Source organism: Cotesia glomerata, linkage group LG5 (assembly GCF_020080835.1).
Source record: "Cotesia glomerata isolate CgM1 linkage group LG5, MPM_Cglom_v2.3, whole genome shotgun sequence".
Lineage (NCBI taxonomy): Eukaryota > Metazoa > Arthropoda > Insecta > Hymenoptera > Braconidae > Cotesia > Cotesia glomerata.
In genome coordinates this window covers 20,348,746-20,420,834 of record NC_058162.1, presented here as the reverse complement: position 1 = coordinate 20,420,834, position 72,089 = coordinate 20,348,746, and the positions used below count along the sequence as shown (strand labels likewise).

General features: G+C 32.8%; 4 protein-coding genes and 1 long non-coding RNA gene across 5 annotated transcripts; 2 read left to right on the top strand and 3 right to left on the bottom strand.

Moving 5' to 3' along the window:
* Positions 1–4,919: 4,919 nt before the first annotated feature.
* Positions 4,920–6,727, top strand: LOC123266115. Its single transcript, XM_044730145.1, has 2 exons — positions 4,920–5,165; positions 5,244–6,727. The coding sequence occupies exons 1-2, from the start codon at positions 4,958–4,960 to the stop codon at positions 6,725–6,727; spliced, it is 1,692 nt and encodes a 563-aa protein (XP_044586080.1). The 5' UTR covers positions 4,920–4,957.
* An 11,346-nt stretch (positions 6,728–18,073) lies between these two features.
* On the bottom strand, positions 18,074–40,737 carry LOC123265732. Its single transcript, XR_006509643.1, has 3 exons — positions 40,725–40,737; positions 39,670–39,676; positions 18,074–18,162 (listed from the first exon to the last, which is right to left on the bottom strand). It is a non-coding gene; the product is annotated as an uncharacterized LOC123265732 (long non-coding RNA).
* LOC123265731 (H2.0-like homeobox protein) lies at positions 31,617–34,972 on the bottom strand. The gene is made up of 3 exons (XM_044729607.1): positions 34,621–34,972; positions 32,867–33,012; positions 31,617–32,296 (listed from the first exon to the last, which is right to left on the bottom strand). Exons 1-3 carry the CDS (start codon positions 34,910–34,912, stop codon positions 31,619–31,621), a joined length of 1,116 nt encoding a protein of 371 aa, XP_044585542.1. The 5' UTR covers positions 34,913–34,972; the 3' UTR covers positions 31,617–31,618.
* A 1,933-nt stretch (positions 40,738–42,670) lies between the features above and the next one.
* LOC123264946 (homeobox protein Hox-B3-like) lies at positions 42,671–51,729 on the top strand. Its single transcript, XM_044728477.1, has 3 exons — positions 42,671–43,124; positions 43,430–43,575; positions 50,991–51,729. Exons 1-3 carry the CDS (start codon positions 42,821–42,823, stop codon positions 51,687–51,689), a joined length of 1,149 nt encoding a protein of 382 aa, XP_044584412.1. The 5' UTR covers positions 42,671–42,820; the 3' UTR covers positions 51,690–51,729.
* A 14,310-nt stretch (positions 51,730–66,039) lies between these two features.
* LOC123266114 (segmentation protein fushi tarazu-like) lies at positions 66,040–67,229 on the bottom strand. The gene is made up of 2 exons (XM_044730144.1): positions 66,599–67,229; positions 66,040–66,489 (listed from the first exon to the last, which is right to left on the bottom strand). Exons 1-2 carry the CDS (start codon positions 66,683–66,685, stop codon positions 66,040–66,042), a joined length of 537 nt encoding a protein of 178 aa, XP_044586079.1. The 5' UTR covers positions 66,686–67,229.
* Between the last annotated feature and the right edge of the window lie 4,860 nt (positions 67,230–72,089).

Below are 72,089 nucleotides of genomic sequence, written 5' to 3'. Positions count from 1 at the left end.
ATTATCATATTTATTATTATTATTATTATTATTATTATCATATTTATTATTATTATTATTATTGTTATTAATAATTATTATGATAGTTTTTATAACTATGATTATTATTATTATTAATACACATTAAACCTCAAAATAGAGAACTTTAGAGTACACACACACACACACACACACACACACACACACACACACACACACACACACACACACACACACCCGTCGGAAGAAGCCAAACTCCCACCGGGCGCGTCCCCAGGTGGCGGATAGGGGGGTCCTAACCGGTCGTAAGATCGGCGGATTGGGGCGAAATAAAATAGCCCTCGCGGACCAAATCAGGCATCGGAGCCGAAGAGTGACAGCCACCGTCCGTGTATCCTTGTGGGTCGGAGAAAGCTCGCTGTTCTTCGGAGCAGAGGGTAAGAGCGAAATAAAATAGCTCTCGCGGTAAAAAACGAAAACTCCCCTTTCGGCAGGAAGGGTTGATCACACCATCTGACCTAGGGTCACGTACGCAAGCGGATAAGGTGACGCTGCTCGAAAGAGATGTGCGAAATGATCCTTATAGCGCGGTGTACGTGGTAACTCCCGGCATCTACGTTCCGCACCCACGGGAGCAAGAGGAAGCCGATGAAGGAAGCAGGTGCAGGGTCGAAGCGGTTGAGATTTTCCGCTTCAATGACCGAAAGCTCTTATAGCAATGGAGGTAGCTGTAAGAGTGATCACCCCTCCACTTCCGGAGGCATCGCGTTCGGAGACGACCTTTTGCTTTGGAGTATCACTCAAAATCATGGAAGAAACGAAAAATCAAGAAAAGGACAGGAGTATTAGTGGGCCTCACGCCCAAGAAGCAGCGATTACCGTAAGCGCTGAGATGAAGCGGATGCAAGCGCTGGAACGCCTCGAAAAGCTGACCAGTGAACTGCATGAGTTTGTCCAATCAAAGGTCAATATCCATAAAGAGATAAAGGCCAAGGCAACCGGGGTAGTTAACGCCCTTCGAAGGTTTAAAAAACTGGACGAAGAATGGCAGTCACCTCCACGACTCACTCCTCGTTTTACGCCGGTGAAGAGCAGTCAACTTACTGTGGAGATCGAAGAATCAATGGACACCGGAGGCGATGGTGACGGTGAATCTGATGCTAAAGACGAAGGTCATACTTCTTAGAAGGTCATACAACAAGTCTAACAAGAGGAAGGACCGAAACTCCCCAGATGGAATAGATGGGCGATTGACGAAGAGAAAGGACTTGAAACCAAGTCCTCCGAAAAACGTGATGAAGCAGAACGCCGAAAAAAAAGACGCGACTGATTGGAAAGATGTCCACACAAGGAAAGAGAAACGGAGGCTAGCCAAAGAACAGCTCCCAAAGGAACGCTCAAATGGATCAGACCCGACGCACTGATCATCCGCCCGGCCGACAAAGCAAAGTACGCCGAGATTTTGCGTCGCATAAAGAAGGACGTCCCTGATGAGCAAGTTCGCACAACAGTGGACAAGATCAACAAGACCAGAAGCGGGGACTTGCTGATTACGATTTCGCGGAAGTGCGTGGACAAAGGCCAAGGCCTGCAACATACCATCGCAAACATTCTTAAGGAGGAGGCCAAAGTGATCTGCAAAGGGCCACAAGAAGACATCGAGATCCGAGACCTAGATGACACCACAACAAAGGAGGATATTCAGGCTGCCCTGCATACGGTAACCAAGGAGCTCTGCGAAATACTACCAGAGACAATCAAGATCCGCAAAGCCTACAGAGGTACCCAAACCGCTGTCGTGACACTACCGGCTGCAGCAGCTCAGAAGATATTAGAAGGAAGCGGTAAAATCCGAATTGGCTGGGTCAACTGCCGAATTAGAGCCACGAGGAAACCTACCCAATGCTACAAATGCTGGCATTTCGGGCACCACGGATCCCAGTGCAGAAGCAAGACAGATTGATCCAAGCTATGCATCAGATGCATCACTGAACATGACCCACCTGAAGCGCCAGCCAATGCCATCACCTACGTGTCCACAGCTCCTGGAAAGAATAGTTTCTACGCTGTTTCCTCGACAAAGTAAGTTCGGCTATTCTTCATTGCCAGTAAATCAAGAAGATATTCCACCTGTCACAGAAGAGGAACTGATGGAGGCGTGCAACCGAGTAGGGAATAATAAGGCGCCGGGATTGGATGGAATCCCGAATATTGCATTAAAAACAGCTATTAAAGCAGCGCCAAATCTGTTCTTAGATACCTACGATTCGTGCCTCAAAGAAGGGATTTTTCCTAGAAAATGGAAACAGTAAAGACTTGTACATCTCCCTAAAGGGAAGAAGCCACCGGACGAGCCATCATCCTACCGACCACTCTGCATGCTGGATACAGCGGGTAAGATATTAGAGCGTATAATGCACCAACGAATAGAAGCAGTCGTCGATCCACTCCTAGCAGAAGGCCAGTATGGTTTCCGGAAAGGACGATCAACGCTGGATGCGATCAACCTGGTGGTCGATACAGCTAAGGAGGCAATCGCTGGAAAGAGATGGGAACGTGGCAGAAAGAAGTATTGTTTAGTGGCTGCCTTGGACATCAAAAATGCCTTCAATTCCGCTAACTGGGACTGCATCATGCGAGCTCTCGAAGATAAAGAAGTGCCAGGATACCTGCGCAGAATGGTAGCAAACTACTTTACAGACAGAGTCCTCAAATATGACACTAAAAACGGTTTAAGGGAGTACAAAATAACCGGAGGAGTGCCACAGGGCTCGGTTTTGGGTCCTTTGCTGTGGAACATCATGTATGATGGTCTCCTGAGAGTTGCATTACCATCAGAGGTTAAACTTGTTGCATATGCCGATGGTGTAGCGGTAGTGATTGTCGCGAAACACTTGGAAGAGATCAATCTGGCTTTCGATATCACATTTAGCCGGATTAATCTATGGATGGAGATGATGAAGTTGGAGTTAGCCAAGCACAAAACTGAAGCTGTGCTCATCACCAGCAGAAAGATCGTAGAAAACATCAAGCTGAATGTCGGCGAGCAGGAGATCGCATCGCAACCATTTATCCGATATCTGGGGGTGACGCTGGATGCCCGACTGAACTTTAAACAACAGGTCGAACACGTAAGTGCTAAAGCATCAGCGGTGGTAACTAGCCTATCAAGGCTGATGCCGAATGTTCGAGGCCCGAAGCAGAGCAGGAGACTATTGCTGTCGTCAGTAGTCACATCAGTGCTCACATATGGAATATCCGTTTGGGCAGACGCGCTGGAGACCCAAGAATCATGGAGGAAAGCCGGACTGGTCTACCGATTAAGTGCACTGAGTGTTGCAAGCGCCTTCCGCACAATATCCGAGGAGGTAGTGTGCGTCATTTCTGGAACTCTGCCTCTTAGAGTCCTAGCTGAGGAAAGACGGAACCTATACCACCGAAAGAGGTCATCTACACTGAGCGCTGAAGAACTGAGAACTGAAGAGCGACAACATAGTATAGCAAGATGGCAACAACTATGGGATGCTGCGGAGAAGGGAAGATGGACTCATCGACTTATACCAAGAATTGATGTTTGGCTTAACCGGAATCACGGCGAGGCCAACTACTATCTGACCCAGATGTTGTCAGGACACGGCTGTTTCCGGGAGTACCTTTATCGCTTTAAGCACGATGATTCCCCAGAGTGTCCGTCTTGCCCAAGAGTTGCTGAAAGTGCGGAGCACGTTTTCTTTGAGTGCCCTCGTTTTAACCCACAGCGTGATGAGTTAAAGAAGATCCTGAACAAGAAAATCACACCAGAGTCAATAGTAGAAGAAATGCTGTCATCCGAAGCTGCCTGGAACGCCACAAGCACGTTTACCACCGAAGTGCTTACAGAGCTGCGTTCCATTGAATGAAAAAGGGCAAATGACAGAAACTAGAAGGAAGGAAAAATAACACCTTAGCCACCAGAAGGAATAGCAGTAGCTAGATCCTCCCCTCACGAAGTAATGCCTGACGGCGGTTTCCATGAGGGATTAGAGGAAAGAAGAAAAGGGGTTTAGGGTTTAGTGGGTGGGGGCGCTAGCGTCGAGTTTTAGTATGACACTGCGTCGAGTCGCCACATATCCAGGCCAAACAACTATGCCTAGAATCCGTAAAAAGGATTCCCCCCCCTAAGATGTAAAAAAAAAAAAAAAAAACACACACACACACACACACACAGGTCAAATTGATCCCACTTGACTTTCGGAGAATTATATCTCAGCATTTTATTAGCACTAGAGCTATGCATTTATAGGAATTCAATTTATTAAATTTTGGTAGATAAAACCATGCTCTTTGAATACAATCATTATTATTCTAAATTAAATAATTTTTAATTTAAAAAAAAAAATGAACTAAAAACGAACCTATTTTTAAGAAATATTTAGGATAGAAAAAATTCTGGAGTCAAAATGACTCCAGTGTACTCCGAGAGTTAAATTTGATGAAGATATTATTATTATTATTGCTAAAATTAAAATTATTTTATCAAGTTTGAATAAAATAAATGAATATTTTTCTGAAGTCTGTTATTTCTTACTATCATAAGTATCATTTATATTTTATTATTATAATTAATGATATTATTTAGTAATTATTGTTTATTTATTAAGCTAATGAAAAAATATGAGTATTATTTTATTTTAAATCAAGGAATGATTAATAACACAGGTCAACAAAAAAAATATTTTTTTTGGGTTTCTGTTCTCTTGCTTAAATTCTGATTCTAGACACTGAAAAACACTTAAATATTCATATTTAGTTCATAAAGTTTGCTTTGATCTGATTTATGACGATAAGTATGATTTAATTCATTTCATGAACAAAAGATGGCAGCACTTTGATTAACCCGAAAGTAAACTGTATTATTATTTATAAGAGGCACAGTAGTGAATGTTAACTTGTTTATTACAGCTGTAACAACTATATTTGTGTATGACTCAGTTGGAAAATGGCATCAAAACAGTGTAAAAATGATGTTGATTCATTTTGTTTTATTTGCGGTGAATTTATTAAAGTTAGAAGTAAAAAATTCGCTTTATTAACAAATTTAAAACTTTGCGAAGCCTATGAAGCCTATTTTAACCTGAAAATCAGTAATCAAAATGAAAATTGGGTGCCTCACTTCGCCTGCGTTAGTTGTAAAAATACTTTAGAAGGTAAAAAATCAAAATTTAAGATTTTTAAAATTGTCGAGCAAATTTTAATTACACCCGTTGTAATTTTGTTATTTCTAGCTTGGTATCGAGGAGAAAATCGACACATGAAGTTTGCGATGCCAAGGATTTGGAGGGAACCTAGTGATCACGTCCATGACTGTTATTTTTGTATGGTTAATCCAAGTAAGCGTCGATCTGGTAAAAATGCAGAAAAGATTTTTTATCCTGATCTTCCTTCAACATCATCTCCGATACCTCACGACGAAAATTTGCCTGTGCCGGCACGTTCAGGATTAGATAGCTTTGAAGTTCAAGCGTCACAAAGTTCAACAGGATCAAGTGCACCACTAACCAACACTGATGGTAGTGATTTCATGACAAAATCGCAAAGTTTTGGGCCACATTTTATTAGCTCAAGTGAATTTAATGATTTAGTACGAGACCTGAACTTATCCAAGAATAAAGCAGAGATTCTAGGTTCACGACTAAAGCAATGGAACTTGCTTGAAGATGGTGTAAAAATAACTGATCAAAGAGAGCGCCATAAAACTTTTTCATGTTTTTTTACAAAAGAAGCCGGTATTTGTTACTGCAACAACGTGACTGATTTGTTTAATGAAATCGGAATACCATTTGTAGCATCTGACTGGCGGCTTTTTATCGATAGCTCTTCAAAAAGCTTAAAAGCAGTTCTGCTCCACAATGGAAACGAATTGCCTAGTCTTCCTCTAGCACACTCTGTATTGTTAAAAGAAAGCTATGATAGTGTGAAAATCATACTAGAAAAATTAAAATACACAGAATACCAATGGTCAGTGATCGGTGATTTTAAAATGGTTGGTTTCTTGATGGGAATGCAAGGTGGATATACTAAATACCCATGTCACCTTTGTTTATGGGACAGCAGAGCTGACTCAGTTCATTATCAACAGCGTAAATGGCCTGATCGCGTCGAATTTCAGATTGGGAAACATAACGTAAAGTCGGAACCAATCGTAAAGCCTCAAAGCATATTAATGCCACCGTTACATATAAAATTAGGGATAATGAAGCAATTCGTAAAAGCTCTGGATCCAAGCTCTAAAGCTTTCGAATATTTAAGGGGATTTTTTCCCAAATTATCTGAAGCTAAAGTTAAAGGAGGTATTTTCGTTGGACCGCAAATAAAACAAATAATGAAGAGTGATGACTTTACGAAGCTTCTCAATGCTCGTGAAAAACCAGCCTGGGAAAGTTTTAAAGCAGTAGTTGATGGATTTCTTGGAAATCATAGAGCTATTAACTATGCAGAATTGATTGAAAAAATGCTTGAAAGCTTTAAAGTTATGAGCTGCAGAATGTCTCATAAACTTCATATGCTACATTCTCATCTGGACGAATTTAAAGACAACATGGGGGCCTACTCCGAGGAACAAGGAGAACGTTTTCACCAAGATGTGATGGACTTTGAACGGCGATATCAAGGGCAGTACAACGAGAATATGATGGGAGATTACATTTGGGGCTTAGTACGAGAGAGCTCATACGAGCATAAAAGAAATACGAAAAATATTCACTTTTAGACATTAATTTCTTGTTATTTTACATCTATATATCATTGTTTATCACAAATCTTGAATAAAAAAGACTCTTCTATCTAAAAAAATGTTTTCTAATTATAATTTACAGTGGAAGTGTAGAAAAAACATAAAAATCAATCATTTTCGCCGAAAAATTGAAAAATTGTCCTAGTTTCTACAAAAGCAAACTTTAATCGGAAAAAAAATTTTTTTCCTTATTTTTGAGGTAGGAGAAACCAAAATTTAACATGTAGAAGTTAGACCCAAAAATCGTGTTGACCGGTGTAATAATAATAATAATAATAATAATAATAATAATAATAATAATAAATAGGAAAAATTAAAATAAATTGATAAGGTTACAAAAGGATAAAGAAGCAAATACTCAAAATTTTAGGATTTTTTTTGTTGATTATTATTATTGTAAATTTAAAATTTTATTACAAACTCAAACAGATTATTTTCCTTTTGATGATAGTGTAGGTAAAGAAGATTACTCTCTGCAACTTCTGATAATCTTGTAAAGATGTCAGCATGAGCGTTGAAGTATTTAACAGTCTTAGCAGAAAGAAAAATTTGAAATTCCGATTCAATTATAGCGATGTATTTCAATCCAAACTTAGTTGGTACCGTTTTGAGCTGGCTAATCCTGTAGATTTCACCCTCTTCTAAATCGTAGATCTTCTTCGTAGGTAGATATCCTGATGACAAGTTAACTCTGTTAAGTTCTTGTAGATCCATTTTTATAGGCCAAAAGTAGTTTCTGGTGAATATTTGTAGATGCTTCCACAGCTCGGTTTGAAGTGTTCGAGTTCAAGAACAAAAACTGAATGATGATCTCGCGGTCGCGAGCTGACTTTATATCACTGATTCCCCACCACAATATGCGATAAAAAGTGGGGGGTAAATTGCACAGTAAGGATTGCGTCATCAAACTAGTTTTTAAAATGGTGGAGGTAAGATGTAGCTCAAAAAATAGCGGTAAAAGGGTTGTAGATATGGTCAAAATGGTGGCTACCAGGTCAAAAAAAAGGCGGAAAAATGGTGGGAATAAAAATTCAAAAAGGGGCGCCAAAATGGTGGGAATAAAAATTCAAAAAGGGGCGCCAAAATTATGGAAATAAAAATTCAAAAGGGGCGCCAAAATGGTGGGAATAAGAAAAGAGGGGCGGGAAGATGGTGGGAATAAAAATTCAAAAAGGGGCGCCAAAATAGTGGGAATTAAAATTCAAAAAGGAGCGCCAAAATGGTGGGAATAAAAATTCAAAAAGGGGCGCCAAAATGGTGGGAATTAAAATTCAAAAAGGAGCGCCAAAATGGTGGGAATAAAAATTAAAAAAGGGGCGCCAAAATGTTAGGAATTAAAATTCAAAATAGTCGATAACAAAGGGCTGAAAATATGGTCGGTAATTTAGCATGGACACGAACCACTCGGTCGGCGATGCAGATTCCTACTTTACCAGTGTCTCGGAAGCCCCCTGCTCCTTTACTGATGTAATTAGCGACTATTTCGTGTCTATCAATGCACACTGCAGATCATATTTCACTTAATATTTCTCCTGCTTTTTTAAAGTTATCTTTTTCCAAATCATCATCAAATGTTTTGCCGCAAGAGTCAAGATGTGTTCCAAAAGAGTCATGGGGAAGAACAACACCTGTTAGTTCTCGGCTGAGTGGAGCCATGCGTTTTTCTACTTTATTGAAAGCGCTTCTGCCAGAAGCGTTAGTCACAATAAATATGGCGTCCAAATCATATTTTTTATTTCATAGACACTCGAAATCAATTTATGCCTTGCAGCAATTATAAAGTCGTGATCTGGTAACGATACTATATATTCAACATGCATTAGCAAAGGCGCTTGTTTGTTTGCCGCTGTCAGCCCTATGGGAACCCAAGCTTTGTCATCTTGAGATAAAAAGTTACAGAATCAGGACCAAATATGGAGGCTACAGTTTGTAGTGACCTTATGGAAGCCACAAAAAAAGTATTGGTCTTGGTGCGCTTTATGATGGTCTGCTTCAGTACGACTCAACTTTACCGGAACAGTTATTACGTGGCGCTTAGCTTCCCGCGTATCTGCCCGCCTAGGCAACAGTCAAATATAAGTGGCGCTTCGTGAAATGTTGAATCCCAGGTTAGTTAGTTTTTTAGTTAGCATTGAAACGCCGTTCCTCAGCTGAAGCACCAAACATAGCTAAATCACTAATTGTTTTTAGCAATTCAGGCTGCTCTTCCTCATAGCATGGACGTCTAGAGCTAGCTCGAGGTGTCAACGATTTTGCCGCTTCAGGATTTTTAAAACATAATTCAATCATTTTCTGTTTTTTATTTTGTCTGTGTTTCATCGAATACAATCTCTGTTTCTCTTTATGTTTGAGATGTTTCTCAAAGTTATCAATTTCTTGACGCAACTTACGTACTTCCTCGTATTCAGTACCGTCAGCAATAAGAGATCCTTTGCGTCTTTCCGTAAAGTCTAGCTCCAATCGTCGTTTATCAATTTCTTTTTTGATAGCATCTTGTGCTGGAGTAGGACGTACAGCGAATGGTGTGGAAGTTGACGTAACTTCATACTCATCGTCGCTGATCACAAGAGGCTGAGTTTTTCTTTTTGTAGTACCTGTCTAGAGAAAAGAAAAAAATAAAGAAAACGTCACACTTAAAAAAAAACGTTAAAATACTAACCTGCTGGTTTTGGTTCATTGTTGCAATCTTGATCCCATAGCTGCGGATTTGTATGAGTAATCTCATTCTGAATAGCAAATTCCTCGTGTTGAACATCATGAACGCTAATCTCAGTTCGACTCGTGCATTCTAGGTTTGAAACACTTAAAGCGCTCGTGTCAACTTGAGTTGAATCACTGTCAGATGTCTTAGTGTTTCCCTGAAATCAAAATATCACTATAAAGACTCAAGACTGACAAGTTAGACGTTTGGAATAAAATCATGCATTTTTTTTTTTTTATTTAGAACACATAATGTATTTATCATTTACATTAAGTTAAAGCACCATTTTGAAAACAACATAAAATTAAAAAACATTGAATTAAGTTGAAACGAAATGTTTGCACTGATACGTTTTAGCTATATTTTTAGCATATCTCAATCAAAAATTTTTCTTCTTGCTCCTACGTTTCTTTTTTTTATGCCGATTGATTTTTAACGATAAAATTTATAAAAAAATGATACCTGTACAATCTTCTTAAGTATTTTCCTATCAGCATCATGATCTTAATATTTATGCCGATAAAATTAAATTTAAAACATAAATAGAAGTATTTAGCCTACCTTAGAGAGAAACACTAAAGTATTTCGAGCCTTTCTTTCCGCTGCTTCTCTTAGAAGCTTATCAATCTCATGTTGAACGTGCTGAACCAATTTTTCTTTCTTCGGGAACTTTTGTTTTGCTGTGTTCCATCATTTTACCACCTCTTCTTGACAGCACTTTTTCGTCTTGTTGACGTGTCTTTTGACGTAAGCATTATAATATTCTTGAAAACTCATTTTCAATTATTAAAAACGTTGCTTGAATAGATGTTAAATAAAATATTTACGAGCATAAACAAAGCAGGTTAGAACCTGTCCGCGCGTCGCTGTCATTCAGCTCTTTACGCCACGACGTTTGTCGAGTTACACGTGTCGATACATCAGCTACACAATCGAGCGCTACTTCGCTGCTCTGCGAAGTTCGGACGAATACGACAAATACTATTTTCTCAGATTTGGCCATATTTTATCCTAGAAATAATTTTTCACGCAATTTTACACTGTTTTCTGCGAGAAAAAAAATTACGTGATAATTGCCAAGACTCCCTCCCCCCTAAGTGAGACGATAATAATAATGAAGATGAACTATGAAGATAAGAATGGAAATCGACAGCATAACAATATACATCAACAACCCTTGTAGGAAAAAAATTATATACAAAGGGGCCTGTCTTGGCACAATACTGGGTTGCCCAGACTCAGCCGAACAATACTGGCCCACGACTGGAACACTACTCAACTGACAAGTCTTGGTTGATCAGTCTTGAGCCAAGATCCACCCAATATCTATCTAACAAGTCTTGGTTTGAGAGTCTTGAACCAAGACCCAGCGAAAATTCTACTGACAAGTCTTGTTTTGCTACTCTTGGACCAAGATCTAGCCAATGTCTAGGGTACGGGCGGGCAAGACGGAGAGGGCGGGTAAAACGAGTAATCGTTCCAAAATCGCTGGTCGGTCGATAGCAAAATTTTAGACTGCAATCTATTAATCTATTATGTAACTATACCTACCGTTTTTTATTGCAGTCTAAAATTTTTCTATCGACCGACCAGCGATTTTGGAACGATTATTTGTTTTACCCGCTCTCTCCGTCTTGCCCGCCCGTACCCTATGTAACAAGTCTTGGTTTGCCACTCCTGGACCAAGATATAGCCAATATCTATGTAACAAGTCTTGGTTTGTCAGTCTTGAACCAAGACCCAGTCAATATTCAACTGACAAATCTTGGTTTGCTACTCCTGGACCAAGATCTAGCCAATGTCAATGTAACAAGTCTTGGTTTGCTAGTTTTGAACCAAGACCTAGCCAATGTCTATGTAACGAATCTGGGTTTGCCAGCCTTAGTTCGAGTTAACCAATATTTAATTAACAAGGCTTCACAGAAAAAAAAAGTTAACTTGAATCAAGTGAAAAATTCTTGAACCAAAAGAAAATAGTTTTGAAAAGTTTTATTGTCTTGAATCAAGAAAAATTCTTAAATCAAGTTGAAATTATTTAAATGAAGAAAAATTTCTTGGTTTAAGAATTTTTTTAGTTAAATCAAGGAGATAAAGTTCTTCAAAATTATTTACGAGATTCATGTTAATTGTTTTTTCTGTGTTGGCTTATTATCCTTGGCCCAAGGCCCAGCCAATATTCAACTGTCTTGGTTTGCTACTCCTAGATCAAGATCTAGCCAGTGTCTAAGTAACAAGTCTTGGTTTGCCAGTGTTAGACCAAGACCCAGCCAATATCCAATTAACAAGTCTTGGTTGATCAGTCTTGATCCAAGATCTAGCCAATATCTTTGTAACAAGTCTTGCTTGCCAGACTTGGGACAAGAGCCAGCCACTATTGGCATTGTTAAAACTGTAAATTTGACAGTTTTTCTGTCATTTTATTGTTGTTTTTTTTTTCAAATGCTTTAATTGAAAATTTATTGTTTAACAAAAACAATTACATATCGTCAAGATTGATACGGTCTAAAAAAAATTATGAAAACGGTTGACCCTGAAGGCCATCCCTGCAACTTCGCGCTACTTTCGTAGTTAAGCGCTCAAAATTGCTCTTATTACGTTTTTGAGCTCGAAGAGCTCAAAAATATAACTTTCGTGTAGTTTTGAGCTTAAATTAATATAAGAACTTTGTATTTTGTATTTTTTTAAGTTAATAAACATTTGTAAAAAATCGTTAATTTTCATCAAAACGCAATATTAAATAACATAAATTATGAAAATAATAAACCGTTACACTCTGTCACCATATAGATTTAGCTTATAATAATGATGAGGTGTAGATCAACTTATCGGTCGTACGGCGTAGGGGTTAGTTATCGGTCTAGCAAGTGCGCGGCTTAGGTTCTAATCTCGGTTAGGGTAAATACAATTTTCACTTTATTTCCATAATTAATAAAAGTTAGGTCTAAATAAAGAGTTAAATGGTCTAAACTTGCGTTAGCCCTGCATAAAAATTAAAATAAAAAAAAATTACAATTAAAAAATTCCTTTTTATCACTTTTTATCAAATGGCATGGGCCAGACTTGAATAGTAACTGTGGCCCAGACCTGGTAACCAGGCATGGGTCAGACTTGAAAATCGGTGTTGACTCAATACTAAAATTCAGTCTTGGCACAATACTAAAATTCAGTCTTGACACAATACTAAAATTCAGTCTTGGCACAATACTTATTTTCAGTCTTGGCACAATACTTATTTTCAGTCTTAGCGCAATACTTATTCTCAGTCTTGGCACAAACTCGAGTAAAAAATTTAATATTCTAGGTGGAAAAAATTTTTTTTTTAGTGCATAGACACTATAGTTGAAGCAGAAACGGATTTCAAATGTTTTTTTAAGTATATACTATATAGAAAAAAACAATAATAAAATGACAGAAAAACTGTTAAATTAACAGTTTTAACAATGTCAATAGTGGCTGGGTCTTGGTTCAACACTGGCAAACTAAGACATCAGTTGAATATTGGCTGAGCCTTGGGCCAAGGATAATAAGCCAACACAGAAAAAACAATTAATGTGAATCAAGTAAATAATTTTGAAGAACTTCATCTCCTTGATTTAAGTAAAAACATTTTTAAACCAAGAAATTTTTCTTGGTTTAAATAATTTCAACTTGATTAAAGAATTTTTCGTCTTGATTTAAAACAATAAAACTTTTAAAAATTATTTTCTTTTGGTTCAAGAATTTTTCACTTGATTCAAATTAACTTTTTTTTTCTGTGAAGCCTTTTTAATTAAATATTGGTTAACTCTTGAATCAAGGCTGGCAAACCAAGACTCGTTACATAGACATTGGCTGGGTTTTGGGCCAAGAGTAGTAAACCAAGACTTGTCACTTGAATATTGGCTGGGTCTTGGTTCAAGACTGGCAAACCAAGGCTTGTCAGTTGAATATTGGCTGGGTCTTGGTTCAAGACTGGCAAACCAAGACTTGTTACATAGACGTTGGCTAGATCTTGGTCCAAGAGTAGCTTAACAAGACTTGTCAATTGAATATTGGCTGGGTCTTGGTTCAAGACTGGCAAACCAGACTTTTCAGTTAAGTAGTGGTCCAGTCGTGGGCCAGTATTGTTCGGCTGAGTCTGGGCAACCCAGTATTGTGCCAAGACAGGCCCCGTTGTATATAATTTTTTTCCTACAAGGGTAATACCGGAAACTGAAGAGAGTTCTAACGACGAATCCACAACACCTGAAATTTTGAAAAAAGCCGATGAAGTGGGTCATTCCATGTCAAATCGACCAATAGTTGGAATCGACCCCTTCCGATTTGGATGAAATTTAGTCACAAGTTTGTTTTTATCATAAAACAAAGTTGTGCCAAAGGAAAAGATTTTAAAAATTTTTTTCGAAAAGTTATGCAAAATTCAAAATTTCACAATTTTTCCAGTTTTTCAATTTTGTTTTTGTAATATCTCGAAAACTATCATAGTAACAGACATGGGCCTAAGTTCATTTTAAAGGGAATACTTAGGACTATAAATAAAATTTTTTTTTGGGTAAAATTTTTAAAAAATCAAAAAGTGGGAAAATTTTGAAATTTTAAAATCGTAAAAATCACAGCCCGCTATGAAATTTTTGGCTCATTTTTTTTTTACAGATTACCTCTTACTAATCTTAAAATATCCTGAAATTTTCAAGAGGGTGTTTTTTTTTCTTAGAAGATATAAATTTTTAAATTTTGAAAAATAATTTTTTTTTTTTTTTTTAAACTTCAGATGATGTTAAGTTAAATAATTATTTAATTTTGTTATTCTTAATAATAAAAAAATAAAATTCACGATATGATAATGAAAAAATAATTACAAAATTGAAATTTCTTTCTTATTGTTTGTAGGTATAATTTCAAATTCAAATTTTATAAATACTATTCTATGTTAATCTTCTCTTTTTTACGTTTTTCGTTGTTACTGTCTTATTTAATCCTCAATTTCGTTGAGCCAGGACATTTATTACATTTTCCAAAGTAGCAGTCATTCGTTGATGGTTGACAGATAAACATTTTTATGCCATCCTGATTTGAAGATAACGGTTGGCTTTCATTTTCGAGTTTCAATTTTCCAAGTTTTGCCCCATCAAATAAAAGTTTAAAATTTTCGTGAATAAGGCAAACGCATACATAATGAGTACCAGATCCACCAGCAAGAACACATTCAGGTGGTCTTAAACTCGTAAATTTTGGAAAACCTACTTTATAAAATGGGTATTTTTGTTGAAACGATTGGTAAATTTCGGTTAAGTTACCCAATACTAACCGTTTTTGCTTTTGCACTCGTTGATCATTTTCAATAACAGATTTGTATTCTTTTTTGCCGGGTAATTCTCGACTGACATTTTGACCTCTAAAAAACTCTTGAACTCTATTTTCAGCAGCTTTCAGTAAAGAGTGGCCTTTGTTTTCATCAGGAATAAATGAAATACCATCTTGTTGTACTTTTTCTTTTACCTTTTTTATCATGTACGTTGATGCACCAAAAATACTTACAATTTTTTCTGTTGACCAACTTGATGGTAGTACAGATAATATTTGCATTTTTTCTTTCGATTTGCTTGTACTATCAAATTTTTTTTTCAATTCAAGTATTATTTCTTTTCCAGTCATTTCTGAATCATCGTCAATGACTGAAGTTTTATAGTCAATCGTGTACAATGTATCATCCATAACATGTTCGAAGCATGAGTGTAACTTAGATTTTATCTCACAATATTTAAGTTGGGCGTAAGTTCTTGATCGATCTAAATCCTTTCTTTTTATTGGAGATAAACTGAATAAATTTGAAATAGCATTAAGACGATCTAGACGAATTTCTTTTGGAATAAAATTTTCACTATTTGAAAGACAAATTTTAGATGGAGAACTTCAAAAATTGGATAACTGCAATTTCTGAGATAAATTAGAAGACATTGTTTCTTGTGTCATTAGCGGAGTTTCTTCTTGGTCAGATGTATTGTCACCTGAATTTCGAGAAATATTCTCCACTGGATCATTTTCTACCATGCTCATAGATTGTTGGGCTTCAAATTCGATATCTTGATGGTTTTTTAGTTCATCATGAATTTTTTTTGTACATGAAATACACAATTTACTTCCCGGTGAAATAAAAGGCACAATGCTTTTAGATCGATTATAGAATTCAAAACTAACTACTTTTAATGATTTAAGTATTTTAACAACATGAATTTTATACGGATCAGCACAAAATTTCTAATTATAAATATAATCGACATGGAATTGTTTGTTGTGGTCACTGCAAATAGAATTAACAACTGTTCCAATTCTCGCATTCAAAGAAATTCGATCTGCATCGGAAAAATCATGACAATCAATTAATTTTCCTTCAGAGCATTTTTCATTTCAAAATAAACCAATTGAACACTTATCTTTTTCCATGATTGACTTTGTAACAAGACACAAAATTTTAAACGCTGTAAGATAAACAATATTATTCACAGCAGTACTTAGAGATTGTTGTCACTTTTTACTGTAGTAAACAATAAATTCGCTGATCTTTAGAAGTATCTTTTCATGGAAAAGAGAGGCCGCTAGTGAAATCTTACATGGTTATTATAAAGTAGAAAAAACTTTATGAGTAAATTGAATAATTATTTAACTTAACATCATCTGAAGTTTAAAAAAAAAAAAAAAAAAATTATTCTCCAAAATTCAAAAATTTATATCTTCTAAGAAAAAAAAAACACCCTCTTGAAAATTTCAGGATATTTTAAGATTAGTAAGAGGTACTCCGTAAAAAAATGAGCCAAAAATTTCATAGCGGGCTTTGATTTTTACGATTTTCAAAATTTCAAAATTTTCCCACTTTTTGATTTTTCAAAAATTTTTCCCAAAAAAAAATTTTGTTCATAGTCATAAGTATCCCCTTTAAAATAAACTTAGGCCCATGTCTGTAACTATAATAGTTTTCGAGATATTACAAAAACAAAATTGAAAAACTGGAAAAATTGTGAAATTTTGAATTTTGCATAACTTTTCGAAAAAAATTTTTAAAATTTTTTCCTTTGGCACAACTTTGTTTTATGATAAAAACAAACTTGTGACCAAATTTCATCCAAATCAGAAGGGGTCGATTCCAACTATTGGTCGATTTGACATGGAATGACCCAGTAATAAATAATTTAGTTCCTCAAGTATCAAGACCAAAATATAAAGCCGCTTACAATAAGTTTATAGAATAGCGAAAAAATAAAAAGGTCAAGAGTTTTTCTGAACCCATTCTTCTGACATACTTTAATGAACTTGCCGAAATGAAATTACCGTCAACTTTGTGGTCCACTTATTCAGTGTTGCGGAGTATGATTGACATCAAACACAAAATTAACATATATAATTATTCAGGTTTGATTGCTTTTTGGAAGCAACAAAATAAAGGTTTCTAATCAAAAAAAGCTGAAACGTTAGACGCTGAGCAAATCAATCAATTTTTGCTCCAAGCTCCTGATAATCAATTCTTGGCAATTAAGGTTAGTAATTTTTAATACTTTTGAATACTCTTTATTATTGAATAAATAAATTCATAAACATATTTCATACTTATTTTATTTTTTAGGTGGCTTTGATTTCTGGGGTTCAAGGTGCGTGCAGGCGTCAAGAACTTTGTGATTTAACGGTGGACAATATTATCGACAAAGGTGACATGTTGTTAGTAAAAATTCCAAAAACTAAAACCGGCAAAGCGAGTTTTTTTGTCGTGACGGATGAGTTTTATCAAACTTATAAAAATACACCTCTTCACGCCCAACAAACTTAGCTACCAAAAGATTCTTCGTGGGTTATCGGAACAGCAGGTGTACGAGGCAAACTATTGACATAAATACTTTCGGTAGTATGCCAAAAATAATAGCCAAATATTTGAATTTAGCAAACCCGGAGTCCTACACAGGCCATACTTTTAGAAGAACGTCAGCTACTTTGTTAACGGATTCTGGTGCTGATCTTCTAACAATAAAAAGGCACGGAGGATGGAAATCCAATTCCGTTGCTGAAGGTTACGTGGAAGACTCAGTAGGTAACAAAATCGGATTGATGAGCAAATTGCACGTGCCATATCATCGAGACCATCTACTTCACGCGAACATTCAGATTCAAACACTCCAATTTTTGAAAAAACCTCTGATGAACTGATGTACATCACTGTGGTGGACCAAGAAAATAAAAGATCCGAAATTTTGGAGCAGATTTCATCTAAAGACGCCATGAATTTGAATATTATGTTTACGAACTGCACAAACATTACAGTTCTTTTAAATGACACTGAAAAAAAGTAATTTATTTATGTTGCTGTTGTTGGTCTTGTTTTTTTTTTTGTTCGGATCAAATAAATTTATACTCACTTTTAATTAATTGATACTTTTTTAAATGCTTAATTTTTCAGCTATTATTTTTGATCTGGAAAGGCTTCGCCCTTTTAAAAATTTCAAAAAATTTGTTTTTTGTTAATTAATATTAATTAATTTTTATTTATTGTTCGAAATATATTTGTTCCTTTTTTTTAACTTTTTATTTATTTGTTGGGACTGGAGGGGGGGGGGGGGCTCCACCCCTGGACCCCGATTTTTTACCTACATAAATCGCCGCATTTGTAATACAAAATAGTATGTGCAACTCGTGCGACGTTGTCGCACTTGTTAAACAATATACTATTCTGTGAAAAATATTATTGCTATGTTGTTTTGAAACATTAAAATTTTATCTATGAAGTTTATATTACATTTAAAAAGTTTCGAGTGAATCTTATTTTTAGTAAATTTTTCGAATTTGAGCTTTAAAATTCAACATACGTGTATAGAAAAATCTTTTACTAATGTATTCTCAAAATTTCAAAATGATATACCATCTAGTTTTCTCCTAGTTTTCTTCTTTTTTCTTTTCTAAAAAAATATATCAATTAAGGATCGTTTTGCACGTCGCTATAACGTAAATGCTTGCGGTTGAGTAATAATGTTGACATACATGGAAAGAATAAGACAATACTGGCTATAATATTCTGGATTATACTTAGTTACATCTAAAGTCAAAAAAAAATTTCACATTGTTCTCAGTATAATTTAGATAATTGTCAGTTACATTTGGATTAAAATGAGTTGAAATATCAGATGTAACTCAATTACACGCCACCATTTTTTTTCTAGCACTTGCGCGTATACTAATGTTAACATTTCGTGAATTATAGTCAATAATGATTGAACACTAAAAATGTATAATCGTTGTATATTTTTATTATTGTATTAACAATTTTATTCTGAACGATAATATATTTTTTATTCCTTAAATATTTTCTGTTCTAATAAAAATTACATATGACAGTATTTAACTACTATATATTTAAAATACGAAGTAGGCATGATAATGCTGAATGCGCAAGCGCTGAAAAAAAAATGGAGTTAGATCTGAGACATATAACTGAATATAATTGATATGAAAGTTTGTATTATGAATAAAAAAATGTGTTAATCAAATAAATTACCCTCAAAATATTTTTCCAGATATTAGTAGATTTTTGTCTCGACGAAATGAAATATTTTTATTAAAAAAATTTTTTTTTTTTTTTCTTCAAAGACATTTATTTATTGACTTAATTTTTATGTACATTCTTTCTCAATCGATACTTTTTGTACATACAATATTGTTTACAATTACAATACCATGCCTATTTAGCTAACTTGCATTATATATAGTTTACTGTATTGATATAGTTTAACAACAGTATGATTTAGTTTATGAATTTTACAGAAAAAGTTTACAAAAAAACTTGCATATGACATAGTTAAAAATAAAACAATTAAAATTTCTTTCTCAACATAAATGAAAAAGCGGTAATTTTAGATTATTTACTATGAAATTAATCATAATTGAACGAAATATTAAGAAATCAGAAAAAAAAACAATTAAATATAATGATAAGTTTTCCCTGATTAAACAACTGAATTCGACCGAATTAAAAATTTTAATTCTGTTATATTCTGTTAAATTCGGTAGAACCGAATTCAAAAGAATTAAAAATTTTAATTCTGTTCAATTCTGCAAAACAGAATTCAACTAAATTAATAATATCAATTCTGTTATATTCTGTTAAATTCGGTAAAAAAGAATTCGAAAGAATTAAAAAATTTAATTCTGCTCAATTCTGTTGAATTTTGCAGAACAGAATTCAACTGAATTAAAAATATCATTTCTGTTATATTCTTGTTAAATTCATCAAAATAGTATTTAAAAGAATTAAAAATTTTAATTCTGCTCAATTCTGTTGAATTCTGCAAAACAAAATCCAACTGAATTGAAAATCGCAATACTGTTATATTTTGTTAAATTCGGTAAGACAGAATTCAAAACAATTAAAAATTTTAATTCTGTTCAATTCTACGGAATTTGGCAGAGCGAAAATTTAAAAAAAAAATTGAAATTTTCAATTCTGTTCAAGTATGGAAAATAAATCTGAAAATTGTAACATAATGTAAATTAAATAATACTGAGTTCTTTGAAATTTAATTTTTTATATTTTGAATCGTCTTAGATCTTTTACTATCGCAATTTCATTGTTATTAAATCCTAAAACTATGATTAAAATAATATCTATGAAAGGATTTTTCATCCAAATGAGAAATATTGTTATCAATTTTTGATTTTTCCTTACCAAAGTCTTGTTTTAATGAATAAATTCTAGTGATAATAAATATCTTGCTGTCGAGCAAAAAAAATAGGATACACCCCTCGAGAAGTAAATAAGAAAGCCTCAGATTACATGTTTGTTAACCTCGGCTTCGCCTCGGCCAACAATTTTAAATGTGATCTAAGACATTTCTTACTTTTCTTCTCTAAGTGTGTAAAATACTATTATGGTCGGGAAGGGAGTTCAAAATATTCTAGAGCCAAGTAGAAAAATTTCTCGGATATGAAAATTTTGAATTGAGAAAAAAAATTCTTTCGTTAATGAATATTTATTCTTCGTACGAAATTATAATTACTTACTGTAGAAAATTTTATTTTATAATCTAAGTAAACAGTTTTATTCATTTCAGAGTACTATTTACTTAACAGGCGAGACCATCTTTTTCTCGGTTTGCTCTCACGGAGTTCAACGGAACTATCTCTGTTGCACTCCCAACAGCAGAGCAATTGCAGTTTCGATTGGTTTCACGAAACGAATAAAATTTTTGAAAAAAACGCTTTGTGGTGAAATAGTTTATTAAATTATCTATCATCTCTAAAAACGTTTTTTCAAAATTTCCATTCGCTTCGCTAAGCCGATTGAAACTGCAATCACTGGTCTCGGCTGTTAAGGAAGTTCAAGCGAATCTAACATAAAAAATAATTTCCAACTTTGAGCTTTGAAATTAAGTATACGTATAAATAAATACGTCATTTATCTCATCCCAAAAGTTTAAAATGATTCACCGCTTAGTTACTTAGATATTAAATTTTAAAAATCACATATTTTATCTCCTTATACACGAGCTCTTATGGCGGACAAACTTTTGTCGAGACTTTAATTATTTTTTTCAATATTAACCTCCCAATTTTAACGGATAAAAAACTATACACAAGAAACTTGGATTATTGCAAAATATAAAAACAATTTAATAATAATACATTACCGATATAATTTTTGAAATATTTAAAGTCAAATTTTATGTTTGTAACTCGTTTACCGTCAGCTATTTATTCGAATAAAGATTTGACAACATCGCGTCAACAGCTGAAAAAAAAGAAAAGGATAGAAGTATAGTTACAGAGATGTTTAACTCACACACTCATCCACGTCTCTGTTATGAGTATAATCAAGCGCGCTATTGCCAAATTTGTTTATTTATTCCGGCAAGTAATAAATACGAAAGTCATTTTATTACTTTACTTTATTAAATAAGTAAAAATCATCAATTATTAAATTGTTTAAATTATTTTAAATTAAAATAAAGAATTTTGACGAATATTGGGAAGACTAAAATTAAAAAAAAATTTTAACATTATTTTGACTCATTAGTTACGCTCGAACTTCCTTAATTAATACAAAAATATTCAGATTTCAATAAAATTTTTAATTTGTTTTAATTCAGTTAAATTCTGAGTCAGAGCCAAAAATCCGAGGATTATTTCCGAATTAAATAGAATTCAACGAAATTGAACATTTAAAATTTATTTTAATTCAGTCACAGTCGGAGTCGGAGTCAGAAATTCGCGGATCATTTCCGAATTCGAAAGAATTGAACCAAATTGAAAATTTTGAATTTGTTTTAATTTAGTCTAACTCGGAGTCAAAACCAGAGATTCCAGAATTATTGCAGAATTCAACAGAATAGAACTGACTTAAAGATTTTGAATTTGTTTTAATTCAGTCTAATTCGGAGTCAGAGCGAGAAATTCGAGGATTATCTCCTAATTTAACAGAATTGAACCGAATTGAAAATTTTGAATTTGTTTGAATTCGGTCTAATTCAGACTCAGAGCCAGAAATTCAAGGATTATTTCCAAATTTAACTGAATTGAACTGAATTGAAAATTTTGAATTTGTTTTAATTCGGTTTAATTCGGAGTCAGAGCGAGAAATTCGAGGATTATTTCCGAATTTGACAGAATTGAACCGAATTAATAATTTTGAATTTTTTTTAATTCGATCTAATTCGGAGTCAGAGCAAGAAATTCGAGGATTATTTCCGAATTTAACAGAATTTAACTGAATTAATAATTTTGAATTTGTTTTAATTCGGTCTAATTCGGAGTCAGAGCCAGAAATTCGAGGATTATTTCCGAATTCAACAGAATTGAACCGAATTAATAATTTTGAATTTATTTTAATTCGGCTAAATTCTGGCTCACCTGCCGAATTAAACAGAATTCATTTTAAAGTTAGGTACCGAATTAACAGAATTTAACTGAATTCAAAAGAATTAAAAATTTAATTCTGTTTAATTCGATCGAATTCAGTTGTTTAATCAGGGTTACTTGTAAAATTATTAAATTGAAAAAAAATTATGTTTACTATATCGTGCTTGATTTTTAGTTCATCTCGTGGTGTATTTTTATCGATTATTGTACTAAATAAATAAAAAAAATGTACGGAATTTCAATTTGAATATTAAAAGGTCGTCGAAAAAATCTCAAGTAATGCACTAATAAATTAAAAAAAAATTATGAGCGACCTTTCAAAATTTTAATTTGAAACTGTAACTTTCAGAAACTTATTTTTTTTGGTCTATAAAATTATACCGTAGCAAAAAAAAAATTATGAACAAAAAAATTCGATTCTTGACGATTTTTGAAATTAGAAAAAATTTGGAGCGACCCCTTTAAAATTTTTTTTTAAGCTGTCCTTTAGAGAGGGCTCTTAAAACATCAAAAACTAACATTTTTTCACTCGAGACTAAAAAAAAATATAGTCGGTTTTTTTGCGCCACCCTAATATATATTTACTCCGTACGCCCGACTAGAAATTTTAATGTAAGACCTATTGGGCCCGTGTTGGGTTTCCTAAAAGGGACCCCACATGGGGATGTCACGCAAAGTCCTATGTGGCCCTCATTGGGCAATCCCTTTTATGTCCCAAGGGGGAAATCCCTATCAGAACCCAATCTAAATTTTGAATTTTAAATTAAATAAAAAATTGAAAAATAAAAAAAAAAAAATTTACCGAAAAATGTAAAAAACTTGAAAAAATAAAAAATAAAATTCCTTATAACTGTCCGATTTAATTTGGAATCCCCCTTATACTAACACAAAAAAATTTTTTTTGAAAATTAAAATTTTTTTGAAATGCAAGTTAATTTTTAAAATTTTATTGTATGAATAAAAATTTAATTATGAAAAAGTTAAATTTTTTTTACAATATAAATTCTTTTGCAAATGTAAATCCTCAAAAGTTGGATATTTTTCAAAAATTGAATTTTACATACTGACAATAAAAGTTATCTTCAATTAAAAGTTTTTTTTATACTAAAAAGTAAAAATTCTGAGTATGAATCTTGTTTCAGCAACATCAAAATGTATTTCAGTCTAAGAACTTATACAGAAAGGAAAATTCCTTTACTGGAGAACAAAATTCTTGGTTTAAGAAAATTTTCGGATGCCTGAAGGAAGACCGAAGTTGTGTTGGCCGAAGTAAAAATTTTTCTTGAAATTTTATTCTTGGTGGAAGTAGTTTTTTCTTAATTCAACTTATCATAAATACTTGATACAATAAATTTTTATATTTGATCAAGATTTTTAGATACTTTAGGGAAGCAGCGCCACCTACTTCAGCTGAGAAAAAAATTTTCTCACCTTGAGAAAATTTTTCTCTTAAATATTTGATACCGATTTTGTATTATTTTAGCGTGCAATTATACATTTTGAATAAAAAAAATGATTCAATATCATTTGATCTTCCCATTTGACATGTTGATCAATAAAAATATTAATGAAAATTTACTTCTATCGAGATATTTAATTTTTTGGAGCAAGAGAGAAATTTTCTCAAGATAAGAAAATTTACTTCTATCAAGAACTAAATTTTTTCGAGCAAGAGGCTGAATTTTCTCAAAACAACAATTTTCTTAACTTAAATAAATTTTCTTGGATCAAGATACTTATTTCTTTAATAAGCAAGAAAATTAATTTTATTGGAATAAGTGAAATTTCTTGTGCCAAAAAAAAATTTTTTTTTCGCTCAAGAAAATAATTAGGAAGAAAAATATTTTCTTGGCTCAAGTGAACCTTTTTTTTCTGTGGAGTACTTGAATTTAATCTGGAATTGATCCCAAATTAATCTAGAATAACTCCGCTAAAAAAACTCCGGATTCACTCTACACGCAAATTGTTTAATTACTTTACACCAAAACTCCGAGTAATGGGATTAAATTTTAATTTGGATTAAGATTTACTCCGAATTCATTCCGATTTTTTACAATGTATTTTTAATCTCGTAAAATTAAATTTTTCAAAATATAAGGTTATGTAAAATTTGATGAAGCTAAATTTTGTAGTTTTTATTTAACAATGTTAAATGATTTTTTTTCCTAATTATTTTCTATACTTATCGGCTTATTTTTATTTTTATTTCTAATTAATTTACAATGAATATATGCTAATAATATAAGCTCACAGATCTTTGGGTGATTGATTTTTTATATAAATAAACGATTGTCTAAATTTAAAGATTATTTCTTCATGCATCTACTCTCAGGTTGGGTTATCCCAATTGGATCCTACTACGAGCTCAGTTAGGAAAACCCATCGATGCCTTATTTACATTACGTTGGGAAAATTCTCTTTGGTCCCACACCGATCCCACTCGGGGAAACTTAGCAATTTTATTATTATTTTTCGTTGGGTTATCCCTCTTAGATCCCACACAGATCCCACTGGGGAAAATTTAGAAATTGGATTTTTTTTTCCGTTGGGTTATCCCTCTTAGGTCCCACACAGGACCCTATTGGGAGAAACTGAATAAAAATTTTTAATTTTACGTTGGAATTTCCCATTTAGGTCCCACACAGGGCCGAGTGATGGGAGTGATGGGAGTGATGGGAGTGAATGGGAGTGATGGGAGTGAATACGGAGTAAAATTCATTCTCAATTTACTCCGGACTTTTTACAATGTACATTTTTTTCATTTAATGAGTAATAATTATGGGTTATTAAATTATTTATGCAACATAATTATAAATGAAAATAATAAATAAATTATAAAACTATTCAGAAGAATTTTCAACATTGCAAAATTTATTATTTCGCCTCATCAGTTATGCTTGAACTTCCCTAAATAATCGATAATTTGAAATATTATTTACCATTTTCTTCTCTCAATAGCGAAAATTCAATTGAAAGTATGCATACAATATCTCTTCTTAATAATAACCTCAGCTATATAATCACTTAATGGAAAATTTCAAAAGATGTTAGAGCTAAACGAAAAATTGCATTTGGTAATTTTCAAAAAGATGAGAATTTATAGTACGTAAATCTAAAACGAAGTTATTATCAGTTAATCTGTCTAGGCGCCACACTAATACAATGAGACGATGAGTTGTAAAATTTAAAAATGCATAGGTCAAATCATAAACGCTTCGTAAAATCAATACGCCGGCGCTCAAAATGAGCCAGCATAAATTATCTTTTGCTAGCAAGTGCTATGGTCACTGATCCTAGGCGACAAACTCCTGCTGAGACTTCACACTGTAGCTAGACAGAAGGGCTTTTAGTTTAACTACTTATATTGACCTGAAACGTTTGCTAAATAGAATTTAATTGAAAAACTCGGTAACTGCAGTTGGGAACTTATTGTATTAACTTAGTAACAAGGACCGGATTTTGAATATTTCAAAGTAAGAGTACATAGAACTAATAAATAATTTTTGCATTGAAAATCTCTTATTATAATATAAGCTGAGCCATGAAATAAGTGAAAAATAATGTTTTTATAAGATCAGACAGTAGTAGATAAATTTGCTTTTATAAAATTTACTCTGAGTCTCAGTTCGAATATTTACGTACTGAATATTTATATGAACATCCACATCTAATTTTTTGTTAAAAATAGTTTTTTGAAAAATATTTACTTTCTTTTTATCAAACACTCATATTCTTTGGGGTACTAAATTTATTGAAACTTGTTTAGATAAAAAACTGTAATTGGTGGATGTTAAATAAGAAGAAAAAATTTTTAGATAAATACTATGGTTTAAGTACTTTTAATCTAAAAAATGAAACATTGATAAGCGACTTGAATCTTATCTAGAAGATATGTAGCAAAATATATAACTAAAGACCGAATACAGATTATTCATATACTCATTTGCATGTAGATATTAAACAAATTTTTTATTATTCGCCGCTTCATGCTAATATATTTCACCAAGTACTTATTATTTCTAGAAATGGCCTACAGGGTCAACCGTTTTCCAGATTTTATTTTTAAATTTAGAAGTTTTGTAATGATCCTGACTAGAAACTACTTTGGGATTACCCAGCATATACATCTGGACCGGATTGGGTCCCGAAGAGGCACGCCCAATTGGGAAATCCCTATAAGGGCCTAATTTGCCCCCAATTGGGCAATCCCAACGTAAAAATAAAAATTTTTATTCAGTTTTTCCCAATAGGGCCCTGTGTGGGACCTAAATGGGAAATCCCAACGTAAAATTAAAAATTTTTATTCAGTTTTTCCCAATAGGGTCCTGTGTGGGACCTAAGAGGGATAACCCAACGAAAAAAAAAATAAAATTTCTAAATTTTTCCCAGTGGGAACTGTGTGGAATCTAAGAGGGATAACCCAACGAAAAATAAAAATAAAATTGCTAAGTTTTCCTAAGTGGGATCGGTGTGGGACCGAATTTATTTCTCCAATGAAAGAAATTTCTACTGTAAATTACTCGCAAATATAAATTATTTATAAAATATTTACCGGAGCTGTCGAATCTAATTTGTATCGCTTATACCTCCTTCTAGGAATTGGTGAGTAAGAATTTTCATCATCATCGGATAACATTTTATTATGAAATTCTTTTAAATAAAGTGTAGAAATTGGTCAAACTACTTTTAACACGTGCTATCTAGAAAAAGAAGCAAAATACATTACTTACCCGAGAAAAAATATTTATATATAATTATATATATTTATATATAAATTGGTTAAATATGATTATATATGAAAAATGGCCAAATATAATCATATCTAATTATTTATAATTATATATAACTATATATAATTATATATAACAATATTTAATTATATATTTATTACATCTAATTAATTATTGGGTTAATTTTATGGATAGAGTATTTAATATGGTCCTACGCAATTCTGTGTAACCAATTAAAATGCAAAAAAAAATATCTAGATATAATTTCATGACTATAACACCAGCGGTCACCCATCCAACTATTAACCCTGCTCAATGCTGCTTAACTTTGGTGATCTCCGTGTGTCTTGGAGTTTCTGTCTGCTGTGCTACTGTCTTAGATGATAATATGATCTACATAATGTATCATATGAGTTTATCATAAATGGAATATAAAAATTGATTTTATAATATATTTGGATATTCATAATCCATAATTTAGTTATTTTACCGAATTTCATTATAATATAACACTTATTTAAATAATAAAATAAATAATTATTTTACTATTAGGTAGTAGCAGAGCAGACCAAAACATCTAATAGGAAATGTGACAAATTTTGTAGTTCAGAATTATTTAAACGTAATTATAAACATCATTTTACACTTTTTGTGATTACCATAAAAAAAATTTTTTTTCAAAGAAAAAATTTGTATGTATGTTAATTATATATAAGCATATATAATTATATATAATTATATATGGGACTATAAACAATCTTGCATGGCTGTATATTGCTCCATATATAGTTATTTATAATTATATATGATTATATATAACCTCATATACAATTCCATATATAATCATATATGATTATATACAATTATATATGATTAGATAGAAACATTTTTTCTCGGGTAGTAATTAAAAGTTTTTATAATAATATGTATTTTAACTTATAAATGTAGATTTGTTTAAAATATTTATTTTAACTTCGAATAATGAGATTAAAAAAGATTGGACAATAAAAAAATTCATAAAATAAAATTATTATGTTACGAACGTTTCGATTATTTATTCTTAATCTTTAAAGCTTGGAGTAAAGGCTACAAACAAAATAGTGAAAAAAAAAATTAAATAAAAGTTAGTAGTCAAATAAATCAATTAATACACATGTATATTTCAAAATAGATTTAATCTATAAATTTTGTTAATATTAATTTTCAAAAAAAGCCCTTGATTTTTTATTAAGTCTGATTTGTTATGGAAAAGGTTATGTGTGTACATAAGTTTAAATGCGATATACATGTGTACTAGAATTTGTGGAGTATAAGCCGTGTGTACTATACATTCATCGACAATAAAGTGCCATTTAATGGCGCCTCTGGCAGATTTGGTACTCACCAATACTGTTATATATATATATATATATATATATATATATATATATATATATATATATATATAGAAGGAAAAGAATGCGTCCAAGCTCATCTCCAGAAGTTCGAAAGGAATCTGTTTCAACAAAAAGATCAAGGAAAATTAATTCCAAGTATACCTCAGCATCCTTTGAAAATATTTAAAGCTTCCGAAAGTCCGTGAACTCGAAAAACGAGTATGTAAGTATATTGTAATTATTTATTATGTCACACAAGCATGTTGATTGTTCTTTAAAATAATTAACAGATTATTATTGAATATTGTATGAAGATAGAATTAATTTTTTCGAAGTTTAAACTTGGTTTCTTATTTTCTTTTTATCATTAAAATAATTAAATTTATATAGTATTAATCAATGTTATCAAAAGATTTAAAAAATTCTACAAAATGAAATATATAATTTACTAATTTAATATAATATAAAATTTAAATTTTACAAGAAATTAAGGACGATAATAGAAAAAAAGGTGACAAAATATTGCAGTCACTAATTGAAAAAGACATAACTGCTGAACAAAGTAAATCTGAAGATTACGGAAGTAGCCCTTCCAAAGATGAATTAAAAAAACAACGGCGAAGTTACAGAAAGAAATCAAAAACTTCAAAAAATCAGATGGTATGAAATTTTTAAGAACCGAGAACTATTTTTTTCCGACTTTTTAATTTTCACTTCAATTCAAATTTTTTGAATTTTTTAAAAATTTCATATAAAATTAGTTTTAGCATAGCTGTTTCATTAAAAATGTCTTTAATAATTATTTTTTATCATTTCAGTAACAACAGAACAATTAGACGACGCGATTGCATTCACTTCTCTCACTGAATTGAAAAAAAATAAAAATTATAATACCGACTATAATTCTGCTACTGAAAGTGATTAAGATGATAGCTTATCAAATGTCAATAATCAAAAGTCGAGTGATGTGCTAGAGACTAGTGAAAATAATGATGAGATTCGTCATGAGTTAAAAATATTAAAAGGTGACAATAATAATAAGGAAAACAATCCTCACAATATTACAGTCAACAAAACAAGTCCGGATGAGGAGACTACCGAAAAAATTAGTGATGATTGCAACGACCCTGATCTTTGGGGTAAAAATTGGCCTGGAGAATCCGTATGTATTTTAGTATTAGACTCTATTATTATTCAGAAATGATATTTATTGTGATGCTTTCTGTTCTGTTTTTTGTTATATTTATTTCTAATTATTTTTCAATGATAGATGTGCAAACTATAAGCAAAATATACTGCAAAGAAACAGAGTAGAGAATGTGCAAATCACTGTGCAGCCAAGCTTCTCACGTTGTCCGGAAATTGATCCCAGGAGTTTTTAAGACAAGTGGTTATTTGACTGCTACGCTGACTGGACAAGCTCCTAGAGCTCACTTACAAGAAGGAAAATCAGCTCCAACGAAAGCATTAAATTCTGTGGCGAAAAATGAGATTATTGGTAACGAAAAAAATTTTTTTTTTAATTAAGTATGAATTTAAAAAGTTATATTATTTCTATAATATTTTAGTGTTAATGAAATTTGATAAATATTTTTCATATTTAATTTTTGATTCATATTTATATGTACATATTTTTTATAAAAGCTGGCATGTTTATTTTATTACATATTTGTATTACTGTTATAATCCCATATATAACCATTTATAAGTCTATATATCTTAATATATATAAATCTCGTAATTATATATGATCATACCTGACTGTTATAACTCCATATATAATCATGTATGTCGATATATGATCAGATCTGATTATATATAAGTCTACATGTAATTCCAAAATTTTTAAATAATTTTAATAATACATGAATAAATAACTGAAAATTATATTTCATGGTAAATTGATAAATCATACACAAAATATTTTTTCATTTGGTATAATTGTGTAATCATTATAAGAGATCACTCCCACTCATCTTTCACCCTCCCAGTGATCTCTTCAAATTAAGCTTTAGCTGAACTGTATGAGGATAAATAAGTCGGTTACCTTTCCCAGGTACGCTTTATATTTGTTTTTATAGTTGAACCTTGTGATGTGAATATGCGTACAAAGGCGGTACTACCTAGTGATCTCTTCGAACGAAATTATCAATATAATTATAATCGAGCTTCGGTCGCCTTCGGCGACCTCGCTCGACTACACAAATATGCAGCAGTAAATAAATAAGAACAATTTATAATTTCATAATATTTATTCGAAATTCATAAAAAAAATTATCAATACAATATTTAGTAAAAAAAATATTATTTACAAATACTAAAGAATTAGTTTAAATTTCTACTTATCTATTGTAGAATTTTTTTTCTTCATAGAAATATAACTTAATGTAATAAATAACAATAGTATTAATAAAATATAGAACAATTTTATTATATTAATACTTTTTTAAAAATCATTTACGTTTAAGTGTAAATTGCAAATTTGAATCTTCTCAATTATTTATTTCTCTAATAATAATAAAAATAATAATAACAACAATATTATTATCATTTATGCCTAATAAAGTAATCGTAAGAGACAATCTTTATAAACATAATATCACGGTATAAGTTATTATATAATTTAATATATAATATAATACATTCATCATGTTGATAATAAGTTGAGTTAATAAAAAAAAAAAAAAAAATCTTAAAACAAAGAATTTCATGTTGAAAAAGTTAATTATTGAAGCAGGTTAACTTCAACTCAAAATTTGTTAATGTTCTTAGTGAAAGTTAAATTTAATAGATTCAAGATGATCCCACTTTTTATAACTTTTCAGTAATCTGAAAAATAGGTAAAGATCGAACATTTTTTGAAGTAAAAAAATTTTTTAGAACATTCCACGCTATTCATCTGATAAAAAATATTTACAGGCAATAAGCAGAATTTTTTTTTACGAACAAATTTAAAAAAAATTTTAAGCTATTAATCTAATTGTAATATTTACAAGCAGATTGACGCTTATTACGTATTACGTCAAATAAGTATTGCGTCAAATTTCATCTTAAATAATTAATCTCAATGAATTCCAACTTATGCGGATGCAATATATTGTTTTTTTTTTTTTTTTTTTTTTTTTAATTATATGAAACTAAATATTAACTATTGATAATATCTTAATATTTAAGGAGATAACCTGAACTTTTAAATATTTACCATGGAAGATAAATAACTGTAATCATTAACAAGTATATCATCGAATCCGTTAGAATCGAATGATTGAGGGGATGATCCGGAATAATTTGAATTTAGATCAGCAGTTTGATTGTTGCAACCAGGTGGATAAAAATAATCATTATTAGGAATGTAATCATTTGGATAATAACCGTAAAATGTTTCCTCAGCCTTGATTTCGTTTGCGTATCCGTTAGGGATTGAACAATGTTCATTGTTGTGGTTATAGTTCCAGTTGTAAGAATCGCTATAAATAGCAGCGGGATGACTGTTACCAACAATGCGCCCGTCAGGACCATTAGAATTATTGTAATTCTGACTTTGAATCATGTCGTAGTTGATTTTGTTGTGGAGATTCCAAGTACTCAGCTGATGGTGGTGGATGTCACTAGATGAGTAGCTGCTGTAGTTGAGAGTATGCATTTGATCCTCTCCGTAAATAACTGAAGCAGGAGCAGAAGCAGGAACAGAAGTGAATAAGCTGGTGTTCTGGTATGTTTTTTCTTTCTTGAATTCCACGTGTCTCTTTCTGCATCCAATTCTGGTGCTAGGCAAAGCAGTCTTAGGATCCTCCTCCTTGTTTTTATCGTCTTTGAGTGATCCAGCTTTCTTATCTTTCATACGACGATTTTGAAACCAGACTTTAACCTGTAAAAAGAATTATATGTTTCATATATCAATTATTTTATAACAGTTATTATTTTTAACTATGAACTCATTGATTGGCTGACCAAAATTTAATACGTAAACTGTTGTAAGGATTTTATGAAAATTATTCGGATTAATTAAAAAAAAAAAATATGTTTTCTTGTGCGCAAAAAAAATATTAAAAATAAAAATAGATTAATTAAAAAAAGAAAAAAAAATTAAAAATTTTTTTTTTCAATTAAATGGCCATATATAAACTGATTACAAAAATTAATTTGATTCAAAAAATGAAATTTTGATCTGAGTAGATTAGTTTAAAATTTATTGATTTAACTTAAGCAGAAAAAATTGTAACCCAAGTTAAATTTACTCAAACTAAGAACAATTTCTTTATTCACAACCTTTCAAGTCGATGCAAAATAATTAAACTATTCACGATATTCCTTCAAGTTCCTCATGTGTATTAAAAAAATACTTCGGAAACTACACCAATCAAATTTCATCTATAATTTTATTAATTTTCTTTTTTTTTTTTTAAATTAAATAAAGAACAATTATCAATTTTCTTACCTGTCTTTCATTTAAACCCAAATCTCTGGCGACTTCGATTCTTTTAGGACGACACAAGTATTTGCCCTGGGTGACGAACTCTTTCTCCAGATGAAGAAGTTGATCGTTAGTAAAAGCAGTTCTCTCTCTGCGCTTTGAATTAGATTCTGTAATAAATAAATGAAAATGATTAATTTCTGTACATTAAATTCAATAAATTTTAACTTGAAATTAGAATTTCTTAGAGAAAAATACACAAAAAAAAAAACCCTATAATATACATATAAAATTGATAACTAAAATAAAGTTAGTTCAGAATCGAAATTAATTTAAAATTTATTATTCGATTACATGCATCATTATTAATTAACGACTGATTAAAAAAATAAAATTCTTTAATTCTAAAGAATAATTCAATTAAATAATTAATAATATTTTTTGTTGTGACTAATTAACACTGCTAATAAATTAAATTGTTCTCATCAATAACTGAAGAATAAACTAATTTAAAAAAAAAAACTTGAACTAAACTTTTTAAATATTGGAATCAAAAATGCGCTGACAAACAATTACTGAATGATTTAAATGTTATTTTTTCTTCGTTATATATTTTAACAACATTTTTTAAGGAGGTGTTGTGGCAAATAAAGACACCAATAGGTTATGGCTATTGGTTTTTTTCTCACACACTAGTGCTGTCCCTCTTTACAGACTATCGCTCACTTACTTCCACTCACGTAAAATATCAAAAGTTGCTAACTTCAAACATTTTTTATAAAAAAATGACTACCGCTCGCTTATGTTATTTTTGATAGAAAATACTTGTTATAACTTCGATTAAATATTCTCAGTTTTTCAAAAAAATTTTAAGAAAAGTTTGGTTGTTATTCAATAAAATGTTCACTCTAACTACGGTTAGAATAGGGAATACATGTTAGATGTACGATTTTTAATTGCTAATTGCACGACTCATGATGCGAAGCATCAGAGAGTGATTTACGATCGAAAAATTTTTTTCACCTCATTTCGGCAACTATTTTCATTATTATAGTCTTGTTAGTTCACGGAATCAAGATATTTTGCATACTATTATCAAGATAATTTAATGGAGATTAATTTGACACTTCAAAAATTGATTTAGTGCACTAGAAACGGAAAAAAAAACATCAAAATAGGTCAAAAAATTTTCCTGTCCGTCATGTATGAAACCCTGAAAACTCTGAAAACACTCTAACTTTCGAAAAACTGCATCAATTGAATTAAATTTTTTTTTTTTAATTCTTGAGAAGAATTGTAGGTCACTGAATGCGAATGGTTAGGTAATTTAGTGTCGTTCATATACAATTAATAAAATAAAAAAGCCAGAAGACTGTATATCTATATATATCCATGTAAAATTTACATGGGTGGTGATATATTATGTACATTTATTCCACCAGGGTTGCCTGTGCATTACCTTCCTAGTACAGCTGTTTTTTCGGCAACTAATTTTGAACGACTTATGTTTTTTTTTTTTTTTTTTTTTTAATATTTCATAATTAAATGAGCATTATGAGTCGTGCACTTTTGGATTTTCCAAACTTTTTCGAAAATTAGCACGGCAAGGACTATTAAAAAAAATTTGTTCGTATAGAGGAGACTTAGAAGTACGCGTATTAAAAAATTGAAGAATATTGTAAGAAAAGTGATTTTGCACAATACCTCCTTAAGGTGAATTATAAATATTCATACACAGATAGTAATCGCAAGAGTGAAAATAAAAAAAAAAATCTTACCTTTCTTTACACTTGACCGTCGCTTACAAGCAGATGATTCTCCATAAAAAACTTTGCGATAGGCATCAGATTCGTTCAAAGTTATCGCACTACATTGATCGATCGTTTTTTTATGGTTAAAACTTTCTCCATGATTAACAGTTAAGTAATTACAATTTGCGTTTTCCGACACTAGAAACTCCATCATTAGGTTCACACCTAACTCCGCAGATGGAATAACCTGATTAATTTCAGGCCCACAATTATTAAAAACTTCTTGATTTAGTCCCGAATTGCTGAACAAGCAAGCCATTTTTATTAAAATTTTTCGGTTCAATGTTTTGACTTGGTAACAAATCTATGAATTTTTATGAAAGCTCACTATGAAGTTCAATGCACAAATTACCACGTAATGGATACTTTAGAAGATTCAAAGGAACTGATGCATTGAGGGTCGACAATTAGGTACCTTTGCTTGTAGAGGGCCACAAATAACTCGTTTTTGAAACGAAAAATCTCATTGGCTGTGAAAATAGTGACTTCACTACACTTATGCGTTCTAAAGAGTGGGGAGTTTTTTACCCTCCATATTGTAAGCATACAACTATAGTTAGGTTCTTTGCGCTTAAAATGTTCCTATACAGGAATAATACTGTAAATAAAAATTTGACTGCATATTTTTTTTCTTTTTTTAATGCTCAGGACTAACATTAGACAGAGATGATCGTAGTTCCGTTGTCTAGAAGGCAGATTTAAAAAAAATTTTTTTTCAATTTAAAACATACATTTTTAATATATACTTAAAAAAATATTTCATTGTTTAGTGATTTAATTACAAATACAATATTTATTTTTAATTTCCGCTACGAAAATCAATGATTTTCAGAAATTAAGGAATTATTGATTATAAACTTCGATTTTTTAAAATCAAGTTTTCTATCGAATCTCCATCAAATACCCGTATGAAAGAAGGCTAATTATTTATTTATAAATTTTATTACTATCTTTTAATGTACGCACGAACAAGTCATAACTCATTCAAGACGATATTTTTAACTTCCCGCTAAGAAAATCGAAGATTTTCAAAAATCGGGAAGTTATCGTTTTGACCCCTTTTTTGAAAATCGAGTTTTCATCGGATCTCGACGTTTTAAGGTCCTAGAAAGCTTCCCTGACTATTTTCGCTAGGGTGTCACTATGTCTGTGTGTGTGTGTGTGTGTGTGTGTGTGTGTGTGTGTGTGTGTGTGTGTGTGTGTGTGTGTGTGTGTGTGTGTGTGTGTGTGTGAGTGTGTGTGTGTGTGTGTGTGTGTGTGTGTGTGTGTGTGTGTGTGTGTGTGTGTGTGTGTGTAAGTATGTAAACCTCTTGTAACTGTTGAACGGTTGAACCGATTTCGTCGCGGTTGGTGTTATTCGAAAAGGCTTTTGGCCAAACTTAGATTTGCTGTCAATTTGAACCGATTCGGACCGATAGATTTTGAGAAATTTTAATTCATCAGATCTCGACGTTTAGAGGTCTTAGGAAGCTTCCCAGACTATTCCCGCGAGGGTGTCACTATGTCTGTGTGTGTGTGTGTGTGTGTGTGTGTGTGTGTGTGTGTGTATGTGTGTGTGTGTGTGTGTGTGTGTGTGTGTGAAATAAATTCATCGCGGTTGGTGCCATTCGAAAGGGCTTCGCCAAACTTAGATTTCCTGTTAATTTGAACCGATTCGGACCGATAAATTTTGAGAAATTTGGAAAAATCTCAAGAAAAAATAGGAAAAAAAATTTTTTCAGAAGTGGTTTTTTGGAATAACTTTCAAACGACTCTACCGATCGATTCCAAAAACTAATCAGCTCTCAACCTTGAAAAACCACGTCGATCGCCGCCAATCCGGTCAAAATCGGTTTATTCGTTCGAGAGATATCGTGAACGAAAGAAAACCAAAAAAAGTGTTTTTTCGGATTTACTCCGAAATTTATAGTTTGACCAATTAAAAATTAGAAATTCTTAATGAGGATTAAAAAACTGCGTAGAATGCTGCCAACCGCGTAAAAATCCGTTCATTGATTCAAAAGTTATTGCGGTTTGAAAATTCAAAAGTGTTCTATGAAATTTCTATCAGACTTTTGAGCTTAAAGAGCTCAAAAGCATAGAAAAGGTATTTTTTTGAGCTCGGAGAGCTCAAGCAACACAGATTGTATTTTTGAGCTCGAAGAGCTCAAAAAAAGCGGCCAGGTATTAACGGAATTAGCGGGAAGTTGCAGGGATGGCCGTTAGGGTATAAACCGTTTTCCTAATTTTTTTTATTTATAAATCATAAACTGCTTTAAAATTGATTTTATTTTGACTAAATTATGACTTTTTTGACTGAAATCAACTCTAACTAAGACAAAAAACAAATTATAATTAATTAACAAAGACAAAAAAGCAAATTATAATTTACTGGATTTTAAAACAAATTCCAAGTTAAGAATACCTATCATATCAGGTTTGACTGATAATTTATCTATCAGTTATCATTTTTTTTTTTTCCAACACTTGACATTTTGTTTTGTTGACTAATATATGAACTTTCTTTAAAGACTGATAAAGGTTTATTTATCACCTTCAATGAAATATTTCTAACTACATACTATTTTATATGTAACAAACATTAAATATTACTATTTTTCAAATAATCCTTTTATTTGATTAATTTTTATTTTACTGTTACACAGAAAGAAAAATTTCTTGACTAGAGAACGAAATTCTTGGCTCAAGAAAATTTTCGGTCGCCTGAAGGAAGACCGAAGTTGTGTTAGCCGAAGTAAAAATTTTTCTTTAAATTCTCTATTCTTGATGGAAGTGATTTTTTCTTAATTTAAATTATCTTAAATACTTGATACAATACATTTTTATATTTGATCAAGATTTTTAGATACTTCAAGGAAGCAGCGCCACCTACTTCAACTTGAGAAAATTTTGCTTTTGAATATTTGATACCCATTTTATATTATTTTAGCGTGTAATTATACATATTGAATAAAAAAAATGATTCAATATGATTGATCTTCCCATTTGACATGTTAATCAATAAAAATAATAATGAAAATTTACTTCTATCGAGATTAATTTTTTGAGCAAGAGAGAAATTTTCTCAAGACAAGAAAATTTACTTCTTTCAAGAACTAAATTTTTTTGAGCAAGAGGCTGAATTTTTTCAAAACAAGAAGATTTTCTTGACTTAAATAAATTTTCTTGGATCAAGATACATATTTCTTAAAGGAAGAGAATTAATTTTGTTGGAATAAGTGAAATTTCTTGTGTCAAAAAAAAATTTTTTTTCGCTCATGAAAATAATTAGGAAGAAAAATATTTTCTTGGCTCAAGTGAACCTTTTTTTCTGTGTAGGATATGGTATAATTAAAATTTTTTTAACAAAACCTTTTTTGACGAACGAATTCAGCTGCATCGAATGATGTCAAAATTAACAATCGTCTAGACAATACAAAAAAATTGTAAATTTTAAATCTTGAAAAAAAAAAACTATTGTTAGTATTGACTGAAAAAAAAATCTTGACCGAATAGTAGTCGTGGTAAAAATATAAGTAGAAACATAAGTAGAAAAAGAAAACAACGAAATCTTTATCAGGCAATCTGTCTAGGCGCCACACTAATACAATAAGACAATGAGTTGGAAAATTTTTAAAATGCATACGTCAAATAACAAACACTTCATAAAATCTTTGCGCCGGCGTCCAAAGGTAAGCAAGCATAAATTATCTTTTGTGAGCACGTGCTATTGTCACTGATCTTAGGCGACAATCTCCTGCTGAGAATTCACACTTTGGCTACCCAGAAGGCTCTAAGTTTTACTACTCTCTTAAGTTTATACCTAAGACATTTGTTAAGTAGAATTTAAAGCCTAACTCTAAGTCGAAAAATTATTGTAGTAGGCTTTTAAGTCTGAAATTTTTGGCAAGGGTCGGATCCGCTTCAAACCGGATTTTAAGTAGCCAATAGTAAAACTACACAATAGAGCTAATAAATAATTTTTATATTGAAAATCTCGTATAAGAGTATAAGCTGAACCATGACGTAAGTAAAAATCTATCTTCTCACAGCATTATACTATTAGATAACTTTACGTTATCGTTTATGTTCGAATAATTATATGTATAAGGGTGGCCAAAAAAAAAAAAAACGGAATTTTCGTGAATTTCAAGTCTGCTGTGGAAAATAAGTTAGTTTACTATGTTTGAAGAGCTGTCTCCAGCTATCAGCTCACAACAAATTTTTTTAGGGGTCACTCAAGATTTTTGAAAATTTTCAATATCATGCCAATTTTTTCGTTTTAAATTTTTGTTTCTCGTCATATCACTATATTTTAGATCAAAAATTGTGTACACATTAAAAATTTCAAGCCGAAATTTTGATTTTTAAAGCTCACTCAAAATTTAAAAAATTTTTTAATTTTTTCATTTAAAGACGAATTAGAGAAAAATTTGAACTAAACTTTTCGATTTTATCTAAATGAAAATAAATAAAAAATTGGAGTTTATGGAGTAAATTTGATAGTTATTAGACGCCAAATAAATATTTGTTCATAAAAAATAATGAAAAGTTTGTTGATATTCATACTCAGAAGTTGCTCGAAAATACTTAAGGTACACGACATTAAAAATTAAAAAATCTTGAGCGAGCTGTTAGAATTAAAATATTAACTTGAAATTTTCAGAATGTATATACTTTTAAACCTAGAAAGTAATACAATAAAAAAAAAAAAAAAAATTAAATAAAAAAAAAACGATTTTTGATTGACGATTTTGTGAATTTTTTTTAATCTTGAACTCAAGAAAAAATTTTTTTTTGATCTCATTTTTGAAGAGGATTTTTAAAAGTAGTGAACTGACATATTTTTATAAAAGAGACTCAAAACATAAATAATGATCATTTTTTCGAACCATTTTAATTTACATTCTGAATATTCGTATGATCATACAGACGCAACTTGTTTTTTTAAAGATAATTTGAAAAAAAAAAATTATCACTTCCTATCTTTGCGTTGAAGCATTCAACTCTGTAAATTTGGAGCGTTGACTCAAACACTCATTTTCTTTAGGATATGTAATTTACTGATTGTCAGCTTAACTTACATTTTCATCAATAAGTCTAATGACTTCATGACGCGATTACATCGAGATTATAAAGTGTGGCGCTACGAGTTTACGATGACGCCATCACCCATGTATACAGCAAATTTACTCCCTAAGTACTTCTAAATGAGCAATAAGGAAAATACTTATGCTTATGCGATCAGTTGATAAAATTACGCATTGCTCTATTGTTATCGAAGGATTTCTATGCGTTGCTGTAAAACTAATTGTCAATACTCACAATCACAAACAGTTATCTTTATGTACGTGAAACTCATTAGATAAGTAACTACAATTAGCGGTTTTAAAAAAAAATTCTTAAAAAATTTTTTTTTAATTTATGGACTTGGAGAATTTTCTTTCATAAGGAAATTGCTGATAACGGCTCTAATTTTATGTACGGCTCTAAAAAAGAGTAAAAATTCATAAACAACGTCTGCAATAATTTTGTTTAATTCTTCATCAGATTCTACTTTTTATGTAATTATAATTAAAGAAAAATTACAGCATTTTGAAAAAATATTTAATTACTTAGTATTATACAAGATATCTGCTGGTATTTAACTTGTAGATATATCCACGAGACATAGGCGAAATCTTAAAAAAATCAAGTTCTTTACAAATTTTCCAAGTATTTTTAACTTTCCGCTAAAAAAATCGAAGATTTTCAAAAATCGGGAAGTTATGGTTTTCACCCCGTTTTGCAAAAATCGAGTTTTCATCAGATCTCGACGTTTGAAGGTCATAGGAAGCTTCCCTGACTACTCCCGTAAGGTTGTCACAGTGTGTGTGTGTGTGTGTGTGTGTGTGTGTGTGTGTGTGTGTGTGTGTGTGTGTGTGTGTGTGTGCGTGTGTGTGTTTGAAAGTATATGAACCGCTTATAACTTTTGAACGGCTCATCCAATTTTATCGCGGTTGGTACCATTTGAAAGGGCTTGGCCAAACTTAGATTTTGAGTATAATTTGGACCGATTCGGATCAGTAGATTTTGAGAAATCTTAAAAAAACTAAGAAAAAAAATTTTTTCAAATGTGGTTTTTTTTGGATAACTTTTAAACGGCTCTACCGATCGATTCCAAAAACTAATCAGCTCTAGACAATAAAAAACCACGTCGATCGCCACCAAGCTGGTCGAAATCTGTTAATTCGTTCGAGAGATATCGTGAACGAAAGAAAACCGAAAAAAGTGTTTTTTCGAAATTACTGCGAAATTTTTGGTTCGATCAATTAAAACCTAAAATTTTTTTATAATGCTGATAAAACTGCGTCGAATGCCGCCAACCGCGTGAAAATCGGTTGATCCATTCAAAAGTTATTGCGGTTTGAAAATTCCAAAAGTAGTGTTCTATGAAACTTCTATCAGACTTTTGAGCTCGAAATGCACAGAAATACTATCTCTTTGAGCTCAGCGAGCTCAATATATCACATAAATTATATTTTGAGCACAAAAATCTCAAAAACGTCATAAGTACAATTTTAAGCGCCCAGGTATGGAATTAGCGGGAAGTTGCAGGGATGGCCTTTAGGGTGAACCGTTTTACTAATTTTTTTTTTTTTTAATATTTTCAAAAAATACCTTTCAAAACTTTTTGAATTGAATTAAATTTTTCATAATTTCTTTTTGAAAACTATACAAAACTATCTTTAAAAAATTTTTTTTTATCCACAAATTTTTAAAAAAAATTTTCTGCTATGTCTTTATATGATCATGTATGGTAGTATAAAAATATCTGAAAATTATTTTTTTTCATTTTTGAAAATCAAAAAGTATGGATATTTTATGTACTTATCTATTACTACAGTTTAAGTCTTACATTTTCGGTTGAGAGAGAGAGACAGAGAGCTGCAGTCAGGTATAGGGGCTGAAAAAATAGTGAAAGAGAGTAAATGCAAATACTACTACAACTTAACCTTATTCACAGAACTTTACAGGAGAGTGTAATTAGTTTCATCCGTAAAAATTCACGTGAAAACTCCCAGCTAGCAAAAATTTAATTACAAAAAAAATTTTTCAGAAATTTCACAATGGTGAAATGAATATGATTATAATTTTCTATTGCTTTAGAAATATTAAAAAAAATTGTTTACTAAATTTACCATCTTGCAAAAATTTTATTTCATATGAAAAATCATTACGGGTATTTAAAATAAGTCCGTGTTAATTTTGAATACTTTTACTACTTCGTAGTTAATTTTATCGCCATTCCTATTATTAATGTTGTCAACTTTGTACTAATAACTTAATGCATGCTAAGATGTAGTCGCAGGAAGCAGGAACTTAACAGGAAAAAAAAAAAAAAAATATGAAAAACAAATAACCTTGCAAACCATTCATGTAATTCACCGCTTATTCAAGTGAAAAATGCTTAAAAAATTGCCTATCACAAAGTTTTAGGCTCTGCGAGTTCAAAAAAAAAATTTAATTGTAACATCTTTGTATAAATATTCATAACTGCTTCTTATGGCTGTAAAACATAAAGATCCGATAGAAACACAATTTTAAAAAATCGGAATAAAATTAATAACTTCCCAATTTTTCATAATCATCGATTATAATAACGGGAACTTAATACTATTTCAATTATTAAACAATGAAACAAATTTTTGAAATCTATTCAAAATATATGTTTTTAATTTAAATCAAAATTTTTCAAATCTGCTGTCTAGACAATGTAATTACGATCGTCTCTGTCTGATATTAGTAAAAAGCATTACTAAAAGGAAAAAAATATACAGTCAAATTTTTATTTACAGTATTATTGCTGTACAGGAACATTTTAAGCGCAAAGAGTCTAACTATAGTTGTATGCTCACAGTATGGATAGTAAAAGACTCCCCGCTCTTGAGAATGCCAAAGTACAGTGAAGTCACTATTTTCACAGCCAATGAGATTTTCCGTTTCAAAAACGAGGTACTTGTGGCTCTCCACAAGCTAAAGTACTTAATTGTCGACCCTCAATGCATCAGTTCTATTGAATCTTTCAAAGTATCTACTTCGTGGTAGTTTGTGCTTTTAACTTCATAGTGAGCTTCTATAATAATTCTATTCTACTTCATAGATTTGTTACAAAGTCAAAACATTGAACCGAAAAATTTTAATAAGAATGGCTACTTTCTTCAGCAATTCGGGACAGCAATTCGGGACAGCAAGTCAAGAAGTTTTAAATAATTTTGGGTCTGAAATTAATCAGGTTATTACAAGCGAGGACTTACCTGTAAATCCAATAGTGAAGTTACCAGTATATGGTTACCAATATCCGCCAACACCAGAAAGCATCAAAACATGCGCCTCGGAAGATTCAAATTGTGATCGAAGTAGTGAGAGTTCTTTGAAGAAATCTGCTGATCAACGTAATGTTTTTGATGGAGAACCATGTACTCGTAAGCAACGGTCATATGTTAGAAAAGGTAAATGTTTTTAAAATTTTTGCATATTTTTAATTGATTTAAAATTAACCATTATAAATTGGAAGAAAAATAATTTCCGATCTATTCAGCACTTTTATACTAGCACATTTTTATTCTAATACTTGGAAAGTTACGGTATTTTTATTAGAATTTAATTTATTAAGTAATCAGTAAATAATCAAGTAAATCAGAATATTTAGATTTCACTTATAAAATTTGATTCTTTAGCTATGATGTAATAAATTGGATTGTATTAAATAATATTAACTTGTAAATAAGTAATAATTTTTATTGATTTTTTATAGAATTTAATTCAAAACGGAGAGTGAGAACTGCTTTTACTAACGATCAACTTCTTTATCTGGAGAAAGAATTTATCGCACAGGACAAATATTTGTGTCGTCCAAAAAGAATCGAAGTCGCCAAAAATTTGGGTTTGAATGAAAGACAGGTAAGAAAAATTGATTATTATTTTTTATATAATTTTATTAAAAATTTTTGAAGGGAAAAATTATTCTTAGTTTGAGTAAATTTAACTTAGGTTAAAATTCTTTCTGCTTAATATAAATCAACAAATTTTGAACTAATCTACTTAGATCAAAATTACATTTTTAAAACAAATTCATTTTTGTGATCAGTTTATATATGGCTATTTAATTGAAAAAAAAAAAAAATTTTTTTTTCATTTTTTTTTTTTTTAATTAATTTATATTTTTATTTTTAATATTATTTTGCGCACAAGAAAATTAATCAGAAAACATTTTTTTTTTCTAAAGTAATCCCTCCAATTTTCAAGAAATCCTTACACCAGTTTATGTATTAATTTTTGCTCAGCCAATTAATGAGTTCATAGTTAAAAATTCACTGTTGTGAAAGCTATCTATACTAATATAATGGAGAGCCGGTTTTTTTGTCCGGTTATACTGCGAAAACTACTGAAACGATCGGAATAATACTAATACCATAAGATGCAGCGAGTTTCAGAGAAGGTTTTATTTTTATTTTTAGTAAGGTAAAAGACCCCATTAGTGGCACCTTTAACCCCTATTAGTGGCACTTTTTCTTTCAATGAAAAAATTTTTTACTTGGAATAAAAATTAAAAATTTTTTTGATCTAAAAGTCTTAAAGATTATAAATAATATATTCATTATTGAAATTAATGATTTCATTAATTGAATAAGTACCAAAATTAAAGAAAGTGTCAGTAATGGGGTCCCCGCCACTAATGGGGTCTTTTACCCTATATGATTTGTTGGTGATTACTTATCCAGAACCTATATTTTTAACTTCTCGCTAAGAAAATTGAAGATTTTCAAAAATCGGGAAGTTATTGTTTTCACCCCGTTTTGCAAAAATCGAGTTTTCATCAAATCTCGACGTTTAAAGGTCACAGGAAGCTTCCCTGACTATCTCCGCGCGATTGTCACTATGTCTGTGTGTGTGTGTGTTTTTTTTGTTTTTTTTTTTTGTTTTAAGGGGGGGGGGAATCCTTTTTACGGATTCTAGGCATAGTTGTTTGGCCTGGATATGTGGCGACTCGACGCAGTGTCATACTAAAACTCGACGCTAGCGCCCCTACCCACTAAACCCTAAACCCCTTTTCCTCTTTCCCCTAATCCCTCATGGAAACCGCCGTTAGGCATTACTTCGTGAGGGGAGGATCTAGCTACTGCTCTTTCTTCTGGTAGCTAGGGTGTTATTTTACCTTTCTTCTAGTTGTTGTCATTTGCTCTTCTTCTTTCGATGGAACGCAAGTCTATAAGGACTTCTGTTGCAAATGTGCTGATGGCGTTCCAGGAGGCTCTTGATGACAACATTGCTTCTACTATTGTCTCTGGTTGGATTTTCTTCTTTAGGATCATCTCCAGCTCATCTCGCTGTGGGTAAAATCGTGGGCACTCAAAGAAAACGTGCTCCGCGTCTTCATTGATTCCTGGGCAGGACGGGCACTCCGGTGAATCATCATGCTTGAAGCGGTGAAGATACGTCCGAAAACATCCATGTCCTGACAACAACTGCGTCAAATAGTAATTGACCTCGCCATGACTTCGGTTTAGCCAAACGTCGATCTTCGGTATGAGACGGTGTGTCCATCTCCCTGTTGTCGCGGCGTCCCACTGCGATTGCCATCGTGCGATGCTGTTCTGCCGTTCTTCAGCTCTTGAGTTCCTCGTGAGTTCCTCGGCACTTTGTGTGGTTGTCCTCTTTCGTTGGTAAAGGTTCCGTCTTTCCTCAGCTAGGACTCTGAGCGGCAAAGTTCCGGAAATGACACTCACTGCTTCCTCTGATATTGTTCGAAAGGCGCTTGCAACTCGTAGGGCACTCATACGATATATTGGTCCAGCTTTTCTCCATGAATCTTGCACCTCTAGTGCGTCAGCCCAAATGGATATTCCGTAAGTGAGCACCGATGTGACTACTGATGACAATAGTAGCCTCCTGCTCTGCTTTGGGCCTCCGACGTTCGGCATTAATCGTGCGAGACTAGCTCTCACTACTGACGCTTTCGTACAGACGTGTTCCACTTGCTGCTTGAAGTTGAGTCGGGCATCAAGCATCACTCCCAGATACCGTATATGAGGTTGTGATGTGATTTCTCGGTCACCGACTTTTAGCTTAATTGTTTCAACTTCTTTTCGGCTGGTAATAAGCACTGCTTCGGTCTTCTGCTTGGCCAGTTGTAGGTTCACTGTATCCATCCACAGGTTGATCTTCTCAAAAGTGATGTCAAACAGATGTTGAATCTCGTCGAGGTGTTTGGCGACGATCACTGCGGCAACATCATCCGCATACGCTACCAGTTTGACACATCTTGGAAGCTTCAGTCTCAGGAGCCCGTCATACATGATATTCCACAGAAGTGGACCAAGAACAGAGCCCTGTGGCACACCACCGGTTAGATCATACTCTTTCGGACCATTCTTTGTATCGTATTTCAGCACTCTATCTGTAAAATAGCTAATCACTAGTCTGCGAAGATATGTTGGCACGTTCTTCTCGTCGAGAGCTTGCATGATGCAGTCCCAATTAGCGGAATTGAAAGCATTTTTGATGTCCAAGGCAGCCACCAGGCAGTACTTCTTCGTTCCACCCTTCCATCTAGTTCCTGCGATTGCCTCTTTGGCCGTATTAACAACCAGGTTGATCGCGTCCAGGGTTGATCGTCCTTTCCGGAATCCATACTGGTTGTCTGCCAAGAGTGGATCGACTACTGCATCTATTCGCTGATGGATGATACGCTCAAATATCTTACCCGCCGTATCTAGCATGCAGAGTGGTCGTTAAGATGACGGTTCTTCTGGCGGTTTCTTTCCTTTAGGTAAAAGTACTAACCGTTGCTGTTTCCACTTACGAGGAAAAGTCCCCTCCTTGAGGCATGCGTTGTAAGCGTCTAGAAATAATGTTGGTGCTGCCTTTATGATGGTTTTCAAGGCTATATTAGGGATTCCGTCCAATCCCGGCGCTTTATTATTTCCTACCCGATTACAGGCCTCCAACAATTCTTCTTCAGTGACAGGTGGAATGTCGTCCAGTTCACCTTGCGTTGACTGATAATTGAGACTGTGTTGCTGTGGAAACAGCGCAGTGACGATTTTCTGAAGGAGTTGGGGACACGTAGGTGACGGCATTTGTTGTTTCTTCAGGTGCGTTATGACCACCTTATACGGCCGACCCCACACGTCTTTGTCGACCTCGTATATGAGCTCTTTCCAGCATCTTCCTTTGCTCTCTTTTATGGCCTTATTAAGTTCACGACGAGCTTTTTTGTACTCTGCGATCAGCACTGCAGAGTTAGGTCGTTGATAGCCACGCTGAGATATTCTTCTCTTTCGATGACACTCTTTACGGAGGTTGCTGATATGATCATTCCACCAGTGTACCGCAGGTCTTGAATTCATAACACGTTTGCGAGGCATACTGGCATCACAAGCTTGTGTTACTCGCATCATCAGGGCCTTAGTATGTTCTTCCGCACATCCAGTCTCTATCGGATCACTATCGAGGGCTGTTAGCAATACTTCTGGGTCAAAAGATTTCACCTTCCAACCGACGGTGTTAAATTGCTTGATAGGCCCCCTAAGGTTCTGGTCGTTTGACGTTTCCCAGAGTATCGCATGATGGTCACTGGCAGTGTAGATGTCCAGTACCTTCCAGTTAGAGTTACCTTTAGCAAGGCTGGTACTGACAAAGTGACGTCTACAATCGAGCTTGCGTCACCTTTGGTGTAGGTCGGCGTGTCACCACTGTTGAGCAAGACTACATCTAGTGTAGAAAGAGCTTCTAGCAGCTCTCTTCCTCGTGCATTAGTCTGCTTACTGCCCCAGTCCACTGCCCAGGCGTTAAAGTCCCCGGCTATCGCCACTGGATGATGTTGCTTCGCCTCCTCGGTCAGTCGATCCAAGAAGTCAGTAAACTCAGCAATTGAGAGGCTAGGTGGTGCGTAGCAGCTGTAAAAACGGATGCCATCTACTGATGCTGCTACAAAGCCAGCGCTGCCATTGGTAGCTACACTCTGGAAAGGGAGCTTACCACAAGCCCAGATCACAGCTTTCGTGGTGATATCCGTCTCCCAAGGTTGTTCAGCTAAATGTTTATATGGCTCCGATAAAAGCACAACGTCGAGCTTTAATTCCCGTACTGTCTGCATAAGCAGGTCATGCGCAGCTTCGCAGTGATTGATGTTAAGCTGCAGTATCCTCATGTTCGTTTATTTGTCAGCTTCTGGAGTGCTTCTTGGAAGACTGGGCATCGGCCAGAACCAGACCGGTGAGCAGTGTCCTGAGAGCCAGGTTTTTCCGCACATAACGCACATTTCACTTTATTTGGGCATTGAGCAGCTTGGTGACCTGTTTGCCCACATTTGATGCAAAGCCCAGATCGGTCGACTTCGCTTTTACATTGGGCAGTAGTGTGCCCAAAGTGCCAGAACTTATAGCATCGTAGTGGTGTCTTAACTGCTCTGACACGGCAATTTACCCAGCCAATCCTTATTTTACCTGTCTTTCCGAGTATCTTCTACACTATTGCTGCTGGCAATCGTACCGAAGCAGTTTGAGTACCTCTGTAGGCCGGATGAATTTTAATGACATCTTCAGGTATTTCGTAGTCAATTCCAGCTGCCTCTTGTAAGGCCTTCCGGACATCGTCTTTAGTTGTTTCGTCGTCAATGTCCCGGATTTCAAGCTGTTCCTCTGGGCCTTTACAGATGACTTGCGCTTCTTCTTTGAGGATGCTCTTGATGGTCTTCAGCAAAGCTTGTCCTTTGTCTGCGGTCTTTCTGGAAAGCGTAATGAGCATATTCCCATCATTCGTCTTTTGAACCTTGTCAACGACGTCACGGGTCTGATCTGGTGGGACATCTTTTTTAATCTGACGCAGTATCTCGGCATATTTTGCCTTCTCAACGGGTCAAATAATTAAGGCATCTGGTTTGGTGAATTTTCGAGGTTTTTTCCGCTTAGGCTCCGGCCGAGATTTATTCACCGGTTGTTTTGGTAACCGCTCTCTCGCTTGCTCCTTCTTCTCCTTCTTGGATTGGACTTTCTGCCATTCAGTCACCTCTTTTTTTCCGGCGTTCTGCACTGCCGTATTTTTCGGAGGGCTTGGTTTCAGGTTCTTTTTCTTCACAACTTGGCTGATCGTTGGGTCGGGAGAAGATCGATCTTTTCTCTTAGTTGACTTGCTGCTAGTTCTGCTTCTGTCTTCCGCGACTGATTTACCGTCACTTTCGGCTCCAGTGTCCATTGCTTTTTCATTCACGACAGTTGCTTGAATGCTTCTCTCCGGTGTAGTGCGAGAAGTGCGTCGTACTGTTAAACGCCGTTCTTCATCAAGTTTCTTGAATCTCTGGAGGGCATTGGCTACGCTGGTCGTCTTGGTCTTAATCTCCTTGTGGATATTGACCTTAGATTGGATGAAGTCATTTAGCTCACTGGTCAGCTTTTCAAGGCGTTCCAACGCTTGCGACCGCTTCATTTCAGCGCTTGCTTCAATCGCTGCTTGTTGGGCATGAGGCCCGTTTTCACTATTGTTGTTTTCCTGAATTTTACTCATACTTTTAAATTCACCAGCGCATCGTACGGAGTGGAGCGGGTTGTCATAACTAGGAACGGGTATACCCTCGGAGATAGTACTCCTACCCCAGTTCCCTGAGGCCTAGCCGACACTTAGCCAGTTCCGGAATACACGGACGGACTAGACTCGCTTGGAGCGGTGAAGATTCCGATCTCTAACACTCACTGCGTACTTCCTGATCAAGGCCCGAAGTGGCTGGCTCCTGATCCACTGCTGCAACTTACACCTCGGCAGAGCAAGCTCACATCAGCCGTGGCCTGCATCGTCGGAAACTACGACACGAGATTTCGGTCACTCCCAGTGGGTCACAGCAGGGAACGATCGTCTTGTTAGGTCAGTTAGTGTGACCAACCCATTAAAGGGGAGTTTTGTCCACGGGAACGTATTTTATTTGGCTCCTACCCTCTGTACCAGGTACAGCGAGCGTTCTCCCATCTACTACGGGGAGACGCGCCTGGTAGCAGTTTCTCCTCTGCCCCAAGTGTGTGTGTGTGTGTGTGTGTGTGTGTGTGTGTGTGTGTGTGTGTGTGTGTGTGTGTGTGTGTGTGTGTGTGTGTGTGTGTGTGTGTGTGTGTGTGTGTGTGTGTGTGTGTGTGTGTGTGTGTGTGTGTGTGTGTGTGTGTGTGAGTGTGTGTGTGTGAGTGTGTGACTATGTGATTCGCTTATAATTTTTGAACAACTAAACTGATCGGAAAACACTGAAAGGCGTTCTAAAGAGTTCCCTCAAACTTAAATTTCCTGTGAATTTGAACCGATTCAGACCGATAGATTTTGAGAAATTTTGAAAAATCTCAAAAAAAATAAGAAAAAAATTTTTTTTGAAAGTAGTTTTTTTGGAATAACTTTTAAACGGCTCTATCGATCAACTTCAAAAACTAGTCCGCTCTTGAGCTTGAAAAACCACGTTGATCGCCACCAAGCTGGTCGAAATCGGTTGATTCGTTCGAGGGATATCGTGAACGAAAGAAAACCGAAAAAAGTATTTTTTCGGGATTATTCCGAAATTTTCGGTTCAATCAATTAAAACCTGAAAATATCTTATGAGGATGATAAAACTGCGTCGAATGCCGCCAACTGCGTGAAAATTGGTTGATTGATTCAAAAGTTATTGCGATTCGAAAATTTCAAAAATAGTGTTATATCAAACTTCTATCAGACTTTTAAGCTGGGAGAGCTCAAATGCATAGAAATATTATTTCTTTGAACTCAGCGAGCTTAAAATATCACATAAATTATATTTTGAGCTCAAAAATGTCATAAGTACAATTTTAAGCGCCCAGGAATGGAATTAGCGGGAAGTTGCAGGGATGGCCTTTAGGGTAAACCGTTTTTCTAATTTTTTTGATTTATAAATAATGAATTTTTATTGCAACTAAATTTATGCTATTCGATTGTCATTTGTTTAAATAAATTTTTTAGTTCTATTGGTTATGTTTATATACTAGGCAGATTTCTTCGCTTATAAGACCTGTAATTTCTTTAACTGAAACTTTCAATGCTCATTACAAATTTTTTTTTTTTTCATATCAATTATTATTCATTTTTGTAAGAAAGACAGCGAAATGTTATAATGATTGCACATTGAAAGTTACAATTAATAATAGCTAAAATAATTATATGGATAAAAGGTGCATGCCAATTTGACAGAATTTGGAATCTGTGCAAATCAAAACAATACTCTAATTAAATTTCAAGTCTAAATCTAAAAATGCAATTCTATAAAGCCCAGCGGAGTGGGCGAGTATAAAGCTAGTAATTGATATATAAAACTAATATAATTTTTTTTACAGGTTAAAGTCTGGTTTCAAAATCGTCGTATGAAAGATAAGAAAGCTGGATCAGTTAAAGACGATAGAGACAAGAAGAAGGATCCCAAGACTGCTTTGCCTAGCACCAGAATTGGAAGCAGAAAGAGACACGTAGAAGTCAAGAAAGAAAAAACATACCAGAACACCATCTTAGAGTCTTCTGTTTCTGCTCCTCCTCCTTCTCCTCCTCCTCCTCCTCCTTCTCTTCCTGCTTCAGCTATTTACGGACAGAATCAAATGCATACTTTCAACCACAACAGCTACTCATCCAGTGACATCTACCACCATTCGCTGAGTAATTGGAATCCCCACAACAGAATCAACTACGACATGATCCAAAGTCAGAACTATAATAATTCTAATGGTCCTGACGGGCTCATTGTTGGCAACAGTCATCCCGCTGTTATTCACAACGATTCTTACAATTGGAACTACAACAACGAACATTGTTTAATCCCCAACGGATACGAAAACGAAATCAAGTCTAAAGAAACATATTACACTTATTATCCTAATGAATACATTTCTAATAATGATTATTCTTATCCACCTGGTTGCAACAATCAGACTGCTGATCTAAATTCAAATTATTCTGGATCATCCCCTCAATCATCCAATTCCAACGAATTCGGTGATCTAATTCTTAATTACAGATATTTAAATACCGTAATAAATATTTAAAATTCAGGTTATTTCTTTAAATATTAAGACATTATTAAGAGTGAATATTTAATTTCATGTGAATTAAAAATAAAAATAATATATTGCATCCCTGTAAGTTTAAACTCATTAAGATTAATTATTTAAGTTGCAATTGGGTGGAAAACTTATTCAAAGCGTCAATTTGCTTGTAAATATTACAATTAGATTAATAGCTTAAAATTTTTTTTAAATTATTTTTTACTCAAAAAATGTTTGATCTTCGCTTAATTTTCAGATTATTGCAAGGTTATAAATATAACATACTGAAATAAAAATGAACTTAATTCGAGATAAAACAATTTTGAACATAAAAATGATTGAAGAAAGTATAATTATCTTAAATCGCGTAAAATTTACTCTAACTGGTCATGCCTCTTTTTTGATTCAACTCAATTTTTATCAGTATGTTAAAGGTATAATATTATATATTAAATTATATAAAAACTTATACCGTGATGTTATATTCATGTAAATTTTTTCTTCCAACTACATTATTTATGTAAAAAATTTTCCAATACAAAATTTTAAAATGTATGTGATCAATAATATAATAATTATTATTGTTACAGTAAAAAGTAGTTGAAAAGATGGAAATTTGCAATATGCTCTTAAGTGTAAGTGATTTTTGAAAAAACATAAATATGATTAAATTCTTTTCTGTTATATTGTTTCTATTATTTGGTATAATCAATTATATTATTATATAGTCAAAAAATTATAGAATAGTTAAATAGAAATATAAGTCCATATTTTTGTGTTTGTACTTACTCTCTTTTTTTTATTAGTGAATTTATGTTGTTTAATGTAAAAACATATAAGTACCCGGGTAAAAAAGATTATATATAATTATACATAATTATGTATGAAAAATGGCCCTATATAATTATATATAATTACATAGAATTATATATAATTATTTCTATAAAAATAAAAAAAAATTCAGCGTGCGCGGGGATCAAACCGGGGACCTGACGCTTGAAAGGCTGACGCGCTACCTGTTTACCTACGAGACTTGCTTGTAGAGCAGAGTTTGAAGTAACTACAAGTAATGCAAATCGTATACATAATCAATTTTTATAAGTTAACTTAATTAATACAGTTCCTATTATTTCATCCACAAAAAATACTATAGATTAATAAATTATTAATCATTAGAGTAGCAGACTCTGAGATAAAAAAAATTATATACAATTGTATATGATTCATATATAATTATATATGATTTCCGTATAGTTGCACTGATAGAAGGATTTGTTTATATTTAATAAGCTTTATTAAATGTTAATAAATGATTTATGAGCTGTAATAGAATTCGGTATATTACAATAAACGTTATTATAATGTTAAATAATTAATGCAAATAATTTATAAAGATGATTTTTGTTTATAAGCAATCTTCATATTATATGACATTGCAAGTGAAACAAATTCACTCAACAAAATATTTATTAACTTTTAATAAATATTTGTTGAATGTTAAACAAAATTTATTAAAATTTAATAAATTAAATAACTGTCTTTCAAACAATAAAATTTCTAATAGTTAATAAATCCTTTTATCTATATATATATATATATATATATATATATATATATATATATATATATATATATATATAATGAAAATGGTCTTCGTTTGAGGCTCAATCACGCCTAAACCACTGATCATATCGACATGAAACTACGACCATTCGACGCGAAATTTTTTCTAGATGGTTTATAGCTATTTATTTTTCGAATTTCAACGTTCTTTCATTTTGTTATTGCTGTTTTACTTTTATGAACATTTATCCCGCTAATAAAAACAAAAGACAAGCATTTTCTCTTGATTCTTTTGTTTTTATGGATTTCAACGGAGTAAATTAAACGGATTATGTTTTTTACATTCAGCTAAAAATCTACTCACACACTCCCACGCACTCACCCGCTCACTCCCACTTAAACCCAATGGAATAACTGATGAAGAACAAATTTTCTTATGAATTTTTTTAATTAATTTTATTTTAATTTAGTTGAGAACGGCTGGGCCGATTGGGCTATTTTTTTGTTGTCTTCAGAATTGTCAGGAGAAAGTTTTGTATGTAAGAAAATTTTAAAAAAGTCCGCTAAAGAGTTAAAAATTTCGATGATAATCGAAGGATTCCCATCTATATAGTCACTCATCACGAAATCTCGGGAACCATAGGACTTAGAAACGTGAAATTTGGTATGAATATTACTTTTGCTACATAGAGGTCAGCTAAGAACGGATTTTAAGAAATTCATCCCTCAAAGGGGATTGCGGGGGCGTTAACAATGATTAATTTCCGTTTTTAAACTATATCTTCTACATGCTTCAAATTTGGTAGGAATCTTCTGTAAGAGATGTATAAATAATCTACACGGAAAGAAAATTGTACGAAAAATTACAATAAAAACATCGTAATTTTTAGTATAGGACATTGCAGTGCCGGACCAGAACTCAAACATCCTAATTTATACGATGCAACATCGTAAATTTCTATTACTCAAATTAAAAAGAAGTTTAGGTCACCGAAAAAACAATTCTGTATCATCCAGGAATCAAACCCGGTGTCCTCTCCGCCTCAAGTCCAAAGTTTATCCCCTCACGCTATCGGAGGGAATATTTAAAATTTTTGTTCAGTCACATAATAAGACCCTCGGTACAGTAGTTGGTCATCTTTCGGTGGTGGCGTCGTAAACTACTAGACTCTCTCTCTCTTTTATTAAAACATATAGTATGCGTCCTTATTCACTTGCTCTTACGGAAAAAAAATTTACTAAATAACATCGTAATTTTCAATAATTCAAATTGTATTCTGTAGACGACAGCATCGTAAAAATCGAGATACTGAAAGTCTAGTCCTGGATTACGATGTTACTATAGTAATTTTTCATAGGATTTTTTTTCCGTGTATGAACGAATTTCACGATAGCTCACCCCACAGGGAGTTGCGGGGGTGGGTATTAACAATTAAAATTTTTTATTTTCCAGCTATAGCTCCTACAGGCTCCAAATTTTGTAGGAATTTTCTATAAGTGATGAAAAAATGATTTATGAACTAATTTTTCGATATCCCGCCCAAAGAAGATTGCGGGGGCATTAAGAATGAAAATTTTCAATTTTAAAGCTATAGCTTCTATAGACTCCAAATTTTGTGAGAGTCTTCTATATGTAATATAAAAATGATCTAAGAGCGGATTTTACAACGAATCACCTCCAATAAGGTTCGTGGGGGTGGGTATTAATAAAAAATCTTAATTTCGAAATATCGCTTCTAAAAATTCTAAATATGGTAGAAATTTTTTATTATCCATGTAAAGATCGTCTCAAAATGTTATGGCACGCCGTTTTACTTTTTAAAACTTAAGATTTTCTACCTAAGGTTTAAATTATAATTAATATTTTTACTGTTTTTGAATTATGTTTGACATAATTTTTATTTGAGATTATTTTTTTGAAATCTATTTTTATTTCACTTTTGATAATGTTAATTCCATCAGCATATAGAAACATAGGGTTTTGGAGCATTTTTCATTTTTTAAGATATTATTTTTTACAATTTTTTTGACATGTTTGTTAGGCAGAAATCAATTTTTATTTGGAATTTTTAGCTGTATGCATATTTGCCGATGTTATACATATGATAGTAAATTTTGTTTACGTTGTTGAGTATAGATAAAAATTTTTAGTCATCTTAGAAATTATGGTATAAGAAAACAAACGCATTTTTATTATTTAATACTAAATATGTTCTATGAAAAATTTTCTGAATTTTATTGAAGCTAAATTTTCATTAAGCTGATAAATTTAATTCAGTCCCTAAAAATATAATGTACAAATATTAATCATCATTGAATATGATATAAATTTATTAAACTTAGGTTTCAATTTTATATTGTATCAAAAAAAGTAACTTTGATCATTAAAGTCTCAAAAGAATCACTATTGGATGACAAGTTATCCTATTTTCATGTAATTTTTTATCATTTAAATTTTAATTGATTAATTGATATTTTGTTGATAATGATAATTATGAATTTTGAGATTATGTTTACATGTATATGGAGCATTTTAATATTATTATTCAATAATTCTCTATCTAAATAATTACATACCAGAATTATGATTTATGTTATAAATAACTTGTACAGTTATTTTTTGCAGTAATGTTTTTAGTTCAAATGCTTTCAGTTATATTAATTATTCTTATTGATAAGGGCTCCAGAAATTTATAAATTAAAAATTTCACAATAATTAGTGCGATGACGGAAAAAATACTTCATCATTGGAAATTTATGTAAGCAAAACAACAGAATAGTAAATTATGGAAATCAATTGAATTTTATTTAAACTATCAAAAAATATTACATAATAATTAAGTCGATCTGTAAGTTAGCAATTAAAATTATCAATATTGATAATTTTAATTCACAGGATGAATTAAAATTATCACTAGATGTTTAAAACATCAGTGCAGCCAATACAAAATCGCGCGATTTTATCGTCTCATTCAAAAGTAGTGTTATTGGTAAATGTAAATTTCAAGACACCACCTCGTGGTTGAAAGCAGTACTACTCAAATTAGGTCATTTATTCTCATGGCGGTGACGTACTTGCCACCTGGCGTTAAAAAATTTAACTACTCAAACCAGGTTTTGGTAATAGGCCTTTTTACACGGTGCCATTTACCAATACTCAGCAAGGTTACTAGATGCGTTATAACGACGACACCTCGTGGATTGGTGGGCTGTTTATTGTCACACAAGATTTGTTTATTAGTTTAAATTTAAAATATATCGATAAATGTATTTTAATAAATGATTCCCTGGTTAATATTGATAACATTTTATCTCAACTTAAATTATACACTCGCTCGCATTAATGCTGGACCCTCCCCCCTCCGCAAATTTTTTTAACTTTCGGCTAAGAATATTGAAAATTTTCAAAAGTTGGGAAGTTATTGATTTTACCCCGTTTTTCGAAAATCAAGTTTTCAACGGATGTTGACGTTTTGAGGTTTTAGGAAGCCCTCCGAATGTTTCCGCGGTGATGGCCGTATGTACACGGAAAAAAGTAAACTGTAATATTCACTCGGATTCCGGTTAGTTTTTATAATTTCAAACAGTAAAGCGGACATCGGGGTGGCAAAAATGTAAATATTACAGAACTTAATGTAGAAAGTATAAAAGCCACAGTTTATAATTTAATATCCAAAATAAGTGATTAGTAGTTTTCACTATAGTAAATAACGACTCTTTCATCTTTAAAAATTACAGTTTCAAACAGTAAAAAATGCCATTTCAATAAATAGTCCATATTATGAAGAGAAGGGGAACTTAGATGAAAGAGAAAGGGGTCTCATTCTGGGAGAATTTAACATTTCAAACAGTAAAAATTATACTTTCAAAATATACATTTTACCAGTCTAAGCAAGTCAATAATTACAGTTTGACTTTTGGCGTTGCGTTTGAAATTTACCATTTTACTTTGTAAATATTGACGTTGCTTGTATTAAAAATTTACTAACTTTATTTTATACTTTTTACATATCATAACATAATTTTTTAGGTACGAAATGATAAATATTAAAGTCTGAATTCTTAATTATTATACTTTAACATTTTAGACATTTACCTAGCGAATATTACTGTTTGAAATAGTATTTTCTTCCATGTAAAGAGTAAATTGTAACGTTTAAATTGTAAATATTACAATGTGAATAGTAAAATTACGATTTTACTGTTTGAAATGTTAATTTTTAGCAGTTGATCATTACTTATTATAAATCGACTGTTATTTATTACAGTTCACTTTTTTCCGTGTAAAGCTCTCATAAATTTTGAACGGCTCGACCGATTTTATCGCGGTTGGTCCCGTTCGAAAGGGCTTGACCAAACTTAGATTTTGAATACAACTTGGACTGATTCGAACCAGTAGATTTTGAAAAATCTCAAAAAAAATTACAAAAAAGAATTAGGAAAACGGTTGACCATGAAGGCCATCCCTGCAACTTCCCACTAATTCCATACCTGGACGCTTAAAATTACACTTATGCCGTTTTTGAGCTCTTCAAGCTCAAAAGTCTAATAGAAGTTTGATAAAACACTATTTATTGAGTTTTCAAACCGCAATAACTTTTAAATAAATGAACTGATTTTCTTGCGGTTGGCGGCATTCGACGCAGTTTTTTAAGCCTCATGAAGAATCTTTAAGTTTGTATTGATCGAACCAGAAATTTCGGAGTAATTCCGAAAAAACACTTTTTTGGGTTTTCTTTCTTGCACGATATCTTTTGAACGAATCTACCGATTTTGGCCAGATTAGTGGCAATCGACGTGGTTTTTCAAGGTTAAAAGCTGATTAGTTTTTGGAGTTGATCGATAGAGCCGTTTGAAAGTAATTCCAAAAAAACCACTTTTAAAAAAAATTTTTCTTACGGTTTTTTTTTAGATTTTTCAATAAAAATCACAAAAAAACTAAAAAAAATATTTTTTTATATGTGGTTTTTTCAGACTAACTTTTAAACGGCTTTACCGATCGATTTTGAATAATAATCAGCTCTTAACATCAAAAAACCACATCGATTCTTGCCAGTCGGGTCAAAATCGGTTGATTCGTTCGTGAGTTATCGTTGACAAAAGAAAACCGAAAAACGTGTTTTTTGAATTACTCCTAAGTTCCTAAGTCGATCAAATTCAACTTGACAAATGTTTAGTGAATTTTTATGAACTCCTTTAGTGAATGTTTTATGAACTACTTTAGTGAATGTTTTATGAACTACTTTAGTGAATGTTTTATGAACTCCCGTTAGTTGATTCAAACGTCGGACCCTCCCTCGCGTTGTTGATTATCTCTAACTCGTGTGCGTCAATAAATTGCTCTAACTTTTCGCCACGCGCGTCGTCAGTCTCGGATCCCCATCTCTCGGATTTCGCGTTCGCGTCCATTGATATTAATACCCTTTTTCCTCTCAGTGCTCGGACCACTTTCTCTAAGTGCTTTAAATACATGTCTATTTTGTCTTTGTACTGGAAGTATGCCGAGACTACGAAGAACGATGTGTCAGGTCCCATGATCTGAGCACATACGCAGTGAGTTGTACTAAGTTGTGATAAAACCAGCAACTGGTATTTAGGATTCGTTAAGCAAATGGCCGCATATGGCCTAGACCTGGTTTCGGCAGCAACTTGTATGCCGCAACCGAACCCAGGTATTTTGAAACTATTATTACTATGTGCTGCGTATGGCTCTTGTAGAAGGAGAACATCAATACGTTTTTCCTCCCACAACTGACTCGCCTCCAGAGTCCCAGCTTTGTCGTTCCGCAAATTCGCTTGCAAAACTCGAAAACCTTCAAACCCCATTCCCCGGGTCGCGTGCGGAGACTTTCGATTTGACCTAACGCCCGGCGCGAGCCCATCTAAGTTTGCCGAGTTCGCGGACACTCTGAGGGTGTTTTTAGTCGTCCCTTGGCATCTTCGCCGGTCGATGCTTCGCGAGTAAGATTCGGAAACCCCCCTTCTACTTGGATTTACCTCTTCTAAGTTCAATCGCGTGAGTTTAACCAAACAGGGTCGCGTAGCTAGAGGCATTAGCTGTTCTATACGTAATGCTTCCGCGAGCTTACACGAATGCGATCGCGATGCCGAATTCGCGGGTCGGCGATGGACGGGAGCGTCAGATAGCAGTTCGTTCGGAGAAACGCGGTTGGCTATTCTGGCACTCCGTCGAACGGTCGAAAGGGTTTGGTGACCACCGAACGTGGGAGCGTCACCTATCCGAGGCTTTGCCGTATTTTCCTGACCGGTTTATTTAAGTTGTAGGAGCTGGTAACACCTACAACCGAAAGCGCAGTGGCAATTCTTGGTTTGGGGTAACGCATCGAGGGATGCCTTTCAATGTTACCATACTTATGGCGGGACCCACGAAAAGGGAATTGCTTGCTTAACTATGTTCTCTTAAGTTCGCCCTCACTCCCTTAAGAGAGTCATAGTTACTCCCGCCTATCTCTCGAACGAATCAACCGATTTTGATCGGATTAGCGAAGATCGGCGTGATTTTTCAAGCTTAAGGGCGGATTCGTTTTTGAAGTTGATCGATTGAGCCGTTTAAAAGATATTCCAAAAAACCACTTTCAATAATGATTTTTTTCTTATTTTTTTTGGGATTTTTCAAAATTTCTCAAAATCCATCAGTCCGAATCGGTTCAAATTCTCAGGAAATCTAAGTTTGAAGGAACTCTTTAGAACGCCGTTTGGTTGGTTCCGATCAGTTTAGTCGTTCAAAAGTTATAAGCGATTCACATACTTACACACACACACACACACACACACACACACACACACACACACACACACACACACACACACACACATACTAAGGCTCTGATGATGCGAGTAACATAAGCTTGTGATGCCAGTATGCCTCGCAAACGTGTTATGAATTCAAGACCTGCGGTACACTGGTGGAATGATCATATCAGCAACCTCCGTAAAGAGTGTCATCGAAAGAGAAGAATATCACAGCGTGGCTATCAACGACCTTACTCTGCAGTGCTGATCGCAGAGTACAAAAAAGCTCGTCGTGAACTTAATAAGGCCATAAAAGAGAGCAAAAGAAGATGCTGGAAAGAGCTCATATACGAGGTCGACAAAGACGTGTGGGGTCGGCTGTATAAGGTGGTCATGACGCACCTAAAGAAACAACAAATGCCGTCACCTACGTGTCCCCAACTCCTTCAGAAAATTGTCACTGCGCTGTTTCCACAGCAACACAGTCTCAATTATCAGTCAACGCAAGATGAACTGGACGACATTCCACCTGTCACTGAAGGAGAATTGTTGGAGGCCTGTAATCGGGTAGGAAATAATAAAGCGCCGGGATTGGACGGAATCCCTAATATAGCCTTGAAAACCATCATAAAGGCAGCACCAACATTATTTCTAGACGCTTACAACGCATGCCTCAAGGAGGGGACTTTTCCTCGTAAGTGGAAACAGCAACGGTTAGTACTTTTACCTAAAGGAAAGAAACCACCAGAAGAACCGTCATCTTACCGACCACTCTGCATGCTAGATACGGCGGGTAAGATATTTGAGCGTATCATCCATCAGCGAATAGATGCAGTAGTCGATCCACTCTTGGCAGACAACCAGTATGGATTCTGGAAAGGACGATCAACCCTGGACGCGATCAACCTGGTTGTTAATACGGCCAAAGAGGCAATCGCAGGAACTAGATGGAAGGGTGGAACGAAGAAGTACTGTCTGGTGGCTGCCTTGGACATCAAAAATGCTTTCAATTCCGCTAATTGGGACTGCATCATGCAAGCTCTCGACGAGAAGAACGTGCCAACATATCTTCGCAGACTAGTGATTAGCTATTTTACAGATAGAGTGCTGAAATACGATACAAAGAATGGTCCAAAAGAGTATGATATAACCGGTGGTGTGCCACAGGGCTCTGTACTTGGTCCACTTCTGTGGAATATCATGTATGACGGGCTCCTGAGACCATAAAACTGAAAGTCGGAAAACAAGAAATCACATCACAACCATATATCCGATATCTGGGAGTGATGCTTGATGCCCGAATCAACTTTAAGCAGCAAGTCGAACACGTGAGTGCAAAAGCATCAGCAGTGGTAGCTAGCTTAGCACGACTGATGCCAAACGTCGGAGGCCCAAAGCAGAGCAGAAGACTACTACTATCATCTGTAGTCACATCAGTGCTCACTTACGGAATATCTATCTGGGCGGACGCACTAGAAAAGCAAGAATCATCGAGAAAGGCTGGACCAGTCTACCGTCTGAGTGCCTTAAGAGTAGCAAGTGCCTTCCGCACAATATCTATGGAAGCAGTGTGTGTCATCTCCGGAACTTTGCCTCTCAGAGTCTTAGCTGAGGAAAGACGGATCCTTTACCAACGAAAGAAGTCGACCACACTAAGCGCTGAGGAGCTTGGAACAGAAGAGCGGCAGCGGAGCATAAGTAGATGGCAACTACAGTGGGATGCCACAGTGAAGGGTAGGTGGACGCATCGTCTCATACCAAGGATCAACGTTTGGCTGAACCGGAGTCACGGTGAGGTCAACTATTATCTTACACAGATGTTATCAGGACACGGCTGTTTCCGGGCGTATCTCCACCGCTTCAAGCATGATGATTCCCCGGAGTGCCCGTCCTGCTCAGGAGTCAATGAAGATGCAGAGCACGTCTTCTTTGAGTGCCCAGGTTTTTACCCACAGCGAGATGAGCTGGAGAATATCCTGAAGAGGAAAATCCAACCAGAGACAATTGTAACACCAATGCTGTCATCAGAAGCTGTCTGGAACGCTACCAACACGTTTGCAACAGAAGTCCTTAAAGACTTGCGTTCCACCGAAAGAAAAAGAGCAAATAGCAGAAGATAGAAGGAAGGTAGTTAACACCTTAGCCACCAGAAGGAAGAGCAGTAGCTAGATCCTCCCTTCACGAAGTAATGCCTGACGGCGGTTTCCATGAGGGATTAGAGGAAAGAAGGAAAAGGGGTTTAGGGTTTAGTGGGTAGGGGCGTTAGTGTCGAGTTTTAGTATGACGCTGCGTCGAGTCGCCACATATCCAGGCCAAACAGCTATGCCTAGAATCCGTAAAAAGGATTCCCCCCCCCTAAGGGAAAAACACACACACACACACACACACACACACACACACACACACACACACACACACACACGAATGCACATACACACACACAAAATTTCAAAAAATTATAACTTCAAGACCGCTGCGTATTAAGAGCTAAAACTCTCAGGGAATTTTTGTCTTATGATAGAGAGCACCTCCATAAATTTTAAACATAATCCGTGAGGGTCGCCCCGTAAAAATGTTCTTATTTGGTGGAATGACCCATCAATATAAATTTATATAATTTATGTTATTTAATATTGTGTTTTGATGAAAATTAACTATTTTTTACACATGGTTATTAATTAAAAAAATGCAAAAGTCAAGTCCTTCTTTTACTCTAGACTTTGTACATCATTCTGTGGATTTTCAATATTTTATTATAAATTTTGATATTTAAAATAATCAATATTAAAAATTTAACTGTAAATTATTATATTTTAATTTTTTTAAAGACCATATCAATTTTGACGATATGTAATTGTTTTGGTTGAATAATAAATTTTCAATTTTAGCATTTCCTAACACATATTCATCAAATAATAAATTTTTACAATAATTTTAAAGAAATTGATTATGTTAAATCAAGACGAAAAATTCTTGAATCAAATAAAATTCACTTAAACCAATATAAATTTCTTAGTTTAAGAATTTTTCTCTTCAGATCAAGAAGAAAAATTTTTTTAGTTAATAAATTTAATTTTTTAATTATTGATGGAAATTTTAATTAAATAATTGATAGAAAAGCCTGACAAAGAATCTTTCAGTTTAAATTGATCGAACTAGGAATTTCGAAGTTATTCCGAAGAAATACTTCTTTTGGTTTTCTTTCGACAACGATAACTAACTAACGAATCAACTGATTTTGACCGGACTGGCTGCGATCAACATGGTTTATTGATATTAAGAGCCGATTAGTTTTTATAATCGATCGGTAAATCCGTTTAAAAGTTATTCCAAAAGAACCACATTTGAAAAAAATTTTTTTGTAATTTTCTTGAGATTTCTCTCTTTTCTTAATTTTTTTATTTCGATAGACACTACAAAATTATTACCATAAACCCAGTAAAAGGCCAAAAAAAGTAAGACAAGTTGAAAAACTCATATGATAAACATTTTCTTAAGGTGGCCCATTTTGCCCCACATTTTTAATCTTTTATTTTTAATAAACAGAACAAATTAATGTCAAATACTTGGCAAAGGACTAAAAAAAAAACGTAAAACCAGAGAAAAACATTAAGGATTTCAACATTTTTGTCTTAATAGGTCCGTTTTGCCCCCCCCCCCTCCTCCATCTCTTACTTAATGATTAATTAGCTTAAGATTTTCCATTGAATGGTCAAGGCTAAGTTATACAGTCTTGACCCAAGCCTAGCACACCATTAAATAGCCAGAGCTAGATGAGCCAGTCTTGGTTTAAGTCTGGTTTACCAAAGGAACGGCCGAGACTGAGTTGTTCAGTCTTAGCGCAAGCTTGGCCCCGTCGTTCAACTCTGGGGAATCCTACATACTATTCCAAGAAAATAAATTATTATTTAGTTTTAATTCAAATAATAAAAAATTGCTAAACTTTTTTTGGTTCAATTGACCCCCTCGTCCCCTACATAATAAATTATTTCATGTTATGATATTAGATTGATAACTTGTATTTCTATAGATAAATTTGTATATATGTAAATATTTTCTTTTATGTTAAAAAAAAATCAAGTATTTCTAACAACAATACCACTATGTTTAAAGAAAACAAAAAATTTTTATTAAAAAATATGACATAACAGGAATTTTAGGGTATAGTTTTTATGGATTAAATAATGAAATTAAAAATTTTAAAAACACAAGATTTCATACTCTGAATATTTTTATTACAATAGTGTTAAAAGTCAATATTAAACACAATAACTGTTTACAACAGTTTTGAAAATAATGTACTGATACACGTATACAAAATTTGGTTTCATTGATCATTTTTATCAAATTTAATTGTTATTTATTATTATTAACTAATATTATAATACAAACTATTCATAGTTAATAATTATTAAATTATATTTTACAATTTAATAAAGTTTTATTTATTATCTAATTTTCTTTTTAAAAAACACAAACATTTTATATTTGTATCCCAGAAACTAGGATTACGAAACAAAGTATCTCAAATTTACATAAATTGTTAAATTTAAACGTACTATTAATTCGTATAGAAATTAACATTTTCGTTTCTTAAAAATTTGAAATCTTCCTACTTCTTTTCAATGTACACGGGAAAAAATTTCTGGGAAAATTTACGATACAACTATTGTAAAGCTGAACTATACTTTTATTACTATTAATTGTCGAATATTTTAGAAGAAAAAATACTATTTATTCATGAAAAAATACGATATTACTATTGTAAAAAGTAAGAGATGAAAATTTCCAGTGCTGCCTCTGTATCTTTCCAATAGAACTATAGCAAATTTTACAATAGTTGAATTGGAATGTCTCTCAATTAGTGTGAGTATTGGCCGTGCACAGCGCTAGACTCCGAGTTTATGTAAATGTTAAAGGATATGGGTCTTAGTTTACTTCGGATAGCGTAGAGGGAGAGTCTCTGGCTGCCAACACAGAGTTCTGGGTTCGATTTCCAGATAGCACGAAAATGTCGGTTTCTTATTTCGATTACTGTACAGGTACCAATTAGTCCAACCTTCTATCTCTCTCCCTCCCTAATATTTCGTTTAAAAAAACCAACTGTGAATTTTTGCAATAGTTGAATTGTAAAGTTCACAAACACATATTGTATAATTTGCTTTATAGTATTCGACTTTTTAAGACTCTTGCTAGTCTTATTTGTTGGATAAAATTTACAATAGTAGATCGTAAAAATTACTAAATGAGAAGTATAGTCCACCGTTACTATTTTATTTAGTAAAAATTACAATAGTAAAATAGTAAAAACTCCTTCAATTTTCTTTTCGTGTATTATTACAATAATGTGAGATTCGTTTATTTATACTTTTATCACTTTTACAAATTCAAAAATTCTGAATGTGTTCAATTTAAAACTTAATTAATTAATTATTGATTAAAAAAAAATATTTACATTAATATCTAATGATTCCGATATTTTTGAATCAGTACTTTCAATTGTGAAGATTAAAATTATTCTATACATTTGATTCTCAAACTTGTTATAAAAGTCGAATAATTTTTAAAAAGTAACAAGTATTTCACTTTGACTAACACTGATAGTTCAATTAAAATTTCCATCGAAAATATTGAAAAATTTCATCAGTTATTAATTATTCTAATATTAGCGGCATGATGGCCGAGCGGGTTAAGTCATTATCCTGTTAGTTCGCTCGCACATCATGCCGTGAGGCGAGGGTTCGAGCCCCGACGGTTGCTCGAATAGTTCCAACACCAACCGTCGGGGGTCGCTCCGGTAGCCGAACTGTACTGGCATGGGTTTTCTCTGTGGTTTCCCCATCGCCACTATTCCAACAACCGATAGAAAGGGGTGAGGAATAGGGTAAATACAGTACAGAAAGCACAAGTCGGTCCACAGCCGCAGTGATAATAATAAAGAGTTGAATGTATAAATGTGTGAAAAATAAGGTTGATTATGTAGTGAAAATACAGGAGTGAAAAGAGGACGTGCTGGGGTATTTGCTCATTATGGTTATAATATTGTTGATAAAAAAAATTGTTGATAATTACACGAGCTATAATCGTAAAAGTTGCTGTTCGCAGTAGATGACTTTTTGTCACTATTATCATTGATATTGCTACCGTAGGTGAAATTGTAATTCTGATATTGAATTACGTTAGTCTGGTACTGATTGTAGGTGTTCCAATTTTGAAATTGAGGGTAGTTAGCGCTTTCTGATGAGCAGTTATTGAAGTTCATGAGACGCACGTGGTTTTCTGCTGGACATTCAATTGGAGCAGGAACCAAGTTGTATTGAACATTATACGTCGGGTACGTTGAGTCTTGAACATGGTTGACCACCATATTTGTTTTGCCGCATATTCCTAAGTAGCTTTCCAACACGTGATCGCTGTCCTGGACTCTTTTTTTGGATCCAATTTTTTTATCCTTCATGCGACGGTTTTGAAACCACACTTTGATCTGCAAACAAAACAATATTAATAACTAGTATTCAATAATTAATTAAGTATAGTGAAATTAAAAAAATAAATAAATAAAATCTATTATTAATAATATTTATTGTAAATACCTGTTTTTCAGTAAGACCTAGTAATTCGGCAACAATAATCCGTTTTTGACGATACAAGTAGTTATTCTGCGCATATATTTGCTCCATATGAAGAAGTTGATTGTTGGTGAACGCTGTTCTTGTTCTGCGTTTTGAATTAGGTGTTTTTTTGTTCAACGTCTCACTCTTCTCAACAGACTGGTGTGTATCTATATCAATTGCGGAATTATGACTCTGCACGATGATTGATTCTTCTGTTGATATGCTTTCAGGAGTCGGCGGTAATTAGGATGATACCGGTGAAAAAACATCCGGAAAGAGTGATTCAAAGCTATGATAAAAAAGCTCTTCATTTTCAAAATTGACGTATGAAGAAGACATTTTGCGTTGCGTTTTTTTTATCAATAAATTAAAATCGGAAAGTAAAATACAGAAATTTTTATTTACGTGTACTTAACAGTTCACTAGCACTATTTGCTACGAGGTGAATAGTTCGAAGGATACCTAAAAACTAAAGGTACCACATCCAGTATTGCTAGATAAAACTAAATGAAAACTGCCGATGAGTGGCGCTGAAATAGTCCTAAAAATGACCCAATCAGAGAGGACATACTATTACAAAATTTCAAATTTTATTTTGCGAGAAATTATGTAAGCCCTATTGAAATTGTTTATAAATTACTCAGGCAGTGAAAATAATCACCATGATATTGATAATTATTAATAACAATAAAAACATATATAATCAATGATTGTGAAAATAATAACAATTATAAAAATTATAATTATAAACGGGAAAAACTACACTAAAATAAGAAATAATCAATTTATATTAAATACTATTTGAATAATAAATACCATTTTAAATAGTAATTAAAGCCACGTGAATGTTTAAATGTTAAAGTACAATAATTAATAATTCTAACCTGAATGTTTATCGTACTCTAAGATTATATTGTCATATATAAAAATTATCAAGAAATCTTACTAAATTTTTTTAGTAAGAGTTTAAAATTTAAAGATGCCAACCTTAATATGTATTAAGTGAAAAAATAAATTTTAATCGCAACGTTAAAAACTGAACTATAAATATTGACATAGTACTTTTTACTGTTTGAAACTATAGTTTTTATAACAAGTGATAGTCTGATATTTACTACAGTAAATGCCACAAAACACTTTTTTCAATATAAAATTATAAATTTTGGCTTTTGTAATTTTAAACCTTATGCTTTGTAATATTTAATGTTTATTTATTAATGCAAAATCGTAAGACCAAGACAGATTTTGCTCATCACTAAACCTATTGGCTAGGTGCACGATGGTGCTGCCCTCATTTTTCATGCTTTTCCTATGTTAAGGTAGTACCCTCGCCAGAGTCGTTTTCTTAGGATTTTTTTTTAACTTTGGCAGATTAATATTCATATAATTCTGCGTCGATTGGCGCAATTTGAAAATTTTTGACCATTTAGTTTCAGAGATATTTAATTTCAAAGTTTGAGTTTTGAACGCTCTTTTACATTGCGGTATACGGGATATCGAAAAGTTTACCTACAAACATTTTTATATCTCAGAAAATTTTCTTAGGATTCTTTTAAAAAACTAGAGTAACGTTAACTAACAACTAAACAATTTTTTAGAAATAATTTCATTGATAATTACCACACAGTTTCAGAGATATTTATTAATAATTAATGAAAAATTTACCAGACTTTAGCCGAGGAGGGGATACGTTAATAAAACTGTGGCAACAACGCAAGTTTTGTGAGCCGCGAAAAAAATATGAGACGCGCATGCGCTGAAAAATTTGAAAAGTTTAATTTACTTTAAGTGTAACATTATAGTTATTAATTTTATTTATTTCAAAAAAAGTAACAATGATTATTTTATGAAAATAAGTATTTTTCTATATTTATAAAAATTCAAAAAGTTAATAAGTTGAATATAATAATATATATTAATCTTTCATAAGTTATAAAAATAATAGTCAGATGAAATAATAAAAAAATACTAAAATTTTAAATCCGTAAATACATCAACATAAAAATTCAATTACTGATTTTTCTGAAAAAACAAAACAAAATTGCCATTTTTTTTTTTCCTATTGTTTATTGCCATATTTGCTATTTATTTCTGTCGTTTTTCAAGGCCTTTTGTTTATGAATCGTCCTTTATAAGTCAATTTTTCAGACATTGTAATTATATTTCCGAATAAATGTATGTAAATAAATAAATAAACGCATGTGTCAAAACAGAGGTTAATCTACAGTTAGTCCAAAACACTACAGTATAACCACTATAAAATATTTTAACGCTCACGCAGTGTTGCCAGACTTTTCAAACGATCAGTTTCTCGTTTGTGATTGGCTAAAATAAGTACATAAACAGCAAAAAGTTTTAGGCTTGTCAATAATGACTCTAAAGTATATGTACCATACACTCTAGCACAAACTTTTGACGACGGAAGTCGCGAGGGTACTACCTTAAATCAAACGGAATAATTTAGTTTTAGTGGCCGCCATTAGCGTTAAATCATGCTGTTCCCATAAGATTTACACGTAAAAATGGTAATCAGCGCCAGTCCTCCCCATCATATACTTCGCACCCTGCCAATACTTTATAGTGATAATTGGTCATCAAAAAAAGTTGTTAATATTCCCCCAAAAAAAAAGCTTTTTCGGCTAAAGATTTATTAAAATATCCCAAACGATCACTTTCCGCCAATAATAACATTTAACCGTTAATTGCAAATAAAAAAAAAAAAAAAAGGTTGGAAAATCTAAAAGTGCACGACTTATAATGTTTGTTTGGTTAGTAAAAAAATATAAAAAAAAATTTTTATTATTATATAAAAAAAATTTTTTGTTTTCTTATTAACGATGTAATTGAAAATTCGAATTGACATTCACTTTTCTTGTGGCTTCATCTAACACGAGACTTTGAAAAAAATCAGATGTATTTTTTCGTGCAGGCGCGTCTGGTGTAACTTACGTATACATGTAAAAAACATATTTAAATATAAAAAATAGTAAATTTTTTTTTCATTAATTGGAATTAAAAAGGATCAAATCTGATAACTATTTATTGTTCTGCGTATTCTTAAAAAAAAATGACACAAATAATGGCTTTTTTTCTCGAGTTTTTCGGTTTACGGTGTACGGAAATTTTTTGTATTGCTTAACGGGAAAATTTTTTTTTTATTTTGATGTTTTTTTTTTTTTTTATTTTTAATACATCAAATCAGTCTTTAAAAGTAACAGAATTATTCCTCATTTAATTCTTTATCTAATAATGTGCAACTTATTTAAGTTCCGTGGAGTAACAAGAATGGAACATTGAAAACAATAGAGAAAAAGGGCAAACAGAGTTTTTCGATCGTAATTGGCGGTAAATATCGGGTATAGTAGTCAGGTATAAAAAGTTTATTGGTAGGGTATAAAAATTATCTCGTTTTTGTGTTAAAAAAACTAAATGACTGAGAAAACATCTACATAAACTGTATGTTTATGTATGTATGTATCTATTGTAACGGGTTGGTACCGTCCCTTGGTCACCCCTTTATTTAAATTTAATAATTAAGGGCGCCACTGGAATTTTTATCACGGTTTCCAGAACCGGTCCAAGCAAGAGAGATATCACAGGGTCGAGAGAAATCATAAAAATTTGACATAAATAATAACAAGTAGATTTGACATTGATCATGAATTTATTTTCTTAATTTTACATAATTAAATTCTATTTTAATTCTCACACACACTCACATACCCGAAAAATTTTCTTAATCCTAACAGTACCCTCTGAAGGAGCGTCTATACTGTAGTTTCTATCATAGTTTCTTATTCCTACGATACCCTCATAAGGAGCGTCTATATCATAGTTTCTATCATAGTTGCTTATTCCTGACGGTACCCTCATATGGAGCGTCTATACCGCAGTTTCTACCTAAGTCGCGCTGTCCACAGGACCCTCACGCTCTCAGACTCTAGATTTGACCTTGGGTGATCGCCCGGACCCCTGCCCAAGGTTCAAACCGTCCTTAGCCCTTTCGCTGTCGCCCGGACCCTCACTACGGGACTAAGGAACCTGAAGTCGACTAGGACAGAGGAGGATACCATGACACTAGTCGACAACCTGCTAATACTAACCTCCTCGACAGCCCGTGAACGAGGAGTATATAATGTAAATTTAATTTTTCACACACACACACACACACACACACAATATAATAATTTCATCCAAACACACTTTTGACTCTAATTAACAATCATTTTTAAAATTCTTAAATACTTTTTTCAACATGACTTCCTGGGAATCAATTTTCCCGGTCCCTAACTTGACTTCGATAAATAATTTTATTTAATTTTGGTCGCTTAGTTATTAATATCACAGCAGCGTTTTATTCAACCAAAATTTTAGATTAATTAAAATTTACTCGAATTCAAACTGCCTGAATAATCGGCTTATGTCTATTTTGAATTCCAGTAAGAATTTGAGACTTAGTCGTCAACTTGGCTAAATTTTTCCAAGGCTAAATTTTTATGTTAATTATTTTTGAAACTTATCATACTGGAATTTGACAATTTTATTTATCGAAGTTTTTGAACAATTTTGATCTGTTGACAATTTTACGCTTGTAATTTTTTATAAATTAATTTACTGCTTGACAATTGTAATTTTCTAAATTAAAGAATTTTATTTTATTTAAAAATTTTTGATATTTTCTCAAAGTTAATTTTAATGAATAATTTTCATTTTAAATTTTAATTTATTTTTAATTGTTGATTTTATTAATCAATTTTAATCTAACTCGGATAAATCTCTAATTTTAATTCCCTTTAGTTTTATTTTAATTTATAATTTATAATAAATTTAATCGACAGAATTTCGCTCAGATGAATGACGCAATTTAACTCAAATTTGTCGATATTGAACTTTCTGATTTTATAAATTTTAACTTGAACTTATTTGACCAATTTTATAGAAATATTAATTTTAATTTTAACCTCTTTTATTTTTAATTTTGAAATTTTTCTACTTGTCAAATTTTTTTATTTATTTAAATTTCATTTTAACTAATTTTAACTTCGACTTATAATTTAGATATTTTATTTGAATTCGGATAATTAATTAATTAATCAAGTAGGGTGATTGGAAGACGGAACATGGCCTGTGCCTAGAATTTCCGGGAGCGACGCAATAATTTACCGAGGTTAAATTTTCTGTACCTGAGAAATTTTTGGCGATTTCTTTTCTTTTAATTCGGCTTCCGTTGTCGTTTCTGTGGCTTTCGGTCTAGGCAAATTTTGTCCGCCAAATTACACAGCTCTATCAGGTATCTCGGATCTGGTTAATTGCGTCGTAGCTCGGGATTTAGTCAACGGTAAATTAAATCTGGAAATTCAGGATAGTTAGAATAATTATTGGAGGATATTTAGGCTGGCTAAATGCCTAGCAATAAATATCAATTATAAATGTTCAATTAATCGCTCTGAAGGTTCCACAAGAAACTCAG

What these genes read in the sequence shown, in the direction of transcription:
- LOC123266115 (XM_044730145.1), top strand. Translation starts at nt 4,958, where the DNA reads ATGGCATCAAAACAGTGTAAAAATGATGTTGATTCATTTTGTTTTATT. An exon ending in TTGTAAAAATACTTTAGAAG is followed by an intron (nt 5,166 to 5,243) that starts GTAAAAAATCAA and finishes TGTTATTTCTAG; the next exon opens with CTTGGTATCGAGGAGAAAAT.
- LOC123265731 (XM_044729607.1), bottom strand. Translation starts at nt 34,912, where the DNA reads ATGGCTTGCTTGTTCAGCAATTCGGGACTAAATCAAGAAGTTTTTAAT. An exon ending in ACGGTCAAGTGTAAAGAAAG is followed by an intron (nt 33,013 to 34,620) that starts GTAAGATTTTTT and finishes TATTTATTACAG; the next exon opens with AATCTAATTCAAAGCGCAGA. An exon ending in TGGGTTTAAATGAAAGACAG is followed by an intron (nt 32,297 to 32,866) that starts GTAAGAAAATTG and finishes TTCTTTTTACAG; the next exon opens with GTTAAAGTCTGGTTTCAAAA.
- LOC123266114 (XM_044730144.1), bottom strand. Translation starts at nt 66,685, where the DNA reads ATGGAGCAAATATATGCGCAGAATAACTACTTGTATCGTCAAAAACGG. An exon ending in TAGGTCTTACTGAAAAACAG is followed by an intron (nt 66,490 to 66,598) that starts GTATTTACAATA and finishes TTTTGTTTGCAG; the next exon opens with ATCAAAGTGTGGTTTCAAAA.
- LOC123264946 (XM_044728477.1), top strand. Translation starts at nt 42,821, where the DNA reads ATGGCTACTTTCTTCAGCAATTCGGGACAGCAATTCGGGACAGCAAGT. An exon ending in ACGGTCATATGTTAGAAAAG is followed by an intron (nt 43,125 to 43,429) that starts GTAAATGTTTTT and finishes GATTTTTTATAG; the next exon opens with AATTTAATTCAAAACGGAGA. An exon ending in TGGGTTTGAATGAAAGACAG is followed by an intron (nt 43,576 to 50,990) that starts GTAAGAAAAATT and finishes TTTTTTTTACAG; the next exon opens with GTTAAAGTCTGGTTTCAAAA.